The sequence below is a fragment of the Pinus tabuliformis genome, chromosome 8 (genome assembly GCF_031772625.1).
Source record: "Pinus tabuliformis cultivar Carrire ecotype Pingquan chromosome 8, CPIR1, whole genome shotgun sequence".
Taxonomy (NCBI): domain Eukaryota; kingdom Viridiplantae; phylum Streptophyta; class Pinopsida; order Pinales; family Pinaceae; genus Pinus; species Pinus tabuliformis.
The window spans coordinates 271,624,175-271,696,263 of record NC_142294.1 but is presented as its reverse complement, the minus strand read 5'-3'; positions in this window follow the sequence as shown (position 1 = coordinate 271,696,263).

The window sequence follows — 72,089 nt, the reverse complement described above, 5'->3', positions numbered from 1 at the left end:
TCCTATAGTAGTATACCTACATAACTACCAATTTTGAATGTATTGATAGCTCCATGTAGCAAGAGTATGAACATGCAATTTTGGGAGTGTCAACAACATGAGAGAAGTCACAACATTTATTTAGTTTAGCTATAGGATTAGCAATAATTACCATCTTGGTGTGTCATAAACTACATAATAGGTGTATCAAAAACTTTAAATTTTATGGGTAACAACACTTACTACAACTCAATTGATTTTTTTTTTGGTTTATGAGGACTGCCTAAGGCTAAGGATGTTGTTGCATCAGACACTCTTGGTAAGAAACTATGAGCTACCAACAAAACTGGTATTTCCTTCAAATATTAAATCCCCTTGTAAGTGTTCTATCCCTTTCTCATTCACCCACGATGCATCTCTAGATCCTCTGTTTCTCGATTTGACCAAATACTCCAAATACGCCTTGTGGCAAGACTTCTTTCCAACCCTGCTGGCCATAATTTTTCCACTTCTTTGACAAGTTTGATCAGTAAATATTCCTTCCACTTAGTGTGTGTACCTTTCTATTAACTACTTTCTACTTCACATAAATCATATAGATCAACTATATTGAATATCATACAGATATCAAAGTCTCTCTGCAACCCCATCTTGTAGGCGTTTTCAGAAAATTTTCAAATAACCCTACATTTTCTTATTTTCTTATATTTTAACTTGCTATAGGAACCTCTGAAAATATCTCTTTCCACAGATGCACCATTACTAGTTCTCCTTCAGTGAAAACCTTTTCAGTTCCTTTCAAATATTTCTTCCCCTTATACGTGTTATTAATTTACTACAATATTTTCTTCACCTATTCATGTATTAGCTACAGGTTCTCTGTAAAATCACTTGCATCAGCACTCTTCCCTTCCCCCACATCTAGAAATTATATTAGTTCCAAATACCGGACTCTTACAAGTAGGTTTTTTTTACTGATTCATTGTATGCAAATTGTGCCTGTGCTAAGACCATATCCCACTAGTTCGTATTTTCACCACTCAAATTTCTGAACGAATTCCCGAGCCTCATGTTCTCCATTTTAGTTTGTCCATTTATTTGTGGATGATAGGTTGAACTGTAGAACAGTTCAGATCCCATCTTCTTCCACAACATTATCCAAAAATGACCCATAAATCTTGCATCCCTATTTGAATTAATGGTTCTTGGAAACCCATCAAGTGTTGCCACTTCTTTGAAGAATAAAAAAACTACATCAGTAGCATCACATGTCCTCTTAGGTCCTATGAAATGGGCCATATTCAAAAAGTGTCTACAAAAACCATCACTTAATAATGCTTCACCTACATCCTTGGAAGTCCCAACACAAAATCCATTCTCACATCTTCCCAAGGCCTTTCAAGTACCCTAAATGGAGCATATAATATTGTATTTTTACTTCTACCTTTGGTTAGTTGGAAGAATATACAACACTCAACAAATTTTATCACATCCTTATTGAGGCTAGGCCAAAAATAGTTACCCTTTATCAATATTACAGTCTAATCAACACCACAATGTCCATATAAGCCTCCAAAATGTTCCTCTGTAATAAGATTCAACCCCATTGGCCATTGAGGAATGCACAATTGTCAAATAAAAAAAAAACCTTCTTACATATGGTAATCCAATAACACGCCTCTGTCCAGATTCCAAGGTGTTTTCTAGGTTGTCCAAGATTCACCAAAATCAAGATCTTCTGCATACAATTCCTTCATGCTTTCCAAACCTACCACTTCTATTGATAAAGTGTTGAGTAACAACTCTCTTCTACTCAAGGCATCTGCATCTTTGTTTGACTTTTTGGACCTATGCTTAAAAAAAATGTATAATTTTTGAAGAATTCAACCCATTTATAATGCCTTTGATTCAACTTACCTTGATGGTTGATATATTGTAATTCCTTGTGATCGGTAAACAAGAAAACTTCTTTGGTCCTTAAATTTTATCTCCACTTCTTCAAGGCCTACATAGTAGAATAAAATCCCGGATCATATATGGAATAATTCTTCTTGGAATCATTCCTATTCTCATCGAAGAATGATATTGGTCTACCTTCTTGACTTAAAATTGCTCCAATTATTATCCCACTTGCATCACGGTCCACTTGGAATACTTTATCAAACATTGGAAGTGCCAAAAAAGGTTTCTTTGTCACCTTCTTTTTACATATACAAATTATTTCTCTACTTCTACTATCCATTTACTTTTTTTATTATTCATGCACTTAGTAAGAGCTCCACAAATATCGTCGAAATTCCTAATGAATTTCCAATAAAATATTTCCAATCTATGAAATTCGTCACCTAAAAAGTAGACTGAGGTGTTGGCCGATACAAAGTAGCCTTCACCTTTTCAGAATCTATCTTTAAACCTTCCTTGGAAATCACAAATCCCATGTATGTTGTCTCATTCTACATGAATGTACATTTCTTCAAGCTGATCAACAAATTCTCTTCCTTCAACCACTGCAACACTTTCCTTACATGTTCCAAGTGATCCTCTTTGTTTTTGTTTAAAATTAAAACATCATCAAGGTACACTACAATTTTTTTTCCCAAGAATGGTTTCAAGATCTCATTCATAAGCACAACAAATGTGCTAGGGGCATTGGCAAACCCAAACGGAATATCCAGCAATTCAAACAATCCATCCTTCATCCTTAAATCATCTTTCGACTCACCACCTTCCCTAATCCATATTTGATGATAACTACTTTTTAAATTGATATTGGTGAAATATGCAGAACCACTCAAACAATCCTAATATCGTCTATCATTGGTAAGGGAAACTGGTACTTGATGGTTATCATTTTAATGGCTAGATAGTCTATTCATATCCTCCATTCACCTTTCATTTTTGGATTCGATACAACTAGTACAACACATGGACTCAAACTTTATCTTACGAGTACACTTTCAAGCAACTACTATACCTTCTTATTTACTTCCTCATTCTCTGTTGGAGTCATCTTGTAAGGTTCATTTTTTAGTAAGCTAAATCCCATAATCAAGTTGATCTGATGATAAATACATCTATTGGAGGTAGTCCTTATGGGAATTAATTACAAACATTATCCTTGAACTCATCTAACAAGGATTTAATTTATGTTGAGATGGTTTCTAATTTCACTCCCTCTGGCACAACCTTTGGAATCACCGTTAAAGAAAATTCCACCTTTCATTCCTCTTGTACAAACTCCTTGGTTGAACACAACATGATCTTGTTCTTACATGTGTTGGTATTTCCGTAACTTCCTATAATTGCATCTATTTTTTCCAACACTAGAGTGAGTTTGTATCACTAGCCATCCTTCTTGAGCTCAAAGGTTTTTCCTATCCATCATGGTGAAATTTTATATCAAATAGCCATGAAATTCCTAGAAGTATATGGCATGCATTCATTTGAAACACATCACACAATACGTTCTACCTGTTATCACTCAGGTTGTTCCCCAAAAGCTGTGGGAAAAGGGAATACGGCCGAGGTAACCACTAACCAATCTTTTAGATGCAGATCCTAGCCAATCTGTAGCCAGAGAGGGCTCTCTCTTTATGATTTAACTTTGTTTTCTTATATGTTAGGCTAGTTATGAAGTGCAGGTAGTTGTTTGATTTTTGGATGGTGACATTTAATAGAATAGGGCTGCAAAGTATGAGAAGTTCAGACCATTGGGTTAATGGAGTCAATGAAAGTAAATTTCTGGGTATGGTTTCTTTGACAAAAGGAGGGACTACAGAGCAAGATAATTAATCAGGGAACAATCCTCAAGCTGGAATTAGGTGAAATGGAGTGAGGGGATGAAAGGAAATTAAGAATCTTTCATCATGCTAACAGAGGGAACGTGGGTAAATATTACCACGGAGCAGCTAAGAATTCTTACCTATGTTAGTCCTGAAGAAAACGTAAAAAATGACAGGAATTGAACACAGAGTACAGTTACGTAAATTCTGAGCTATTCTTTTTTCCTGTAATTTAGAGTATGATATGTAAATGATATATAAAACATAGAAATAGTAAAATAGGAGTTAGAAAAGACTTATTGCTCCATGAAATAATTCAAGAATTCTGCAACATGGGCTTCTGCCATCAATTCCATAACCAGAGAGTTCATCAGCAAAGCATTCTAGCAATCTTTATTCAGAAGAGTTCTCAAATTTACAGTGCATTTCCAGAATGATATTCACAAACCCCTAATACTTAGCTTGGGGAGGTATTTGTACAAAATGTTTACAAAATATCTCAAAAGAGATAATATCTTGCAATAACTGTTTTCACCTACTCTACAGAATGAATAAATGCTCTTGGTAATAGAGAGAAATGAATGCAACAGTAAGAAATGGTGTACTGGCCATTTTGTTGGTGAGACGCATTGATTACTTGCTCAGTAAGTGGGCCGATGGATATTTTTTGAAATCCCGTGTTGCTGGCGTTGCTTTCCTGGGTTCTTTTTCCTACACTTCAATTAACTGTTGTCCAGCACGATGCTTTATCTGCTCCTTTCTTCACTTTATAACATGTGTAGCGTTGTGGGAATATAAACAAAATTTTTATATTTGCATACAAAATCTCCATCATACTCTGCCACCATTGGTCATCTGGTAATTGGTGTCTGCGCATTTTAATTAGCGTTTCATCAGCATTTGTGTAACTGAAAAAAGTGGGCTGGACTGTGAAAAGATGCCTCACTTCATGTTCAATGAAAAACAGATTTTCCAAACTGTCATATAGGCTCTGTCCAGATGGGAGTGACTTTTCTCCTGCAGAACTTGATGATGCTATGGCTTGGCTATCCACATATGTATTTAACCTGTGTTCATAGGCTGCATGTGTCATTAGTCTATAGTCATCAGTCAACAAACTGGGCAGACCCTTTTCCTCCAAGGTTGTAAACTTCTGTGTGAAAGCATTTATTTCCATTTGCATTTCCTGGCACTTCCTTTCCAGGTTTTGTATGAAATTCCTCATGGTCAGAACCCTTTTGATTATTAAAATAGTGCCTGTCCTGTCCCTGATATCTAGCTTTTCTAGATCTTCTTTGGTGTGGGTGTTCAAGAAATTTATTAGCCTATTGGCCTGTTCGGGCATGTTTCCCAATGAATCCCTGGCCCTTTGAATTTCTTCTTGAGCAAATGCTACCAAATCAATCTGCTCATGAATTATCTATATTGATTTCCACATATCAGTGATGGATTGGCCAATGTTGGCCCACAAAATGCTCCTAATTACTGCCATAGGTTTGTCTAATAAGAGGTCCTTTTCCAGTGCCTTTACTTTGTTTTCCATTGCTTTCACCTCCCTTATTTTTTCTGCCACAGTCATCTTGGATTTATCATAACTAATTTCCAACATGGCTAGTTTTTCTTTAGCATCCTTTAATTCTGACACTTGCAGTCTTAAATCCTCCATGGCCTTTATCAGTTCTTCAGTAGTCATGGTAGTGTTGTTGCCTGCTATTGTTGTTGTTAAATTACTTGGTTCGGTTGATGCCGGGACAGTAGGAGGGACTGCTATTGTGACTGTAGGAGGAGTAGCTGTAACTATTGGAACTGTTTGAGATGGGTGAGAGGCTAACTCTGCCTGTTTTCCTTGTAGTGCTTCCTCCAATGCCTTCTCTGTTTCTGACAATCTCTCATTCATTTTCATCAGCAGTTCCATTGTATCTTCTTGTGATTTTTGTTCAACAATCTTTGTAGTTTTGGGATGGATGGTAATGGGCAGCTTGAGCTGTTTCCTGAGAGCTGCAATATCATCCTCCTTCTTTTTTATTAATGCTTGGATGCCTTTGGGATCCTTGGGATCATGTCCCAACTCTATGATAATCTCTTCTAAGGATTTAATTATGTTATCCTTAGCTAAAGAGGAAGCCTTTTCAAATTCTAATTGGGCAGAAGTATTATTTAAAGAATTCTGCAATTTGTGGGCCAGCAATGCCTTATTTGCCAATGTGGAGTATACCGTTTCCCCGGTTTGCTTATGTAATTCAATTTGGTCCATTGGCTGGATATCCTTGGCTAATACTTCTAGATTGGTCCTGATGTAATCAGTAGCTGACTGTCGCTGCAGTATTTTGGGCTTGAAGTGACTCAGGATCATCTTTCCTTCTTGGATGTCATAAGTTGAGATTAACCTTTGTTGATTTGTGGGTGCCATCTTCAACAAGTGATTGTAAAGTTGAATCCTTATTGGCTCATTCTTTACCTTTATTTCAGTGAATGTTCTCTTAATGTTCTCTTTATTTCAGTGAATTCCACACTTTTTTGTCTTCCAATCTCTTGCCTGTGTGAACTGGCTGATGTTTCTGTGACTGGAGATGTATCCTGGCTGACTGCTCTTTCTTCCCTTGGACTATCTGTAATCTCCTGAATGAATTCCTCCTCTGGTAGGGGGTTCAATCTCTACCTTTTCTCCCCTGGTTGGTCTTCAGGACTGCTGATTGGTGTGTCTTCTTGCCTGTCCCTTTTCTTGCCTCTCTCCTCCTTTAGAGGAGTTTGTAGTATAGGGATTGCTGGTGCTTTTGTTTGAGCCAGAGGGACCTACCCTTGACTTTGTTCCTTTGATGTGGTTGGTTGGTCTGTCATTGTATCCTGTTCTGAACCTATTACCTCCTTGCCCTTTGCTGACCCTGTGCTGGCTTTTTGTGTGGGCTGCTGAGAAGTCCCTGCAAAAGATGTATCACCTCTTGTGTGTTGGGGCATCTTGATGGATACCTGTCCAAAAGAGTCCAATTCAAGTGTTTTTTCAAGCTCTTTCATGGCTTTTTCCAATTTTTCTTCCTCAGAAAACTCTTCTACTAATGTGCCTTCTACCCATTCTTGTTGGTTAGCATACTGTTGAATTTCAGGGATTTGGTGGTGAACATATCTTGTAAGCTTGTTTTTCACTTTTCTATAACTTATGAAATGTTCAGGGTCATATGGTGCCCAATAAAAGCTTTGTTTCAACATCAGTTGCTCCCCTAAAATCATATCTGCCTCCTCCCAGACTTCCATAGAAATGATTTCTTATTTTGAGCTGTGCTTTTTTCCTAGCACCATAGAAATGAGTCAAATCTGAACTAATAAATTGCCTGAAGTATTCTAAGGCAAACAGTCTCATAGGTACATACTTTGGCAGCTTGTAGGGGCATAATTCACAACCATATATCCGGATCTCTGTGTGATTCTAGTAAAAGTACCAGTCACCTATACTGTAGTCTTTTGAGAGATGTAAAATTTTCTGCATTTCAATAGAGAGCCTGGCAGGAGGAGTTGTAATCAATAAAGAAGTGGCTGGATGTATGAACAGGTCAATGAACTCACAATATGTATAAGGGGAGTTATGGACTTCATGGAATACTGAGGTCCAGAAAATTACAGACCTTCTTTCTCCTTTGAGATCCAACTTTCTAAGAGGAATTTGAGAACTATCAGGTTGATTGTACAATAGCAAATGATATATGTAGGATGTGTATTTGAACACTCTTTCTCTGTCCAGGCTCATGAATTGCTCATGGATCTTATTAGCTATGAAGGTGTCATAATCATATTGGACAGCAGGGGGCTGTCCTGGAGTAAATATGGACATGAAAACTAAGATAGTCTCATAAATATGCTCACTAGTTTTAAATCCCAAGATATAAGAAATCATGTCAGTAATGAATGTCCCAGCTTCATTGAACCAAACTTGATTAAAAGGAGGTGGCTTCCTGGGTTGGCGATCTGGTTTCATGAATAATTGAGCTATTCTGGTTATTTCTGAATTGGGCAGTTTGGCACCTTGGTCAAGAAAGAATTCCATGGTGAGAGGAGCCAGAGGCTGAGTTGCCTTAAAGTGCAGCATCTCATTTATGGATTGAGGGGTAGTATAGAAGAGGACAGTCCTAGATGGAGCCATAACTGCTCTTTGTGTGGGGTCATGATTGGCACAACATAAATGGATGAGATCAGGAAGCACATTTACTGAAGGGAGGTAGTAGATGGGCATGTTGGAATCTCAAATTCCAAAGACATCAGTGTTGCTTTGGTAGCTATTCCTAATTTCACAAAACGCTTGAAGGTGAGGCTTGTCACCAATCATATCATTAATTTGGAAATCTCTGTCAGCAAGGGGTAACTATTCCAATTCTTTATGTGGTGCATTCAAGGGGGCAACTTTCAGGGTCACTGGAGCCTCCATTATATAGTCTTTGGTGATTTTTGAATTTCAATTGTGGGTTTTATGCAGTAGCAGCAGGTAAAATAGCAGTTTTGGGTCCTTTCCACGGAAATTGCAGGTGGAAACAAGCTTAAATTCAGCTTAATGGGCGAATTCACAAAGGGAAACAGAGTTCACGGGATTTCTTTGGAAAAAATGGATAAAACAGTGGCTATGATGCAAAGGTTTGAAGGTAGCACTGCGATTTTAATTCAAATTTTGGTTCTTGGGGCAATTTTATAGAAAAAGCTTGAAAAAATAGGGTTTAGGAGCAGGATTTGGGTAAATACCTGTTTTATGGACGCCCTTTGCAAAATGCAGGTGGTAGACTAAGCTGAGGGGCCACGCTGTGGAGCCAATTTCTCTGGGTGGAGGACTGTGCAGCGGGAATACCGCTTTGAACGTAAAAAACCATGCAAAAGGCATGTAAGAGAAATAAGCAGAAATGAACTAAAAACGATGTTTAATGCCTTTCTAACAAAAATTTGATTTTGGCAGGTTTTTGGCACGCTTTGGTAAAGTGACGTCAGCATGGTGTCATCTTTGTTGGGTAGCGGTGTTACCGGGAAAAGTGTCTATTTAGAATTGCTCTATCCCACTAAGGTGTGACAGCTGCCTTATAAACAAACAGAGAAAACTACTTTTGTATTTCATTTATGAATTAAAGATAGAGGGGGATAGAAAGAACCGACCTGTGTCTTGCGCTAATCCTTTGATCCAATCCCTCTCTTCTTTGACAGCTTCTAGGTACCTACTCCCTTACTTGCCCACCTTCACCAAGTTCCTGTAAGATCACAGAAGAAGAAAACTACACAAAGACATGGATCTATATTCATAAACAGCTTAGGATCAGATTTAAGCTAAACATACAAATGTAACAAGCATCAATGATACACAAGCATGTAGGAAAAACTCAAATAGTTTTATTGATATAACAAGAAGATCCAGGAGGAGTTACAACTAATGATTCCTGACCCAACATCAACCTCCCAGCAAAGAAGCCCCTCTTCACCTCCAACAAAGCATAAATCACCCAATACTCTGATATCTATCTTAAAACGAACAGCAATTCCTTGCAATGTACAAAATTCCAGCCTCTGGATCTCTGGGATGAGGGATCCATATATAGATGTATGCAAGGAGGATGAGTCAGCTTGTAATTTGATTAGTGTCTTCACTCTGTCAGTTCTTGCTTCCACTTGGAGACTGAAAGCCTCTTACTCATCCTTGGTCGAATTCAGTGAGGCAAGTGTCATTGGAGAAGATTCTGGAAGCTTACATTGTCTTTCCACCTCGCGGAATGACACTGCCATTTGTCATTTCCCGATCAACGCACCCTGATAGTGCATTTAGGTGCGCTGCAACGCACCCAGCTAATGTATTTAGGTACTATGCAACGCAGCTAGCCAGTGGAGCAGCTGAAATGATCCTGTTTTGACTGATTCTGAGCAGTTTCTGGTGGAGAACTTCTGGGAGAAGCTGTAATTTGTTGACCTTGTTCCTTTAGGGGTTGGAACAACACTTTTAGGGACTTAGGAGCCCTTGGTTTATGGACATTTCATGCTTGGAGCTACAAGGCACAAAAATGTCTATAACAAGTGGGGGTATGGAAGCTGACTTGGTGATGACGTGGCGGACACAGCGGATGATACAGTGGTGAGGTGACAACTGATGTGGGTGCTGACGTGGGTGATGATGTCAGTGGCAGGATGTGGGGGTGGTATGTGGTATTATCGCACTGCTTATTGGACAATGGCGGTTTTGGGCGGAGCGGACGCGATAAAACCTGGCGGCGACGCGTGGATTGTGTACAGCAGCAAAACTGACGTTTTCCCGGAGGCTATCATTTGGTCACCGGAGGGGTTCTGATATCGACGTGGATCGTCCAATGGGAAAGCCTGGATCGGACGATTGATGAATGGGTGGAGTTGGCGGAAGTGTATGGTGTGGTGGCCCACGTTAATTTTTAACGTTTTGTAATGTTTTTGCGTGTATTAAACTTTGGTTAAACGTTCGGGCGCGGTTAATCCCAATGTTATATGCGCACGGGGAAGGGTTGTCTATAAGGTTTCGGGTAAACCTTGGACCCCCATAAATATTAACATATGGCTTTATCAAGCCCGGGGCGGGATATTAAGTTTTTTGGGGTTTTTATATAGGTTTTATAAAATAGGGGCGAGGCAATATTTCTATAGGAGTTATATAATATAAAGGTTAGTAGGTTAATATGAGAAATATATACAAACCAAAGCACTAAGTAAAAGGTGAAACTTAGGCATAGGGGAGTGAAAGATCTCCAAGTTATGGATTTGGAAGGCTTAGTAGAATGGATCAAAAATATTTTTACACAAGAAATGTGGCTTCCCTTGCCCACGTAAACACAAAATTTTACTTAGTATTTCTCATAAAATGAAGTAAGCTAGGAGCACTGAGTAGATCTCAATGTCCTTGAGGGGATATTAGTAAGTTTTCTTGGAGGAACGACGAAGGAAATTAGTCATGCTTCAACTATTTTGCAGCCACCTTGCCATGGTACTAATGATATCCATGAGATAGATCATATTCAAAAAGACAAAATTGATCACAAACTTGCCTCTGCAACATCACACTGCCTACCCAGCCTAATACACCTAACATTTTTTCTTCCTTTTGATTGGGTTCATTTGAACTAGCAAACCCTTTCTTTCTTGTTTTCTTTTAACTTCCCTCCTATATAAGTCTGCCCTTATCTCTTCTAGGGGATCAGATTTAGCTATTGAGCACCCTTGTCTCCCTACCTAACTATTGATCTGCCAAGCTTAAACTATTTGAACAGACATTATTCTCTAATGCTAAAACAAGAAATTTAAACATGGACTGGCCAAGATTGAGCCGTTTGGCCATCCATCAGGTGTGACAAAAGTCACTGATTGCACAATTTGAACTTCTTTTCAAAAATAGGATAGTAGTGGCATTTTGACTAGCACACTTTCTTGGTCTTTTCTTTGGGGTTCATTTCCTTTCTTTCTTGACCAATTCATTCCTTTTGCCCTTTGATTTTTCTTTTAGGGCATTACCTCTTTTCATTTTTTAAATTTTTTGATTTTTTTGAAAATATGGAACCTTTGCAGCATAAAAGGATGAACATATTTGGCACTTTTAACAGTCAATCATGAAACATGACACCTATTGGTATAGGAACCTAACACTACCAAGGCTGCCGATTTGAAAATTCAACAAACAATACTTATTCATAACCATTTTCTATCCCTTTTGTAACCATGAGACTTTGTAAGGGTTCACATAGACTAAAATCTTGAGTTTGAACTTGTCCATGACTCCAGTGGACACTAAATTCTATGTACATCCACCATTTATCACTAAGTTGCAACACTTTCTTTAGACCTTACATTTAGTTTTAATAACTTTCCTCCTCTGCTTTGGTTCTTCCACTATCTTGATCTAGATCATTAGCTACACTACATGAAACATCAAATTTTTTCCCTACTAATATTGAAGCACAATCACATTTTATCCAATAAAAGAAGCTTCATGATTTTTTGCAACTTGTGTTCTAGCTTCACCTTTTCTCCCTGAATTTTGTCCTTGCAGGCACTCATATTTCTTATGTCCTTCAACTCCACAATGGTAACAAGTAATTACATACTTTCCATTTCCTCTTCTGAGACTTCCTCTTCTACCACTATTTTCACCTCTACCATCTTCACCATTGGTGGCATATTCTTCATTTTCACTAACTCTAGTAGCTTTTGTCTTACCTTTTCCTTTAAAACCTCTTCCTCTATCTTTCTGTCATGTTTTCCTATTAAACTTTTCTTCCACTTTCAGGGAAATGTGATAGGCTTCATAAATAGTTTAGAAATAATGCATACTCATTTAATATTGAATCAATTATTCCAGCCGATTCACATACCTTGTGACTCTTTGAAATTATTTCTCCCTTATACATGATCGAAGTGACAGTCGAAAAAAGTCCACGATGTGCACATGAATTGATGTCTCCTTTTTATTAAATTTTGAACTTGTTTATATAGGTTCTACTAGTAATCAACATACATAAACTTCTCCTTGATGTTCATGATCATATTCTTCTATGTATTGATCATTTACAAATAATTGTTTACTCTGTCATTCTACAACGTATCCCACCATAATGCAACATGACCTTTCAACCTAACCATGGACAATTTCACCGATTTTTGATCCTGAACATTTTTATACTCAAAGTATCTTCTGAGATCTCCAATCCAATCAATGATCACATCAACTCTCAAATTTCCATCATAATAGGAAACCTCAACTCATTCACTTCCTCTACTACTAAAATATGAAATCAACCTCATTGTTGGGTCTATCTCCCCAGCCTCATGTTCTTGATCTATTTATTCTTTAGGCTGTAAATATACATCTACATATACATTTCTTTTATGGTTCAGCTCTTGTATCCTTAATCTGAATTATTCTAGTTCTCGATTTACTAAACCTCCTCGTACTTGTCATCTTCTCCTCACTGGAATCGTTAAAAGTTGTAAATTTATCACCATCATCCATAGACATCAACTGAGGTTATGTGACCTAACTTGTACCTTCAACACTCTTGTTGTGAAACCACAAAGAAGGTTTCATAGTACATTTAGTTACATGAAGCAATTCAAGGTATGAATCTCAAAACTAATCCTAATTCTCTAATAATACTTGATGCATTATAGTTTCTATAGCTTTTACAACACCTAAACAATATGGATTGTTGTTACAGAGTGTTATAGACATTTTTGTGCCCTGCAACCACAAGCATGAAATGTCCATAAAACAAGGGATCCTAAGTCCCTAAAAGTGTTGTTCTAACTCCTAAAGGAACAAGGTCAACAGATTACAGCTTCTCCCAGAAGTTCTCCATGATAAAATGCTCAGAATTGGTCAAAACAGGATCATTTCAGCTGCTCCACTGGCTAGGTGCATTGCATTGCACCTAAATACACTGTGAGGGTGCGTTGCATTTCAAAAGTCCCTTCTGTGGGGTGCGATGGGCGAGAAATGACAAATGGCAATGTCATTCCGCGAGGTGGAGAGACAATGGAAGCTTCCAGAATCTTCTCCTGTGACACTTGTCTCACTGAACTCGACCAAGGATGAGTAAGAGGCCTTCAGTCTCCAAGTGGAAGCAAGAACTATCAGAGAGAAGACACTAATCAAATCACAAGCTGAATCATCCCCCTTACAGATATCTATATATGGATCCCTCATCCCAGAGATCCAGAGGCTGGAATTTTGCATATTGTAAGGAATTGCTGCTGGTTTTTTGAGACAAACATCAGATTGTTGGGTGATCTATGCTTTGCTTGAGGTGAAGAGGGGCTTCTTTGCTGGGAGGTTGATGCTGGTTCGGAACAACTGGTTGTAACTCCTCCTGGATCTTTTCTTGTTTATCAATAAAAACTATTTGAGTTTTCCTCCATGCTTTTGTATCATTGATGCTTGTTACATTTGTATGGTCAATTTACATCTGATCCTAGATTGTTTATGAATATAGATCCATGTCTTCGTAGAGTGCTATGCTTCTGTGATCTTATAGGTACTTTGTGAAGCTGGGCGTGCAAGGGAGCAGGTAGCTGAGGACCATCAAAGAAGAGAGGGATCGAATCGAGGGATTAGTGCAAGACAGAGGTTGGTCTTTTTGTTCCTCTCTATCTATAATTCATAAAGGAAAGACAAAAGTAGTTTTTCTCTGTTTGTTTCTAAGGCAGCTGTCATACCTTAGTGGGATAGAGCAGTTCTATATAGACACTTTTCCCTGTAACAAAATGGCGACTCCGCTGACGAGCTAATTAGTTTGTTTGTTTATCATTCTTTGTTGTTTTTTTCATAAACTTGCAAGTAGCATTCGAATTGCATTTGCCATAACAAATGCAAAGTAGATAACTGCTACTTCAATCCATCTACTGGATCTGTTTATGATTTAAACAACTGATTCACAAACTATTTGATTGCCCTTTTGATAGCTCTTAGATCCTCCTTAGACCTACCCCTGATTGTTGAATTACTGATTGCTTTTTACTCGGCCAAAAACCAAGAACTGAACTGCAAACTGTGACTCGGAACCCGAACAAAGTCTCGTTTCTGGCCCAGCATAGGTACTATTCAGAGATTCTGAATTTCAGCGAACTTCCCGAGTGGACAAACTGCGTTGCATTTTAGAGTCTCTGTGTTATAGGTGCGCTCATCAGACTAGCTCTGTGCAGTTGAGGTTTCTGTGGTTCATTCCTTCTAGTTCTATTCCTGAATTTTGTTGCCTGTGATCAGTATATGTCTATTTGAAACCCCTTTTCCTTGTTGTTATTATGCCTCCTTTGTACAAAAGAACTGTAGATGTTTTTGTGTGTTTGTTAAGTCATTTATAGTTTTCCTTTGCAAACGTAGCGTAGTCGTACTGTCGTCCTTTGATTTGAGTCTGTCACAAGTGTCGATTTCGATCGTAGGAGAAAGTTTGATTGTTTTTGATGGTCGATTATCCTGTTACTATTGCTTTTGGTCTAAATTTATAATTTTTTAGTATCAAAAACAAGTATTCATTTCAAAATCGTAAGGTGTCGTTATCATCTCTATTTTTGATTTCGAAAAGAAGATTGTTTATATTTGTCGCTTGAAAAGAAATTCAAATTTGTACATCAACTTTCTTTTTAGCATCCATATACTAAGAAAGTCAAAAACAAATACATGCACGTGCATTTGCATATAGACAGTCTGTTTGGCTTGATTTAGGAAAGTGCATTTACAGTGTGCTCGTTGCTCTTTGTGAAAATATTCTGTCTTTATTTTCCCTGGTAGCTAGGATTTTCATTGCATAAAAGAGATAAAAAGTTTGTTTATCATCTTTAGATTGAATTTTAGGAATTACATCTACATCTCGTGGTGAACCCGAAAGGAAAACTTCATAAACAAGATCAACTTAAAATAAATCCAATGAATCTAACAACGCTTTGGAACTTAATGCACAACATTTAGAGGTCTAGGCTAGAGACGTATTTCAGCATCATAAAGCCTGGTAACTGTTGTTCTCACTGGTGGTTGGGTGATTCCTCCACTTTGAGACGAGAAGTGCTAGTACCGACTTGTGCTCCCACGTACCGTCGAGTATATTTTGGGAGACCCCTATAGGCTTAAATCCTTTATCCATAGGAAGTCGTGTCTGTCGCCCTATCGATCGCAATGCACTGAACATAGCATTCAGGAAGATTGACTGCCGTACCGTAAAAATTATTCTGCAGTTTTGCAATTGGTTTGGTACTCCCTCTACCTAGACTTCCAGAGCAGTCCCTTTCGTTCCTTTTCAGAATCCTTAACGGAAAAGGTCCATCTGAGCACTTCTCACTTCAAGCTCATTAAAAATCGGAGACTAGAGTCATCTTTTGTTTTTTCTCGACTCTTAAAAACTGAAAAAACAATTTGTGTCAAAGCGTCTAAAATTTATTTTAAACGGAATATTCATTACCCCTTTCCTACGTTGATCTTGGGTTGAGAAAATGGAGTCCACCAACCAAGGAATTCCCCTTGGAGGAAATCCTAGTCCCTTCTCCTCTTGGGGAGATGTTGGTGCACCCCATATAGCCACATTGTCGCTTCCAGGACTGACAATTGGTTTGCCTGTATGGCTCTTCTCAACCTCTGTCGTTCAGAACGCCACTATTCTTGAACAATCGAATCAGCAATTAGACGAGTCCAGAGTTACCCACCAACCTTCTATTTCCTCTAATTCTTCCTCTCCTCCTTCCTCTTCGCTTGATGGGGCTGGTAAAGCGAAAAGTCAAATACCTAAGGAGAATAAAGAAAAGAAGAAGAAAGAGAAGAAGAAGAAGGAGCCAAAAGCGAGTGGGGGAAAACGAGTGTCGTCTAACGAAAATCCACACACTGCACCGACCAAGCCTAAATCGCCATGTGTCATTTGCAAGGGAGACCACTATCATACAAATTTTCCTTGCATCCCTCGGATCTTAAGGGACTGGTCTCGCCGTTTGCACAACCCGGTGTCGTCAACCTCTGATGATCATGTTGAAAACGCACCGTCAACTAGTGAAAGTGAAGCCCCAGGACGAAAAGGAAAATATAGATTTCCTTGTAAACTGTGTGAAGGAGATCATGCCATCCACTGTTGTCCCTTCTTAGACGAGGCTAAAAGAGTTTTGGATGATCATCCAGTTTCACCATCACGACTTCCTCCTGGATATAAAAATCTCTTGCCGAGTCCATCACCAGTTGAAAATCTGGCTGGCCCGCTCAGGTGGTCGGCTGAAGCATCTATCATTGAAGATAAACCATCTGAATCCATACCAGATGAAAGTCAAAAGGTCGAGGTGGCAGTTGACCTGGTCTTGCCTTCAGAGGTTCCGTCTTTAGATGATACACTCACTGAAGAGAACAAGGATGACACCGTCGAAATTCTTTTCATAAGCATAGACTCCAACGAACATGGGGGCAATTTACCCGTTCCTTTACTGCAGGAAGGAAGTTCATCAGAGTGGTACCCGGCCGTCTATTCGGTCCCACCTCTAAGCAACCTAGTTGTCTCCTTCGACTAGAATCAACTAGGCAGACCCCGTTTATCGGCCAGTATACCATTTCGGATTATTGTTCAAATATATAGAGTGGTTATGGATGGTACCATCATAGATGAGGGGGCTTCTTGAGTATCCTTTCCTCAACTGCTTGGAAAGCGCTTGGTTCGCCATCGCTTTTGCCTGAGATGAGAAATATGACAGGCTTTGATAAAGGAACCAGTCGACCGTTAGGGATCCTTCCCAATGTGCCCATAACATTGAGAGGGAAAACCGTTCACATGAACGTTATGGTAGTTCAAGGACCCCTCGATTACAATCTACTCCTTGGACGAGACTATATTTATTACATGAGAGCCATTGTCTCATCACTCTTTAGAGTGATGTTTTTTTCGCACGAAGGAAGAGTGGTCAAGCTCGTGGACCAACTTTCATTTCCCAGATCACGCATAGCAAATAGTCATATACCATCCCTAAATGGTCTTTTCACACAAGAAATGTCTCAATCTCCAGTCCGTCCACCTGATGAGCGTGAGTGATTCGGGGGGAGATGACTGAAACCCAGGGGGCATGCACCCTGGCCTGCTTCGACAGGAAAACTTCGGGTATAAGGTAGGTTTCCGCGAGAGAATATGACCACTGTACTCCCGTCCGTGATTGGAAGGGGGAGTTGGACTGGAACAAGATCCTCTTGTCAAAGTTATGTCAGGGACGGTCACTCCATACCATCCGCTCACCTTTGTTTATTTCGGTAGACATCACCGAAGAAGTGTTTTGTTTGCGCTATGAATAGAACAATCTTTGGGTAACCTGTAAGAGGTAGGCCTCTCTCGGTAAAACAAATGTTTTAACGGACTAAAGAAGGGGTAACCTTGAAACTCTGTTTTATACCTGGGGGCATGCAAACCTTTTGGAGTGCAAGCGAAGAGCGACTATTTATTTTTTAAATTTATAGGACCTCTAACCCTTTAAACTCGTAGGATTGGTCGTCTCCTAACTTGCATAAAGAAAGGATGTGGGGAAAAACTCTAAAAATTTCCGTTTTATATGAGACATTCTTATCATACGACTGGATTAATCGAGCAGTTTTAGCACATAGTTCAAGCTCGTTAAAAAATAAACATAAGACATGGGCAAATGTTTCCACCCATGTTTAAGCTCGTTAAAAAATGAACTATTCCCCAGTAAATAACCATCGTGAATGTAGCACTTCAGCCATTAAAGCCTTGGTCGTGTTTGCACGGTCACCTCCACTTTTTCATTGGCCGATCATTCACCTCCATTTGATTTTTTACCCATTTTGAGGAACAGGTGCGAAGAGTGATCTCACTAGCCATCCTTGTGACACTGCCGTGATTGGAAAATTCCAAACCTTACCTCGAATCAGCTGCTACCCATGTTATCACTCGTTCCTCAAAAGACGAGTTTCCTTTAAGCTCTTTTCAACTGACTCGTAAAATATGAAAAGATTGCCAAGCCATTGGCCTTTCCAGCTCGTTAAAGGGATAGGAAGTGCTATCCCTCCTCTAGATTTTAATCTTTTTGGACCTGAGGGATTATTACACAAAAAGATCGAGCGCTTGTTTTGTTCGGCTCGTTAAAAGTATCAAAAATTCATCCCTTCTGTATTGTTTTATACTTTTTCGGACTTAAGGGATTAGATGACAAAAAAGGAATTTCGGAGTTACCTTTACGTTCCTTTTCAGACTCTCTAAAATTGAAAAGGACCGAGTTATCTTTGTCGTTAAACTCGTTAAAAAGATTAATAGCGACAAACTTGTCTATAGACGAGAACGAGTTTCACTATCGCTAGGCTCGTTAAAACGTAACGATGCATTTGCCCGAAGGGAAAATTATAGAACAAGCATATGTTATCCTCCTCAAGCTTGACAAAAATAAAGAGGTACTGGTCAGCAATGACTGGGGAAAATTGGGAAGAAAACTCAAAGAAACTTTATTGGTAGCAAGTCGCTCTTGAACATGACACTTCCACTCCGTGTCCGAGTCGGGTTGGGTTGTTTCATTCACCGGTCGCATCACCATGGTCACACCATACCATCCACATTTGGGGTTAATGCTACCAATCCATCACATCAGTGTCGCCGATATGTTCAAGAAAAGTCATTCAGAGAATTCACCTGTGTCTCACCCACTACCATACATTATACTCCATTCTTTCATGACCGCCACCCTGAACCTTATATCACCAGATCATTTTCACCTCCATTAAAATCATTTGCTCCATTCCGTGTCATTGATGTGGGATTCATTAGGGCCCTCCTGTGACGGATCACTTCTTGTCAACATCAGCTCATTATCCAAGAAGTTGGTCTAGGAACACCCCATTCAGTACTTTGAAGCTTGCATGCCTTAATGGCAAGTTTCTCACTTTCGGCAAGAGGTTTACATCAATGGCCTTCGACCAAAAGATTTTGCGTGGTGTTCGACACCAAGTACTTTATTCACACCACGTGAATTGTACTGCAGTACCTTGAGGGTCATTATCATTATCGGTGATTCCTCTCGCGCTTGTTAACAGTTTACATCATTGATTGGTAATCAAGTGATGTCTTTCCATGTTCGACTTCAAAACATTTCTCACATTGATCGACTTGTACTCCGAGTGAAGATTGGACGAGATTGAAGACCCCGGATCTAGTTTCATCCATCCGGGCTGCGATATATATTTAGGGAAATAAAAGCATTAAATGTACATCATTGCTGCACAGATAATCATCCACCCAAAAGGATGATGGCTCTATCAGAATCATCAGTCTACACTCAGACGGTTGTCTGTCCTATGTACATGAAAGTGAATTTATAAAGCTGAGCATGGGAATGCCCGCCTCAGCTAGATCATGAAAAATAGTATGAAGACAATGTATTGTATTGTATCTTATTACAGGTCTCCTCCCAGCATTGAAATAACTTCGGATCCTTATAATAAAGCATTTCACCTGACACCAAAATGTTAACGGCCTCATACTTTAGGGGGCAACTGTTATAGACATTTTTGTGCCCTGCAACCACAAGCATGAAATGTCCATAAACCAAGGGCTCCTAAGTCCCTAAAAGTGTTCTTCTAACTCCTAAAGGAACAAGGTCAACAGATTACAGCTTCTCCCAGAAGTTCTCCATGAGAAAATGCTCAGAATTGGTCAAAACAGGATCATTTCAGCTGCTCCACTGGCTAGGTGTGTTGCATTGCACCTAAATACACTGTGAGGGTGCGTTACATTTCAAAATTCCCTTATTTGGGTTGCAAAGGGCGAGAAATGACAAATGGCAGTGTCATTCCGCGAGGTGGAGAGACAATGGAAGCTTCCAGAATCTTCTCCTGTGACATTTGCCTCACTGAATTCGACCAAGGATGAGTAAGAGGCCTTCAGTCTCCAAGTGGAAGCAAGAACTATCAAAGAGAAGACACTAATCAAATCACAAGCTGACTCATCCCCCTTACAGATATCTATATATGGATCTCTCATCCCAGAGATCCAGAGGCTGGAATTTTGCATATTGTAAGGAATTGCTGCTGGTTTTTTGAGACAAACATCAGATTGTTGGGTGATCTATGCTTTGTTTGAGGTGAAGAGGGGCTTCTTTGCTGGAAGGTTGATGCTGGGTCGGAACAACTGGTTGTAACTCCTCCTGGATCTTTTCCTGTTTATCAATAAAAACTATTTGAGTTTTCCTCCATGCTTTTGTATCATTGATGCTTGTTACATTTGTATGGTCAATTTACATCTGATCCTAGATTGTTTATGAATATAGATCCATGTCTTTGTATAGTGCTATGCTTTTGTGATCTTACAGGTACTTTGTGAAGCTGGGCGTGCAAGGGAGCAGGTAACTGAGGACCATCAAAGAAGAGAGGGATCGAATCGAGGGATTAGCACAAGATAGAGGTTGGTCTTTCTGTTCCTCTCTATCTATAATTCATAAAGGAAAGACAAAAGTGGTTTTTCTCTGTTTGTTTCTAAGGCAGCTGTCACACCTTAGTGGGATTGAGCAGTTCTATATAGACACTTTTCCCTGTAACACAGAGCACACAATCTAGGCCCTTGAAGGTTGGCTACTGAATTAAATAATTCAATTAATAAATCACATAGGGAAAATAAAGAGTAACTAAAATATTCTCATAATAACACATAAATGATTCAAATTCCTTTTATTTATTCAAATGTTCTTTAAAAAAAAAACTCAAATTATAGAACAACTCCCTTAGAGCACTTGAATTTCCTACATTGTTACACAACCACACCATATGCAACAACAAGACACCTTCTAGACTCACAAAATAGTGAGCCACACTCTGACAATCGTGTAGTAGTCAAACAATGCTAAAAATCCAACATCCAAAGGTCGAAGAGTCGATAGGTAGAAGTAAATTTTTGAATGTAGAAAGAAAGGTCTCTTTCCTTCCTTGCTCTCTATCATTCGTCCTCACGTTGTTGACCTCTTTGTATTCCCATATAACAGATTTCTTTTGAAGCCACTGACCTCCTCATCTTCCTAAACTTATCTGATTCACCTCCCTCCAACATTCGAACAAACCAAGTTTGTAACTTATGCCTCATTCTGGCATTACATTTGTCATATTTTTTCTTGCAACAACACAAGTAAATAAGTTCTAATTTTGAATGTATCAACAACTCCATGTAGTAGGAATAGCAACAAGCGATCCTAGGAGAATCAACAAATTGAGAGCAATCACAACTTCAATAAAATGTAGTTAGATGAGTAACAATAACTACTATATAGGTCTATTGAAAACTACATTATAGATGTGTCAGTAAATTTAACATATATGGGAGTAACAAGACTTATTACAACTCAACAAAAGACTTATTTCTGGTTGATGAGGATTTCCCGAGGCTAAGGATGCTCCTACATCAATATGGATATGATAATGAAAAAGTCAAATCCTACCCATCACCATCTAGGCTCAATACTTTGAACAAGATAAATGAAATGCAGAGGAAGAGTTAATAATGTTAAGGGAGAAAGTATATGTACATTAAAAGAAATAGAATGACTCAATAAAAAAAGGAAATAATTATTGTAGAAACATAAGAAATAAAGGAATCAAGATCTTAATTAATAAATAATCTCTCTCATAAAGTTAAAACTAGTTGAGGCAAAGAAAAGAGACGGAAATATTGCTAGTCCAAGTTAAGCAAAAAGAAGGAAAATGTGAGAAACTAGAACCTTATATTATTTCTTTGAGAAAGGATTTAGAAAATGAAAATGATTAGCTAAATCAAAGATTGAAGTTGGGAAATACTTCTGAATTTTTTTGTGATATCTTAAGTTTCTATAGGTCCCCTCTCATGAAAATACGTCTTGGTTATGATGAAATTGCCAAGGGAGAATCAGTCTGAATGAAAATTGAAAAGAACTATAAGGAAGAACCTAGGAACTATGTTAACATCCTCAAAAGATGCAATAGAAGTGCAAGAAGAATTAGAAATGAAACCAAAAATAAAAGAGGCCATGATCACATAAAAAATGGAAACATCACTAGGAAAGGAAGTAACATTAGCTTATACCTATAAATAGATTTAGAAGAGTTACTCCACCAAGAAGGTATGAAAATCTCTTTTCTGTATATTTCCTTTAATGTATTTTTTTTCATAAGGAAATACTTGCACAACCTATGTAAGAAATGATTATATTAGGAGTAGGAGTAGGATATCATATAACATCTCAAGGAATTATTATGTGATTAGAGATATTAAAAGTATTGATTAGGATGTTGTTAATAATTACAATTCTTTTGGCTCCTTGTTAGATAATTTTGAATGCTTCAAGTGTATTAATTTTGAGCAAAAAGCTCATGATTATAGAAGAAGTACACTGAGGCCTTGAAATAAGAGTAGAGAATAAGATATTTTTAGAAATAGGAATACAAAAACAAAGGTATGGGGGAAGAAGCAAGAGGAGTAGGTAAAATATACTTTAGGTCTCTTTGTTCAAAAGAAAGAAATCCAATGCTATATATAAAGTGGATAATCAATTCATATGACAGGAGATAAAATAACATTCATCTCTCTACAAGGAATTAAAGGAGTCGGTTTCACTCTTGGAAATATTAAATCGGGAGTGATATTTGGAAAAGGCACAATCAATATTGATTTTGGAAAGAAAAAAAGCATAGAATGGTATGCATGTGGAAGGTTTAAAGCATAATCTATTGATTTTAATTCAAATGGTTGATCAAGGATATGATTTCACATTCCATTATAAAGGATGTGCACTAAGAAAATAATGTTTAGTAATATTGATAGAAAATGAAATTAGGTCTCCAAATAATGTATATGTCATCAATGTGAATAAAAGAAATAAAAACCTCTTTGTCAGAGTAATATCTCTATCATGTCATTAATAAAATAGAGTATAGATTCAAGTGAAGAAACTAGTGGTATGTCTCATTAGTAAGATGGAATCATTGGAATGTAAGATACAAGAGAGGAATGATGATATGAATTTTTTTTAGTATGTGGAAAACATATGATGTGTGTAAAACGTGAAGTAAATTGTGTATTTCACTTAACAACAATGCAGAAGTTTAGATAAAGAAACATCTTTCCCTTGATATAAAAAAATGGGGATATTTATAAATAAGGAGATGCATCATTTTGGCGGGAACATCTTTTTATGAGAAAATAATAAAGTTTCAATCGAATGATTTTGATTGTATACAAAAGGAAGGCCTAGGCGGAGTAGTCCCAAAAGTAAAAGGTAAATAAAAATTCAAATATAGAGGGAGTGACAACAAGAGTAGAGTTGTAGAAGAAGAAATGTTGCATGAAAGAATAGATAGACACATCCTTAATATGGGGGGCCTAGTTGAAAATAAATAAAAATTATGAAATCATAAAAATTAATTGTTTTATTATTGACATATTAGAGGAAGAAATTGCATTCAGAAGGAAAAAATATATGTAGACATAAGAAGAGATTGGAGAAAGGGGGAGCAGGTGCAGTCACTAAGAGAATTTGTAAATAGAGGAGGAGTTGTAGATAATAAATTTTTTTTTTAGGAAAAATAAGTCATAGATAATGAGAAGCACAAGCTCAAGGGGAGCTTCCCTTTTCCTTGATTTCAAAGGGGAAGAAGCTATGACCACAAGAAGAATTGCAGACAAAAGGAGTTCTTTAGTATTATTATACAATTGTATAAAGATTTCCATGAATGGAAAAGGGGGGGAATGTTGGAAATATTTTCATCATTAACGGAAAATATAGTGTATACTCCATATGTTCAAGATAAATATTGAAAAATGTATATTGTTGGAAATATTATTTTGTGGAAATTGATTCCTAGTTTAGATACCCTCATTTTAAGTCTATTTACTCCAATTAGCTAGCTCAAATTGGAGCATATGATATATGGTTTGGAAGAATATTTTGTTACATTGTGAATGATCTATAACATTCCCTATAAATCCACAAGAATTGGTAGATACAAAATATTTCATTAGGATGAACAAACTAAACTACGAGTAGGATGACCCAACCCATTTTACAAGTTGGCTACATAAATGAATGTAAAAACACTACAAATAAAGGATATACGAGTTATTTTGAAGTGCATAAAATTAGGAAGATATATAAGATTCATAATAGGAGTTTACAAATACTTTTGCAGTCATTCTTGGAGATTAAAGGTGGAAGAAAAAGTGTTATTTATGGTGTCAACAAGTCATCCTGGAATTTTCAGTGTATTAGTTATTTTAGGTTGTTTCAAACTATGAATACGATACAAATTGAATATCTTCATGTACCCGTGGTCAAAATTTCACAACTTGGTTCACTATAATTTCATAGATATATGTTGAGGAATTTAGGATTTCCTAAATGCATTTTATATCTTCTTTAAACATGCCATATTGAAATTTCACTATATATTTACTTTAGGGATGGTTTAGACCCCAGAACTTGGTGGATAGAGATATAATATTTCCATATTTCTATTGCTAAAATTTTAGACCTTATTTTACTATAGTTTCAAATATATTCTTTGAGGAAGTTAGGCATCCTGAACACTCTTGAAATATGCTTCATGCAATTCATCTTGGTATTTTCACTACAAAATTTGTTTTGATATGTTTTAGATTTTGAAATATGAAAAAATGGATAAGGCATGTCACTGTGCCAGTGACTGAAATTTCAGACTTTCTTTCTCTATATTTTTGGAGATATTCCTTAAGAAATTTAGGCTTCGTGAATGCTCTTGAATTTTTCATTAAACAAGTCAAATTGGTATTTTCACTATCAATTCTATTATGATATGATTTAGACTGTGAAATATGCAGGATACGTAAAAGATATCTCATTGTATGAATGTTAGAAATTTTAAACCTTGTTTCACTATAACTTTAGAGATATGATCTAAGGAACTTAGTGTTCCTAAATGTTCCTAAAACACACTTCAAGTAGGCCAGGTTTCCATTCTAATTATAGTTTTACTTTTATGATATCTTAGATTGTGAAATATGGAGTATATAAGGAATACATATCAAGGAACATGTGGTAGAAACTTCTAAATTTCTTTTTCCATAATTTAATCGTTATTAGTGGAGAAAATTAATGTTCCTAAATTCTCTTAAAACATGCTTCAAATAGATCATCTTGGTATTTTTCTCTAGATTTCCCTCTATGATGTTTTACACTAAGAAACATGATGAATATAGAGAATATATCTCAAGGTACATTTGGTAGAAGATTGCAAACCATATTTGCACATTTTAATCTCTAACATGTTGTGCAAGTTTATTCTTGAGGAGAGGGTACGAGAAACATGTTTTCGGATAAGTATACCTAGTGAAGGAAGAATTAGAAAGTAGATCTAGTGAATAAAGAAGTAGTAAGTAGACCTAGTGAATACAAAAGAAATAGGAAGACTTAGTGAAGGTAAAAGCAACAAGTAGACTTAGTGAAAGAAAAAGCAACTAACAGACATTATGAGGAGTCCATAAAACATAGTGAAGTAGGTTAGTTCCTATGAATATTTGTAGTAGTGGGGATTGGTTTCTCATGTAAGTTGGCGCATAAACATGTTGTAATAGAGGGGATTGGTGTGTCTTGTATGTTGATTCCTAAAAATAAACAAAGCAGATTGATGTCCCCTATAGGTTGATGCCGAAACATAGGGGATTGGTGTCTCCTATAGGTTGGAACCTAAATATAAGTCGAGTGAATTGGTGTCTCCTATAGGTTGGTGACTATCAAATAGTAGATGGGATTAGTGTCTCCAGTAGGTTGGTACCTACAAATTGATCAATAGTAAGTTGTTTCATACAAGATCTTTCATATAAATATTCTTAATGGCTTTCTCCCATAAGGCTTTCCACATATATCATGTGTTACTTACTCATCCTATGAAACCAATGTTTTATGATGTTTAAATTTGTAAATAAGTAACATATATTCATTATACTAATTTACCCCCATTTTGAGTATACTTTTTCAATCCAATATCCTCCACATACTCGATAGGGTAGAACTATGACTTTGTGAGAGTTTTGAAATCCACCTACTTAGTCACTAGAGGATCTCCATCTATTATTAGTGTTTATGTGTGGTTTTTCCACTAGGTTATGGCATGGACCTCTAATTTGAAACAGGAAAATGAATTCTTTCATTCTTCCTCTATGTGGTGAACACTAAAATAAATCTCTAACTACTGAAACTATATATTTAACTTCAAAGCATCAATCTCACCTTAGTATGGCTTAGTGTTGACCTTTTCTTCCATCTTAAATATGGTATGTGTATGGTTGATGTCACTCGAACTAGGTTTTTCATTTTTGGGTTGTTTCTTAAACTCCCTCTCTTGTTCTTATTGATTTCCCATTTCCCCCTTTGATTGGATCATTGAGTTGGAACCTCCATCTTCTCCAATACCAAACTTCCCCCCCAAGTTTTCATAAGGAAATTCATGTTATGACTAACATCTATGAATATTTATTATAACCTTGAAAATATATCCTCTACCACCTCTCAAGGGTTATTAAAATAATAGTTTTCCATGGTTGGTGCTTTAGTACGTTTTTCTTAAACCAATCTAGGTTCCTTACAAATTCACACAAAATATCCAAAGATACTTGCTCTAATACCGATACGATGCACAAACTATCATGGATATTCCAATAGATGCTTCATCACAACAAATATGATAAATAAAGTCTATCAAAATCCAAAATTATGAGGGTTATTTTCTCCTTAGATTTCTACATTTGTTTATTACTATTTTAGTTAGGCGTGTAATATGGAAAATATTGAAAATAGAGAATAGAAATGTAAAACTCACAAACCTAAATGAACAAAATATATTATCTGGGAAGCCCTTATAGGATAACACCTAGTTGGAACGTGAGTTTCATCTACTATCTCATTCCCTAAATGGAGATGGGTGCAAGTAAAAAGGAGTGTGAGTTGCTACAATACATAATCATCTCTCTCTCTCTCTCTCTCTCTCTCTCTCTCTCTCTCTCTCTCTCTCTCTCTCTCTCTCTCTCTCTCTCTCTCTCTCTCTCTCTCTCTCTCTCTCTCTCTCTCTCTCTCTCTATACTACCCTACTCATCTATGGAACAAAACGCACTTCAATATAATGGAATCACCTTTCCTCCTAGAGGCCTAGTTATAACACAACCTAATAGTGTACTAGTGGTTAATTTTTACTCCTTCAACACTTCAATAAAGGTATAATATTTAATCTTCTATGGCCTTATTCTTCATGATCACATGGTTTCCCCTTTTCCATGAATAATGGTGTATGACCTCGAATCCTCACAAATCATAGTGGTTAAAATAGGAAGGTAAAATTCCAATTGCCATACGATTTGGACATGAAATCGATTTGATGTATTTTGTGTGTTTTCTGAAAGGTAGATAAGTGTATAAAAGAGATAAGGGTTGATCCAATCAAGTGAAAAAAAATTACCCTTAAAAATTGTTTTGCAATTCTTCAATCATTTTCAAAAAGGTCTTAAATCCCAATTCACAAAACTCGGACCCGTCAGTAAAAATGGTCCTATGAGGCTATTCCTCCAATTTTTCCTCTCTAAAAGAAACTTTACGGATGAAAGAACATATAATTATCCCATCCATATCCAACATGGTATCCTATTATCGAAACGTTAAATAAAACAATCAACTAAGTGTAATGAAAAATAAGCCAAAGGTATGGAAAGGATATAAATAATGATAGAAAAGCTATAGAAGAAGATCATTGACATGAAGGTACACATAGGAGAAGGAAGCTAACACATTTTCTATAACACAAACTCAACCTACCAAAGCTATTGAACTCCCTCTAACTAATTTAAATATTAACTTGGGAAATATAGCTTTAGATATAGTTTACAATTACCATCAAACTAACCCCTTAATTATATATGCCCATAATCAATATATTCTATGAAGCAAGTAACCATAAATATTTGGATGGGTGTGCCTAGGTTAACCAAACCAATGAAAAATAATGAATAAGAACAAGATATAATAGATGAAGAGTCAAGTGAAAACCATCCAAACATGACTATGATTCTATGGGATACAATTCATTAAGTTAAAACAACCAAAGAGGCGGATATGGTACGAAAAACATTGTTTGTCCAAAAGGAAGATAAAAAATTCTAGACCTCAGTCTCATTTCACCCCTTCAATAACTACAACTAATTCCTGGGAACTTGCTGGCATTTTTATGTCCATTCCCACATGAAATTCCCTAGCTCACGCAATTAGAGATTGAGTGAATAATATATAAAATAGTTGTGGATTTAAAGAAAATAAAATAAAATACTATGATCTAGGATATTTTCAAAATATTCCAACAAAGAATATTTCTTTAGAAATTAAGAGGGGAAAAAAAGGCAAACCCCTATATATGTAGTAAATACAATTGATTCAATAAGTTCTTAAATTCAATCAGAAGGTATTTACTCAATGAGCCTCTGTCATATCACGGGCGTTCATGGCATATTAAACAATATCCTTAATTTGACTAAATATTGGAAACTACCTCTAAAAATTACATTATTTAACCCCCTACCAATATGAACCCAATACAAAATTACATTATTTAACCCCCTACCAATATGAACCCAATACAAATTCCCAATTTAAGAAAACCCTACTTTCACTAGATATTGTAGATATCCATTTTTTCATTAACATTTTTTATACCCCTTTATATTTTTTCATTATCTTTGAGCTCCATTTTTTATACCTGTCAAATTAAAAACCGTTTACCCCATATATATCCCCCAATATATTATGTCATTTTTTCCTCAATATATATTGCCCAATATGAACCCATGTGGTATGGTATTTCTCCTCCAATGAATCCCCCATGAATTCAATATTAAATCTAGCCATGACCAATAAAATCTCTAAGTCTCTAAGTCTTCCCTTCCTAACACAATTTTGAAATATTTAATTGCAATGTGCACAATTGTTTGGTAGATTCTAAAGCATCCTCAAATTTCATCCCATAGTAGCTATATACCAATGTAAATGAAACACCCATAAAATGTTATACTAATATTCTTTAGTTCAATAGGTATTAATTTAAAGTTATTTGGGAATTAAATGATGTCTGATTAGGGTGGCATCCAATTCCAAGATTCATGGAGTCATTGACATTGTTGTCATACATATCTCTAAATATTTTGGTCCCCTACTTAGCTGCTATTGGTCACAAAATTTGCAGGGACACTCTTTCGTTTATTGGTCTCATCTTTGATTATGAAGGCATGGACAACCCAGCAATATAAGAACTAAGAGAGAATATTATATGAAATACATAGTGATCAATTTTGAGGAATCAAATGAGTCCTCATCTTCTAATTACCCTACCTTACGAAATTATTCAATAGATTCTAATAATTGTGATTTGGTATCTTTCATATAAAAAAATTTAACCATAAAAATTCGAAGATAACTCTACAGAATACAAAGTGCTTCCACCAATTCAATTTATTGTTGGTGTAGATAATGAAGAAACCATTTTAATAGAAAATTAAATGGAAATGGAGACTTCCAAATTCCATGTAGAATCACCGAAAATGGATAGTTCCTTTAAAATTTGGACATTTCTTTGAGATGGTTCAAGTTATTAAGGAGTAAGGCTTAGATTCATTTTTGTATGTCCAAAAGGCAAGAGTGATTTCCTATCATGTACACTAGATCTCTATTCAACTAATGGAACAACTAAATATGAGGCTTTGGTATAGGAGCCTAAAAAATATATTGACATGAAAATGAAAAAACTTAAAGTATTTAAAGACACCAAGATAATAGTTAGGTAGATAAGGAACTCAATACATTACAACTAGATACACCTCAAAAATTATGAGCAATTTCATAGACTCATTAACTATTTCTCTCTTTTAATATTACTATGTTGCCATGATCCTAGAATTTCTTTCTCAATTCTTTGGCCATTCTAGCCTCTAATCTATCCTCATTAGAATACCCATCCACTCCTAATAATGTCAAAAAATGGAGCCCATTTGGTGGAGATCAACAAATATTGGAATTCCTCACAACCAAAAAGAATTTTATACATCTCACTATTGAGGATGATCACTTTCAATTTGTTTTAAGGAATCAAGAGATTGATTTTCGTAAAGATAAAAATCAACCAGTGATGGTAAAACTTAAAATTATGCCATGCCCAATGGGGCGGCTAATATTGAAAATCCATTTGACTTTGTTGTAGCTACTAGAAAAACACACTAAAATTTATCCTACCACATAAATTTTGGGTCTCTCCTCTCCTTTTCAATGCTTTAACATGTTTGTTTATGTTTTGAATTGGCATGATCATTAATTTATCAGACCTTAGTTTACCTAGCTACCATGGGAAGTTATGGTTGCTCATATCTTCTTTGTGCATATTGCATTATTCGCCTTGCAGATCCTTAATTTATCAGACCTTAGTTTACCTAGCTACCATGGGAAGTTATGGTTGCTCATATCTTCTTTATGCATATTGCATATATTCGCCTTGCACCATTTTTTTTACCTCCTTTTGTATCCATAAGGTTGAAGGGAGTGTTGCTTTAGTAATGATAGCATGCATTTTAATAAACCATCATAACATTTATGGTATAAATAAATTTTTCTCCAAGCTTAACCTCGATTCCTAGTGTCTGAGATACACCTTTAGCTTGAACCCTCTTGGGTGTTTAATGACATTTTATAGTCAAAGTGGTTGCATGATCATGATTTGAAGTAAATTGCATAATGTTATCGCCTTGAGCTATTAATTCAATTAATTTTCTTAAAGGTTAAATAGCGTTGTGGAAAATGGTTTTCCACATTCACAAGCTTAGGTCTTCAAACTTTCGAGCTATTAATTCAATTAATTTTCTTAAAGGTTAAATAGCGTTGTGGAAAATGGTTTTCCACATTCACAAGCTTATGTCTTCAAACTTTTACATGTTGTATGGTATATCACTTTTTGAGGAAGGAATTTGGAAAATCCTTGTCATTTGTGTTCACGAAATAATTTTGATGTTTCTTTAGAGAAACTATAAAAAAAATTTGTTGAAACTATTAGTTCTTATCATTTATCTCATCAATAATGACATTATATTGATGCATGTAGGATTAATGTCCTAACAAGGGCGATATACACACCATCTATAAGATCACATTTTGCATATGATTCAGACAAAATATTCTCAAAGAGAGGAATTAGAGAGAGTACAATGGAAATTTAAGGATGCATGTGATAAATGGCTATGGTTACATGCAACACGATAATAAAATACTACAATCATGATTCTGCGTTATGATGGATGAGCTATATGAATGAAATTAGTCGCAAAAGATTCAAGGCTATGTACTGAAATGCACAGTAGGATGAGAGACTATGCATGTGCGACGAGACCCTACAAGTGATGGAGTAATGTCAGGTTTAGATTACACAAACCATGTGATCAAATGATGAAAATGTCACAAAGGAGATCATGTTGAAACCATGCAATGAAAAGTATGATTTTACATGAAAGAGTTGTAATAAGCATTTTTCAAAGCATGAGCGATGAAAGGAATATAATATAGTGCATTGGGAGGAGTTAAATAATTATCGCATAGCTATGTTAGTAATGCAATATTAGATAAAACATTAAAGGGATAAATAAAGGCGTTGAAATAATACACCATGGCAATGTGAATAAGAATTTAAATGCAACATGCACACAAACCAGTGAAATGTTCAAGACAATTGAAAACAATACGTTGAATAGACATTGAGAATTCACCATTTAAACCACTAGAATTTTCATCCAATAAATGATTAAAGATGGCATTGAAAACTATTCAAAAGGTGATGCGTTTAAGAGAAAGTAAGGGAGATATTCAATTGTGAGGAAATTATATATTAAATTGTTTGTTGGAAAGATATTTAAAATGTCGCATTAAAGGATATTAATATAAGTTGCAGAAAGAAGCCATCACGAATAGTGTGTTTATAGTTATAAATAGCGCAATGCCAATGCGCTGGAATTAAGGTAGGTAAAGCGCGACAAGTGAAGCACGTGGAAATACCATATCAAAATCTTAGCAATACCATGTGAGGAGACGTAATAAAACATTGTAATAGGTATGGTATATCAACACACCAATAATTGTGATAACACCATGATAAAAGGTAAACAAAACCAATGTTTGAAAACCATGCAATTAGTGCGTTCAGATAACATATTAATGGTAGTGCACCGAATATATTGCAATGTGTTAATGGAAATGCACTATGTTTGAGATAATACAAAGGAAATAAGATGAAGGGATCAGAATAATGCATGAGCACAAATCTAAGGTAAATACATTGGCAAAGGGATGAAAATCCATTAATAATTGCACTAGCAAATGAAAATGAAGTAGCTGGTATAACACTATAGCATTGGAGTGTGATACCACGATAGAGAAATAGGAATCATTGGAATATTGGCACAATTCAGAGAAACAAGTACCATTCATCTTACTACTAGATTTCTCACCCTTGCAGGAATCGCCATCGCATTGGTGCATCTCAAACAGACAAGCTCCCCTTACCTATTACTAAATTTCCCAACTCTGATCATGCACAATGATCCAGAATGCATCTTGTTAAGTCAAGTCGAAGTTTTCTATATATTTGAAGACCAAGATGGTCCTAGGTAGAAAAAACCATTTATCGAAATGTGCATAATTATATTGTCCTAGATGCTCGCGAAATCAGCGCCAAGTCAAAGAGCTTGACGCATTGATTCTGGTGGTATCTCCGAATTCACATTTGGCATCTGTGTGATGGAGAAAATTCCCGTTGAAGTTTTCTTCTAAACAGGTGAAATGTCAGAGTCACCGCAAGTGAAAGTCATCATAGGTCAAAGTCAAACACAAATGTTTGTCAACACTCAAGGTTCCAGTTTACATGGTGGCAAGCCTGATTCCACCCGGTGGCTCATTTTCGGTGGTCAAATTTCTATTATTTAATGTTTTTGAGACAATAAAAAAGTGCCACGCAGGCCAATGAATGACTGGCACATGGCCTTGCCATAGCCTTTAAAAAGTTGTTATGATTTGCAGGGTTCCAGGAGATTGAAACTCTCAACCTCCAACAGTATCTTACGACACATTAACAACATGCCAACAATGATTTCCTTACAATGGTAGGGCACATTGATGATTAAATGTTATAGACATAGAACAATGGGTAAGTTAAAACTATGAAATTAGTTTTATGGCTCAAATGTATAAGTTTCATAACCATATGTCAAAATATTTCATATGGTTTAAACATTATGGTTTTGGAGATTAAAACGTATAGTGCGGTCTTATAATAAAACATTGGTGCATGGTATATGCTGTGACCAACAGATTCAGAGGTATTACGTTGGTTAAATAAAATAACATACCATATACGTGTTGCGGAGTTATGTTATGTAACAACACAGAGGTGGCAGTCGAATCACATGCAAACTCATGAGCCAAAGGTTAACAATTGACCATTGAAGCCAACAGGTTGTGCCACGTTCATATGCCATAGGTCAAGACTGTCGGTGCCATGAGAGTTCACGGTTATGCGATAGGAGAACAGGTATGACCGTCGGATGATGAATTACGCAGGGTTAATTCAAAGTTGTGCCATGTATTTTACAAAGAGGTTGCAATCGGTGCTGAGATTAGTGTAGTTAACGTGCCACGATAAGTCAGTGCAAAGTTGTTAATCATCGGGGATGTCACCACGCCAGCGTGCCATGGAGGCTATTGTTGCACCAATGTGGGGTTGTTGGTGACAGAGTCCAATAGTAATTTTCGATAGCACATCAACACCAAACCATTGGGTATGCGGTTCAACGTTACGCTATGAGATGTAGCACGTCAACACTAAACTGTCGGGGAGCAGTGAAACAGTTGGTGCGATGTTAATATGGCACGGTGACATCAGAAATGGCACAGGGTTTGCGTTGTCATTGGTTACGTCATATGCCATAGGCCGTAGTTCATATGGACCACAAACAATAGCATTGAAATTATATGCATTATATGTAATGTCATGTAGTTTCAAACCATGGATAAGTGCCAAAGTATTAAACCATAGATAGATTTTGTTATGTCGCATTGTAATGTTTCCACAGTTGCATACGCCAACTTTATGCTAGTTACAACCATACAATAGCTTTAGATGGGGTTTAATACCATAGTCTAATGATTTAATAAAACATATATGATATGCCATAAATCTATGTTATTTCGATTTTATTTCAAATAGCCAAAACTATGATATGGTTGTAAGAACAAATCTAAACATAGAGTTATGAAATGTTATAAAAGGAGGTCGTATCACCATTCAAAAACAAGTCATTGAGGAAGAATTTAGAGTGCAACTAAGCCCATTCCAATGAAGCCATTTAGAGGAAAGTCAAGTGAAGCTAGAGTGGTGTTGCACTCTAGTTTTTCTGAGTTAGAAGGTGTGGAGCCACTAACCCATCTCGGAGTTGTGTAGCTTGAATGTTTTGCTCAAGTTAGTTTTTAGCCTTTCAGAGGCATATGGAAGCCAAATTAGACACTTGAAGAGCCAAAACAGGGGTTTTGGCATGCTCCGAACTCAACAACAATACTTTTTCATTTGTAGTAGTAGCAAATTTCATAGAAAATTGTACATGAGCTATGTCTCACCTAGTCAGGTGGAGACGAGGTAAATGATTAATGTATTTTTGATGATCAAATGCTCGATTTCAGTAGAGGTCAGAGTCATTGTTAAAGACTCTATGTTTCTTTATGTAAATGACACGTTGTTTGTAGAATGTCAAGTGAAATTGTGAGAGTTTTCTGAACGAGGTACTGGGGAAATAACTTCAATTGTATCAGCAGTTTTGATGTACCTCTTTCTATTCACTGAAATACGAGCGTCCTAGCATTTTACAGGAAGGCCCAAAGATGTAGCCCAGGAGGGGTTAAATCCATCATCAACCTTGGTGTCATTCTATATTGATGTTACATGATTATGTGTGTCGTGTCCTTTATGATTAACTTGCTAAGTTGAATTAAATCATTATTTTGAAAGACCCATTTAAAACTTGCCAATTGTCAGGGCGATCTTCTTACGTGATTTTCGGATTATATTTTGGTATCAATGCAGGTTCTCACAAAGTGCAAGAACGCGAAAACACTCAATACAACTTCGATTGCAATAACTTGAAGAGTTCAACAAGAAATTTCAACAGGAGAACGTTGTATTACAATGAATGGTGCAAGCTCTACATGAGGACAAGAAAAAACTGCAAGCAAAGATTGAAGCCTTGCATAAGAATCGAAAGAGGAGTAGTCCCTCAATTAGAAGTCAATCCACTGTAGGAGAGAATGAAGTACTTCTACTTCATATGAAGATGAAGAAAGTTCATCTCTATATACCACTTCAAAATTTCAATCAATGGAGGAAGCCATTGGTATTTTTTCCTCACCTTCAAAGGAACTTTCTTATCTACCATTATTTCAGAAAACTGTTTCAAAAATAGAGTCTTCCAACGATCCTGAGATTGGAATGTTCGAGCTGAATACTAAAGGAATGGGTATGACATTGATGAACAAGATGGGATATCGGCAAGGACAAGGCCTCGGTAAACATGACCAACACAGACTCCAACTAATCTCTGTGCAAGAAAGGCCTAAGTACGAAGGATCAAGATATGACCAGTTAAGTTGTGACTAGTGCGGGAAGAGAGGTCACATCGTAGACTGTTGTTTCTCCTTGCATCCAGAGCTCATGTCAAAGAAGCTTCAGGATAGGAAAGGTAAATAGGTGAATCATTCTAGCAGTGATTTGGAACGTGAGTCCTTAAATCGAAACTTTATGTTGCAAGTCATTAAAATGATTTATCCATGTACCTTTTGTGTGAGTAACACACATTGTGTAGAGGAATGTTGGAAGAAAAATGTTTTCTACAAAGAGATGGGTGTTACAGTGAGTAAGAAATAGAAATATGATGCAACACTACAAGTGAAGAAACATCACGAGAAGACTTTTGTTCAGTCAGGCAAAGACTCAACATCATCAAAACAAAGCTCAGGAAAGTCCAACAAAAAGACGGTCGATACAATCTCCATAGAAAGAGTTTGTCTACATTGCAAGCTAAGAGAACATTCGAAGAGCACATGTCCTATGCTGCCACGAGAGACAACACCAGCACAAGAAGAGAAAGAGACAACAAATAAGCTCGAGAAGAACATAAATCCCCAGAACAATCTCCTACTTGGAATTGGCAAGATTTTATGTCGTATGTATACATGTGTGTTTGTAAATTGTCGTCACATCATTAGGCCTACTCGAGTCTCTAACTAGGTTCTAGATGTTTCTTCTACTGATGCATTTTTGCAATAAAAATCATGTTTGTAATAAACGTTTGGAGGTCCAAAAGTGCTTTCTCTTGGGAGGTATGATCTAGAATAGATCTTGTAAAGTCAAGACAAAGTTTTTTATATGTTTGTAGACCAAGATGGTCTTAGGTATCACAAATTTTCTTGACATTTGTATAATTTTACCATTAGTTATGCTTACAAAATCAGTTCCAAGTCAAAGATCTTGATGCACTGATTCCAGTGGTATCCTCGGATTCACATTTGGGCTCCATATGAGGGAGAAAACACCCATTGAAGTTTGTATCTAAAAGCTGAAAAGTCAAAGTCATCGGAAGTCAAAGTCACCACAGGTCAAAGTCAAACGTAGATGGTGGTCAACACTCAAGGTTCCATTTTACATGGTGGCAAGCTCAAATTCCACCAGGTAGGTCATTTTGGTTTGTCAAATTACTATTGGTTGATGTTTTTGAGCCAATAAAAGAGTGCCACGTGGGCCAATGAATGGCTGCCACGTGGACTCTCTATAGCCTTTAAAAAATTGTTATGAGTTGTAGGGTTCTAGGAGATTCAAACTCTCAACCTCGGACATTGTCTTACGATGCATTACCAACACGCCAACTATGGCTTCCTTACAATGGTAGGGCACATTGATGATTAAATGCGCTGACATAGTTCAAGGGGTAAGTTAAAACTATGACATTAGTTTTATGGTGCAAAGGTATAAGTTTTATAACCATATGTCAAAATATTTGATATGGTTTAAACATTATGGTTTCGAAGATTAAAACATATAGTGCGGTGTTATATTAAAACATGGGTGAATGGTGTATGTTATGATGAATGGATTCATAGGTATTACGTTGGTTAAACAAAATAATATACCATACATGCATTGCGGAGTTATGGCATGAAACAACGTGGAGGTGGCGGTCCAATCACATGCCAACTCACCAGCCACAGGTTAACAGTTAACCATCGAAGCCGATAGGTTGTGCCGCATCCATTGGCCATAGGTCGAGACCCCTGGTTCCACGAGAGTGCATGGTTATGCCATGGGAGAATAGGTCTAACTACCGGGTGATGGATTACACGGGGTTAATTCAAAGTTGTGCCACGTATTTTCCACGGAGGTTGTAATTGGCGCGAAGACTAGCACAATTAACGTGCAACAATAAGTCAGTGAAAAGTTGTTAACCATCATGGATGTTACCATGTCAGTGTGCCATGGAAGATATTGTTGCACCAATACGAGGTTGTTGGTGACAGAGTCAACAATCATATCTGATAGCATGTCAACGCCAAACCGTTGGGGAGTAGTGCAACACTTGGTAGGGTGTCATCAGAAATGGCACGAGGTTTGAATTATCACTGGTTACGCCATATGCCACAGAACGTAGTTCGTATGGACTGCAAACAATACCATTGAACTCATATGCGATATATATGTAATGTCATATGGTTTCAAACCATGGATAAATGCCAAAGAATTAGACCCTAGATAAAGTTTGTTATATCACATTGTAACATTTTCAAACTTTCATACGCCAACTTTATGTTGGTTAAAACCATACGATACTTTTGGATGGGGTTTAATGCCATGGTCCAATGATTTAATAAAAATATATGATATGCCATAAATCTTTGATATTTCAATTTTATTTTGAATAGCCAAAATTATAATATGGTTGTAACAACAATTATAAACTTAGAGTTATTAAATGTTATAAAGGGAGGTCATAGTATTATTCAAACACAAGCCATTCAGGAAGCAACTCGAAGACAAGTAAAGCCATTCTAGTGAAGCCGTTTAAAGGAAAGTTAAGCGACACCAGAGTGGTGTTGCAGTCCAGTTCTTTTCAGTTAGAAGGTGTGGAGCCACTGTGGCATCTAGGAGTTGTGCAGGTTGAAGTTTTTTGTCAAGATATTTTCTGGCCTTCCGAAGGCATAAAAAAGCAGAATTAGACACTTGAAGAGGCAAAACGGGGGTTTTGGCACATTTCGAGCTGAATGGAAGTACTTGTTCATCACTAGGAGCAACAAATTCCATAGAAGACTGTAGTTGGAATGTGTCTCACCTAGTTAGGTGGAGACGAGGTAAATAATTAATGTATTGTTGATGCTCCAATGCTCGATTTCAGTAGAGGTCAGAGTGATTATTAGAGACTCTTTGTTTTTGTTGTAAATGACACATCATTTGTAGAATGTGAAGTGAAATTGTGAGAGTTCTCTGAAGTAGAGAATTTCCATACTCTAGAAATATCCACAATTGTATCAGCAATTTTGAGGTACCTCTTCTTATCACTGAAATACAAGAGGCCTAGCCTTTTAGAGGAGAGCCCGAAGACGTAGCCTAGGAGGGGTGAACTCCTTCATCAACCTTGGTGTCATTCTATATTTATGTTGCATGATTATGTGTGTTATGTTCTTTATGATTAACTTTCTTACCTTAATTAAATCATTCTTTTGAAAGACCCATTTAAAACTTGCAAAGTGTTAGAGTGATCGTCTTTCATGATTTTCGGATTACACAGACTATAAGATTAAATATGAAATGAAAAAATAGTGATGAAGCTCGATAAATGGAATGAAATAAAAGGTTATATTACGATAATACCAATAACCAAAATATATCAAATGTGCAATGGGGAACGTGATATCTAATTCATGAAGTCACACACTAGAAATGATATTGACACACCATGGCATGCTACCATAGTGATTTTCAACTAGCACATTTATTTAGTGACTTGTGATTACATGATTGCACTTATCGTAGAATCACCATCACACTTGATGAAGAACCCCTCTCCCTTTCCTTTTCACTTTGTGAGTACAACTCGTGACATAACCATTTGTAGCACATATTTGAAATCATGCAACCAAAATGAAACTATTAAATTCCCTCAAAATAATTTGAAATGGACGACAAAATTGCTATGAAATTCTAATGCCCTGCTATGTAAGATGGCGGGAAAGGACTGCAAAAGAAATGATGGATCGAATTAAAATGGAAAAAATTTATAATATAGACAATACCATGAGAATGAATGCAAGAAAAAGGTATTTAAAGCTCCAAAGAGTTGTATATATTTAACAATGGAATCATGGCACAATGTGAGACAACAAAGTGATAATAGAAGAAAGCCATGGGGGCTTCACTCAATGAACCTCTTACATATCACGTGCATTCATGGAATATTAAAAAATACCCTTAATTTAACAACATATTGGAAAATACATCTAAAAATCACAATATTTGTCCCCTTACCAATATGAACCCAATAAACATTCCTAATATAAAAAACCCGACTTTCAATAGATAATGTAAGTATCCATTTTTTCATTAACATTTTTTAGACCCCTTTATATTTTTTCATCAACTTTGAGCTCCATTTTGTATACCCACCAATATAAAAACCCTTTACCCCTTATTGTATGCTCAATTTATTATTCCTTTTTCCCTCAATATATATCCCCTAATATGAATGCACATGGTATGGAATTTCTCCCCCAGTGAAACAAGAATTCATTGAAGTAATAATAAACACAAGTTGCAATGTGGGATAAGCTTATACCAAAAGTGTATTGCAAGGATATATAAACAATGTAATGAAAGAATGCACTACAATGGAATACTATGAGCACATGCAAGGGGAAACTACATGCCGACAACACATGTGATGATGAAGTATACTAAAACAACATTGGATGCATGTGATGGATAATATATTAAAGGATAAAGCGATGTAAAGCTAAAGGTTGTTGTGATAAGCATAATGATACAAATTAGTAAAGGGTACATGGAAAACATGCCAATATTGAAGGCACGTGGGTGAAATGGATTGATCAACTTGTGATCAAAATTTTAGGGATTTCAATTCCTTCAAGCCTTTTACTACTAATTTGAGTAATTTTATTCATAATGGATAGTAAGATATTGATTACAAATATTATTTTTTGTTGTGTTAAATATTATGATTTTATGCCCTAAGTAGCAGTTGTATGTTTTCACGACTAAATTTGTGGGAATATTGTTGGTCTAAATGTGTCATGGGTGTATGATTTCCATCAATGACAACTATTGGATGGTCTAGTGTTGTAGGGAAAAGTATCCGACTCGGATGACCCTATCCCACTCTAAGGGTGACAGTTCCTTAGCAACAACTGTAAAACAAACTACTTAAGGTTTACTTCTTTATGAAAGCAAAAGAGAATGGAGAAAGCACTAACCGTTGCCTTGCGCTTAATGTCGAATCCAAACTCTTCTCTTTGGCTGCTTGCTCCTAGCTCTTTGTTCTTTTGCTCGCCCAGCTACGATGAGATCCTGCAAAATAACAAAGAAGGAAACTACAAGAGGCATGCAATCATAACTGGTTCATGGATTAGTGTAAACCAAACATGCAATCATCACAATATATAATTGAAACAAGAGCACATAGAAGAACCTCAATAGCTTTTATTAATGAAGAAATAAAGGTTCTGAGAGTATTACAACCATTGAAGGCTCCAACCCAGCAACACCTCCCAGCAGAAAGAATTGCTCTTCTTCACCTCTCTCAAACAATCACCCAATAACTCAGTAGTGAAACCAACAGCATATCATTACTTTGCACAAAATTCCAGCCTCCTGAGCTCATAGGAGAGAGCTCAATATATAGATGAATTGAAAAAGGATGAGTCAGCTTGCAACTGATGTGTAGCTGCCTTGTGTCCTCTCTCTCTTCAGTTAATCTTTAGTTGATCTTCAGTTCTTGAGCCCACTTGGTGAACCTTGCTTCCACTTGGAGAAACAAAGCCTCTGACTCATCACAAGGCGAAATCCCTGATCCAAGTGTCTTTTTTGGAAGATTCCAAAGCAATGACTCATTGTGCCACTTGTCCCATCTCACTCAGCGCAGGTGGCCTTTGTCCCACTTGCTTTGCAACGCAGGTACACCATGGAGCAACTGAGTTTCAGCACAGAAACCTAGTGGAGCACCTGCTTTGATTTCAGGATTGCTTGTTTTTGAGTGTTTTCAGGTGGAGAACTGATCTGAGAGCTGTTGGTTTGCTGACCTTATTCCTCTAGGGGTAGGAACATCATGTTTAGGGAACTTTGGATCCCTTGGATTATTGACAATTCATGCTTGTTGCTGTAAGGCACAAAATTGTCTATAACAGATACCCCCTAAAGTATGAGGTCGTTTATCGAGTGAAATGCTTTATTGAGAGGATCCGAAGTTCATTCAATTTGCTGAGAAGTGTCCTGTAATAAGATACAATACAATACATTATTTTTCATACATTTTTCATGATCTAGCTGAGGCGGGCATTCCCATGCTCAGCTTTATAAATACATTTTGGTACACAGAACAGACGATCGTCTGATTGTAGACTGATAATTCTCTGCTGAAATTATCATCCTTTGAGAAGGATGATCATCTGCTATAATGGTGTACATATCAAATGTCTTTATGTCCTGAATATATATCGCAGCCCGAATGGATGAAACTAGATCCGGGGTCTTCAATCTCTTCCGATCTTCACTCGATGTACAAGTCGATCCATGTGAGAATTTCTTGAAGTCGAACATGGAAAGACATCGCTTGATTACCGGTCAATGATGTAAACCGTTAACAAGCGCGAGAGGAGTCACCGATAAGGATGATGACCCTCAAGGTACGGCAGTACAATCCACATGGTGGGAATAAAGGACTTGGCGTCGACCACCATGCAAAATCTTCTGGTCGAAGGTCATTGATGTATACCTGTCGCCGGAAGTGAGAAACTTGCCATTGAGGCATGCAAGCTTCAAAGTACTGAGGGGGGTGTTCCTAGATCAACTCCTTGGATAATGAGCTGATGTCGACAAGGAGCGATCCGTCAAAGGAGGGCCTTAATGAATCCCACATCAGTGACACGGAACGGAGCTAGTGATTGTGATGAGGTGAAAACAAACTGTGATGTATGATTCAGGGTGGCGGTCATGAAGTGGATGAAGGATAATGTATGGCAGTGGGTGGAACGCGGTTGACTCTTTACAGAACCACATCTCTTGAACATATAACGACACTGATGTGATGGATTGGTAGCATTACCCCAATTGTGGATGGTGTGGCGAAGACCATGGTTATGAGACCGGTGAATGAAACAACCCAACCCGATGTGATACGGAGGACAAAGTGTCATGTTCAAGAGCGACTTGCTACCATTAATGCTATGAGGTTCTCCCAATTTTTTCCCAGTCATTGCTGACCAGTACCTCTTTATTTTTGTCAAGCTTGAGGAGGATAACATATGCTTGTTCTATAACCTGCCCTTCGGGCAAGCCCATCGCTATGTTTTAACGAGCCTAGCGATAGGGAAACTCGTTCTCGTCTAAAGACAAGTTTGTCGCTATTTAATCATTTTAACGAGTCTAACGACAAAGAAAACTCGGTCCTTTTCATTTTTAGAGAGTCTGAAAAGGTACGAAAAGTTAACTCCAAAATTCCGTTTTCGTCTTCTAATCCCTTAAGTCCGAAAAAGTATAAGACAATACAGAAGGGATGAATTTTCGATTTCTTTAATGAGCCGAACAAAACAAGCACTCGATCTTTTTGTGTAATAATCCCTCAGGTCCAAAAAGATTAAAATCTAGAGGAGGGATAGCTCTTCTTGTCCTTTAACGAGCTGGAAGGCCAAAACTCGGCAAACTTTTCATATTTTACGAGTCAGTGAAAAGAGCTCAAAGAAGACTCGTCTTTTGAGGAACGAGTGATGAACAGGGATAGCAGCAGATTCCAGGTACAGGTTGGAATTCTCCAATCACGGCAGTGTCACAAGGATGGCTAAGTGAAATCACTCTTCGCAGCTGTTCCTCAAAATGGGTAAACAAACATATGGAGGTGAACGATTGGCCAAAATGAACGGATGGAGGTGATGGCATATAAACACGACCAAGGGCTTTTAATATGGCTTTCAAAGGTTACATTTCTCGAGGTTGTTTACCGGTTCATTTTTTCTGGATGAGCTTGAACTGTAGGGAAAGATTGCTCACAACTTGTGTTTATTTTTTAACGAGCATGAACTCTGTACAAAACTGCTCGATTCTTGCGTTTATTTTTTAACGAGCATGAACATTGCTAAAACTGCTCGATTATATGGTTTACTTTTGATTTTTTACCATAATTAGCTTCTCTTTTTCATTGATAGCACCGCATTTTCAATTTGCTGCAACAAACTAGTTAGAAATGGGTAATATTTACTTGAAAATGAGATTAACACATCAATATTTACCTTGAATTACGTAAGAAAGCAAATAAAAAGGGTTTTACCTCTCATTTTACCATTTCATTTGCATTTTGCTTGTTGGAGCTTTGGAGGAGCCTCTTTCCCCTCGATTTTCATCAGCTGATTCTGGGAGATTCTGCGGACGATTTTCGGCGCCGTTTGGACCAGGTAGGAGCTAAACCTTAGCTCTTCATTTTCATGGTTTCATTTTCCTGTTTTATGCCTGTTTTGCTGCTCTATTGAGCCTCTGGGGTTTTGCCAGGGCGCCCTCTGATCAACGCAGGTTCCCCATTCGAAAACTGCGTTGGGATCCAAGCTGCTTGAAGGCAGCTTGTCCCCCAACGCAGGTAGTACACTGGGCACCTGCTTTGGGGCATAAAAGCAACAATTTTTCACAGATTTTGATGAAATTTTCGCCAGTTTTTCATCAATTTCAGGAGCTGACTCATCCTCTTGTTTGTTTTGTAGGGATTCTTGAACAAGATGGCCCTAACATGGCGAGAACGAGAACATGAAGAAGAAGATATGATTGCCCTTCATGATCCTGTTATGGTGGGCGCATTGCGAGACTGTGGTTTACTGAAGTTTTTCCGTATCTCTAGCATGAGAGCACAGATTTCACTACTGCAGTATTTGCTTGATGCTTGGGATCCTGTTAACCAAGTATTCCCGATCAGGAACAAACCTATTCCATTGACTGTGACAGATATTTACTTCTTGACTGGCCTGTCAAGGCGGGGTGCCCCCATTTCTTTATCAGGTACAGTTCGGGGGAATGATTCCGTGAGAGATTATGTTCGCCAGTATTGCAGGGAGGGGTCCCAGCCGAGCAGAGACGGCAAGGTGGTTATCCGTGATGTTACTAGCAGGCCTCTCAGGTCCATTCTGTATACTTTTGGAAGGATGGCCGGTAGCGCATCTTTACATGTTGCCAACAGGTCTCACATGCAGCACGCCTTGGAATGTCTCCAACCGAAAATCTTCAACTGGAGTGATGCAGTGCTTAGTCAGATGAAAAATCAATTGAACAAGGTGAAGGACGGGAAGCTGAAGAACTTTGGTTTTGGTTCGATTCTGACTGCCTTCGCCTTGGAGAAGATCCCTCTGATGCAACCTCAGTACATTGATCTCGGAGTGCCTTCTCCTACCGAGCCACGTATGCCGCGATGGGTCGATCACATGTCCAGGCATGCCGGTCAATCCCAGATTTCTTTCAATGCTGCTTTCTTTAGGTGGTTCGATCGCCAGGAGATGGCTTTTTCCGAGTACCCATATGTTGGTATGGATTTCCGGGGCGATCCGGATATGGTACTGCCAGACGGTGCTCAGTGGGATGCTACTGGTAAGAACTTCAACCATATTACCGTTCATTGTTTTCATTCATAATGTTCTTGTGCTTTATTCTTTCAAGACTTTAATTGAAATCATGTGCGCTTGCAAATGTCGGTCCTGTTCGTCCGGCATTTCGTCCGAGACCACCTGTTACTGTTCCGGCAGAGGAACCTGCTCGGAGAGTTATTATCCGTGATCTTAGCGACACAGAGACCCTTACAGCCGTGCAGGGGCAGGTCGAGAACCTTACCCGTGGTCTTCCGGATGTACAGATTGACGAGTTACCTTTACCGATGCAGCAGCATACTATCGGTGTACCTAGACGATGGACCCGTCTTCTGCGCATGATCGCACATACTGTGGCTTACTATCAGGAGCATCACTAGGCTAGGGTGCCCACTAGCATTTTGAGTTTTTAGGTCATATGACCAATCTTGTCTTGGTTACAGAACATTATGTATGAACTTTATGAACAGCTTATATATATATTTTGATTTTCGAGTCTTATTCTGGTTGATTTGGATGATTCATATGTACACTTTTTATGATGTGTCCTTTATAAATGTTGCAAATGTCTATCTAACACATAGTTTGCCAATGAGTCAGTTAATGTGTTTTGATTTCTTGAAATATGTTGATATTGAATTGAATCAAATCGTCTTTCGAAGATCTTTACTCTTAGGAACATGCGATAAATAGCTGGATTACGAACAGAATATATACCATTGAGTTGTAGTACTATGAGCTGTGAGTCTAGCCTGACAATTAGTCAGCGTATGCCTCGTGTGATGGCATCAGAGAGTAGTTCTATCAACGCGCTATATTCAGCGATGTTATTCGTTGATTGCCCAATACATACACCTCTGAAACTTACTAACTCGCCACTTGGATCAAAAATGGCCCATGCTGCGGAGGATAGGTTCCGCGAACTACGACTCGCTCCGTCGGCATATCCAACACATGTCTCCACAAGGTTTGACATCTGCAACGAATGAAAAAGGGAATCACTCAACCAGAACAAGTACTTTGGCGAAAACAAAATACAACAAAAGCATGCAGGTTACTATTTAAGCATAGTAACGCTTGAGGTACAGCCCGTTCCGGGGCTGCACGAGTGGAATTCCGTCGTAATCTATTAACTCGTAGGCTCCTTTTGCTAACACTCTTTTAACAATATAGGGGCCCATCCATAAGGAATTGAATTTACCTGCTCCTAATTTATCGGATTCTTGGTCATAAAGCAAGACCAAATCACCTTCTGAGAAGACACGGGGTTTGACATTTTTGTCGAAATGAGCCTTGACTCGTTTCTTATGGGCTTCGTTAGCCGAAGCGGCATCACGACGGGTTTCATCCAATTGGACTAATTCCAAGAAACGAGCCTCTTCTTCCGAAGTTCCGGGGAGGAGATCAATTGCGAGTTTAAGCGACAAAATTTCACACTGGATCGGTAAGACTGCTTCTAGACCGTACACCAATTGGAAAGGTGTGAAACCGGTCGCGTTTCTTACCGAGGTTCGGTAGGCCCACAAGGCTGCATACAGGATTAGTTGCCATCTTCTTTTATGAACTCCAATCATCCTCTGCAACATACGCTTTAGGACCTTGTTGATTGCTTCAACTTGTCCGTTGGCTTGTGGATAATACGGAGTAGAGCTGTCGTGAGATAGCCCTAGTTTGGCAGCTAATTCGACCATCATGTGATTGCGGAAGTGCGATCCATGATCTGTAACTATAGCCTGGGGTACACCGAACCGGACGACTACATGATTGAAAAAGAATAGGGCAGCTGTTTCACCAGTATTGTCCAATGTAGGCATCGCCTCGGCCCATTTGGTAAAATAGTCAACTGCGACTATAATATACCCATGCCCCCCGGTCGAGGTGGGGTTACATTGCATGAAATCGATGCCCCATTTGGCGAAAGGCCCAACCGCAACTATTGGTTGCAGCAGTGCGGGTGGTTTTCTGGTTTTGCTATCAAAGATTTGGCAGGAATGACAACTTCGGACTGCGATTATGCAATCTTTGAACATTGTTGGCCAAAAATATCCTGATCTTAATATCTTTTGGGCTGTAGCGAAACCTGATTGATGCCCCCCACACGCGCCTGAATGACACTCATTCAGGGCTTTTTCGGCTTCTTCATGGGTGAGACACCTCCTCAGAACGGTATCGATACCACGACGGTAAAGAGTATCACCGACGATCATGTAGTCTTTTGCTTGGTATCGTATACGTTTCTGTTTGGAGTGTGAGGTGTCAGGCCGAAACTTTTGGGTTTGGAGATAGATAATTATATCTCCATACCATTCATCGCTTGCAGATATCAGAAATAAACTCTCGTCCAATATTGACTCCTTGGAAGTTTCGTCGTTGGACGATGATGGGAGATCGCATAATAATTCTGCAAATACCAGAGCTTTCTTTGACTTGGATTTCACAAATTCCAGATCAAACTCTTGAAGGATCGCTATCCATTTGGAATATTTTCCCCCCAGCAACTGTCGCGACAGTATATAAGTCATGGGGTTGCAATCTGACAGAATGGTAGTTTTCCTAAAGAGGATATAATGTCGAAATCTCTGTACCGCTTGAATAGCAGCGAGCGCTAGCTTTTCAACGTAAGAATATTTACTTTCTGTATCATTTAAGTTTTTACTTAAATAATATACAGGATGTTCAACTCCATCGACTTCTTGTACTAAAACCATCGCAATGGTTGTATCTGCCGCAGCTAGATACAGGTTAAAATCCTTAAGATAATCTGGGGCGTACATTAATGATGCTTTTACTAGAGACTCTTTCAAAGCGTCAAAGGAAGCTTGCGCAACCTGGTCCCAATCGAAGGGTACATCCTTTTTCAAAAGACGTGTATAACCTTTAGCAAGTTCTGCGTAATTTGGAATGAACCTCCTCAGAAAGTTTGCTTTCCCTTGGAGTTTCTGAATCTGAAGCAAATTCGAAGGTGGAGGCAAATTAATGATTGCATGAACCTTACAGGGGTCGAGACGAATCCCATCTTTAGAGACCACAAAGCCAAGTAAACGACCAGAACCGACGCAAAACACACATTTGTGAGGGTTGAGTCTTATCTTGTAGTGTCGGCAACGTAGAAATATCGCTCTTAAATGCTGCGGATGATCAGTCCGCTTTCGCGAATGAGCCGGAAGATCATCGAGATATGGTTGAACAATGCTCTTGATGTCATGGAAGGCGTAATTCATAGCCCTCTGAAAAGTTGCCCCTGCGTTCTTCAAGCCAAAGGGTAATTTTCGATAAGCGAATGTGCCCCACGGACATATAAATGCTGTCTTTGACTGGTCCTGTGGGCGGATATTTATTTGATTATACCCGGAAAATCCATCCATAAAGGAAAAGATTTCACATCCGGCGCATTCATCAATTATCTGGTCGATGAAGGGCGTAGGGTAGTTGTCCTTCGGACAAGCTTGGTTTACATCCCTATAATCGACGCACACTCTTATCGTCCCTTGTTTTTTCATAACAGGGACAATATTCGATACCCAATCGGTTAGAGGAACCGGGTAGATGAATCCAGCATGGAGAAGTTTCTCAACTTCTGCTTTAATGGCAGCGGCTTTCTTAGGGTGCACCTGTAGAAGCCGTTGTCTTACTGGTTTGACATCAGGATACATTTTAATTTCATGTTCAACGATACTCGAGTCGATGCCTGGCATTTCATCATATGACCAAGCAAAGACATCTCTAAATTCGCGAAAGAGAGCGTTATATATTTCCAGTTCTGAAGGGGAACAACCTTTGCCAACATGAATATTCTCTACAACATCAGGTTTTGTCGAGATATTTATGGCTATAGTCTCTTCAATATTTGATAAGTTTCGCTCGGAATCCACCGTGTTTACAGTATTTGTTAGGAATTCAAAGACTGAAGGGTGGTAAAGATCTTTTTGAGTATCTTCTTCGTATTCTGGAAGAAGGGAACGATGGTGGTGATCATTCCATGGTGCCCCCTCAATCATCATTGATTGTAAGATTCCTTCGTCAGTGCCATCTATTTTCGACCAAGGATCTAATGGGGTACCATATTCTCTAGATCTATCTACCCAAACGCTCGACGAGCGTTGATTCGGGTTTGCCTCCCATGCATGAAACATTGATTGCTACAATATTTCAATGGGGCTTGGTGGCAAAACCATTGCATGATCCATAGCGACTCTGCCTTCTGTGACTTTCAAGGTGGATACCATATTGCATGTTGCTACAAATGGTACATTTCCTATACAAATAGGAGGTGGTAGCGCGAAAGTTCCCATCATAGTGGGGTATTTCAACAGACCTACTCCAATGTCTTGAATCGACCGGTCGCTGCCATGGATCATGGGAACGCTTCCTGTAACTTGTGAACCATTAGGGAGGAAGTTTTGTTGATCGACGACCGTAATCCCTCCTTCAAAGGGGAATGCGATCTTCCTAAAATAAGTCGACACAACAGCTTGCATGGCATAAATCCATGGCCTTCCTAGTAGGATGTTATAGTCAAGATTGCCATCGATGACTTCAACATCTATTTCTACTGTTTTTCCCCCTAGTTCAACCTTCAGGTTACTAAGGATACCGTAAGGGGTATATATCCTTCCGTCGAAAGCTTTTAATGTTGTCAATGATCGCGACAAGGTTGGAGATCCTAAAGTTTTCCAGCAACTCATCGACATAATACATGTTGATGCTCCCTCATCAATAATCGTTCTGTGAACTGTTTTGTTGAGGGCTTTCACTTGGACGAGGAAAGCTAATTGAGCCGGCAACTGAGGATCATACCCTTTGTGATCAAAGGATACCAGATTGGAATCTTTAGGATCCACCCCTCCAATTGCTGATAACAATGCCTGCCTTTGGGATGGGCAATGCTGTAATACCTCAAGAGTCGACATAGCAGATGGCGATTGCGCTAAATCTTCTACTATGTTGTAATGTTGTGCCGCTCGGGCACGAGGATTAAATGTCGACTTGTGTATTACTCCCTTTGGCGGTTTTATTGTTAATTCATGTGTGATGGGGGGCACAACTTCTGCCGAAGTTGTTGTCGAACTGCTAGGTTGATCTGTCCCTTTATCGTTCGACACCTGTGGATTCCCATAATCTTTGCTCCTTGTCGAAATCAAAGCATCATTTTGCTGTTTCGAAATCGACAACATAAGTACTTGGGACGGGGAAGCGTTTCCACTATCAACCAGATTTTGACCTAGGTTAGGAAATTGATCACTTGACACAGTTGAGGTATGAGGACTTTTAAAGAACCTCTTTAGCTCAGCTTTGAATGGGCAATCCTTAGTGTTGTGATCTTTGTCATCGCATATTTGACACGGAAACTGTTTCCTATTCCCAGGAGGGTTTGAAGAATTTTTCTTAGGGGGTGACCCACCTTGTTTATTCTTCCTCCCTTTGTTTTGATTCTTCTTGCTTCCTGGTTGATTGGTTTCTTTGCCCTTATCTGTCGATACGGCATTTACTTCCGAAGCAAGAACTTCTTCATGCGCATTTTGATTCGAATCCTTATGGGCCTTCTTTTGATTGGTCCTTTTCGGATTCGTGTTTGCCGTGCCAATCACGCCATCACCGGCATGAGAGTCACTGTTTGATTTAGGAGGAGGAGGGATTGAAAATTCTGGTCTAGGGGCGTCTGGTATTTTGTCATAGAGCGTGCCGGACTGAGTATATACTAAATCCAAGTATTGTGCACGAGCGATAACTTGCTCTTCTGTTACGACTCCTCCCTTTGCTACATCTTCCGTTATGGCCGGAAGTAACGACTTTATAAACCACTCAGCTAAAAGCTGATCAGGAACGTATGTTTTAACCATTCTTCGTCGACGTTGCCACTCATGTATATGATCTGATATATGAGTTGCGGTTGTCTGTTTGAAGTTAGTCAATATCTCTGTTCCTGTTTCATACCTTATTGGTAATTGAAAGTGGGTCAAGAATGTCGTGGCAAGGGAGCCAAAATTGTCGAACGAAGCTCTAGGTAATTCTATATACCATTTTGCCGTTGGACCTGTCAATGTCCTCTGAAAGAGGCGAAGCCTTATCGAATCGTCATTCAAAGTGTTCGACGAACACCATAGATGAAATGTCATCACATGATTCGACAGGTCTTCACCTGGATTTCCATTGAATTTAGGAATGTCGGATGGGAGTTTGTGCGGAATCACTGGCCACCAAGGGGCGTAAGCAATTGGATCATTGGTTAACCGATGTAAATCAGGCAACTCTAAAGTTGCCACAAATGGTAACTGTTGGTTCAAGTTAGGTGAAGCGTAACCAGGATACGATGGAATCGCCTGAACAGTCGGTCTTTGCATACCAGCATAATGGAGTTGATGTTGGTATGATGAATACGGTTGATGGACTTGACCACTATAAAGTGGTTGATTTTGACCATTTTGAATATATGGTTGTCCAGTATTCGCAAATATTTGATGTTCAGAACCTTGGTACACTTGTTGGAATTGCGGTTGTTGGTATTGCATTATCCACGGTTGCGACACCATGGGTTGTTGCGCTACACTAACCATTGGACCAAGATGTGGGGTAGTTGTACCCAACTGTACTTGTGTTGCCCCACCAGTAGGTGATTGTGGTTGGGTCGCAGGGTCAAGGGGTTGTTGCATGAGAACCTGAGAAATCTGAGGTTGACATACAACAGGCATTGTTTGAACTTGCGACACGGTCACAATAGTCGGTGTAGTTGGGATGTTTGTCACAGGTACACACTGTTGCATAGAATATACAACTCTCGGTGGCTGGGATAGCATAGGTACCCAACTACTCGTTGCAATTCCGCCATAACTTGAATAAGGTTGAGAACTCCCGTATGGGTACCCTCCCGGTGGGGGTAATGAAAGGGCATACTGCCCCCCATACGGTAGCAACCCAGAACTCAAGGCAATTGATTGTCTTAGAGGACTGGATGGCCTAATTAGATTCCCAAAAGGGTCAATTTGATGAGTCTCACCATGAGAGTTACCAGACATTACTTCGGAACAAACAGGAACAGACCATACTGTCGAGATAGTCTCTTGGTGGACTCCTTCTAGCGACTGAGAGCTAGTTGGGACAGATGGTATGCCGGCGAACATTGTTGGATTTGCAGCAGGTAATTCTGCCGTCGCCGTGTCATTCGACACAGTCCTAGATGTCGACGGTTGTTCAGTCATTTTTAGTCTATCCAATTGATCACCTAGTGATTCTACAGGAACTTCCACTGGTGATGGAAAAACTTCTGTTGTAGCAGGAAATAGAGTGACCCCTACTCCAAATTGAATTGGAGTGGATACTTGCGGTTCTTCTATAATTTCCTCTATCGCAATCAGACCAGGTGGAAGAGGAAGACCGTCAGGTCCGTAAAAGATTTCCGGTGCCGAAGAAGGGGTTGTATCGACTGCGACGGATGTTTGAGGAACAAAACTCTCTGGACCGGTTACAGATGGAACTGGTTCAGTCATACAAGTATTTGCCCCCAGACTAGGATCAGTATTACTGTCCCTCCGTAGCGATTGAACTTCTTCTATGGAGGCAGGGTTTCCGGAAATGTTTGGAGTGACCAGAATCTCAGATGTTGTTGGAACACTTGTTCTAACTTTTAAAGGAGATTTTGAACTGGTTCGACGAGCTCGCTTTGTCCGGATTGTTTTCGATTCCGGAGACAAAGACGGTTGACTCGCAAGCCTCCGAGAACGACGGATATTCAATTGACTTTCTTCCACGATTGCGGATTACTCGATCAACTAAAATATAAAGGGGGAAAATTTGTGTTTCCAATTTGAATGAATTTTATTAGACGCTTTTAAACATAACTTTGCTTTTTCATGTTTTAAGAGTCGAGAAAAAGCTAAAGATGACTCTAGTCTCCTTCGATGTATTAACGAGCCCGAAGTGACAAATGCTCGGTTGGACCTTTTCAGTTATAGAGTTTGAAAAGGGCCAAAAGAAACTGCTCTGGAGATCTAGGCAGAGGGTGTGCCAAACCTTTCGCGAAACCACAGAATACGTTTTACGGTACGGGTGGTCGATCTTCGTGAATGCTGTGTTCACTGCATCGCGATCGGTAGGGCGGCCGACACGGCTTCCTATGGATAAAGGATAATTGCCTATAGGGGTCTCCCAATATATACGCGACGGTACGTGGGAGCACAAGTCCGTATTAGTGCCACCGACTCTCAGGAGGAATCACCCACCTTCGTAGAGATCGACAGTCACTATGTTTAACGACGCCGGAACACGTCTCTACCTAGACCTCTAGATGTTTGCGTTATGTTTCAAATGCGTTGTTAGGTTCATTCAGTATATTTTAAGTTGATCTTTTTAAAGTTTGCCTTTCAAGGTTCACCACGAGATGTATATGACAAATTCCTAAATGCAGCCTAAGATGAGAAGCAAGCTTTTTCAAATCTTTTTGACTGATGAAAATCTTAACTACTGAGGGAGAAGAAAGGCAAATTCTTTTCACACAGTTCATACAGCACAAACTAATGCACTTTCTCCTAAATCATCATGCAAACTTTTTCAAATGCAAAATGCACAATGCATGTATTTTCTTTTCCCTTTCTTAATGTGGATGGATTACAAAAAGAAAGTGGTTATATAACTTTGATTTCGATTTAAAGCGAAAGTAAACAAGTTTGTCCAAAATCAAAAGACACCTTAAGATTCACTTGCTTAATCACTAGAAATACATGAAATCAAACCATACTAACGAAAGTAAAATGACTAATCAGCTATGGACAACAAACAAGCTAACTCTTTAGACCAGCAAAATGCCTAACACAGGTTCAGATCTAAAAGGCCAAAAGCATGACTAGTTTACTTTTCGTTATGGGAAATTGTAAATGAGTAAGAAATACAAAGAACAAGTACAATTTCGTTATATAACAGAGGCAGAATGATGGCAAGTAATATTGGTTTCAAAACAGGTACAAGACTGACACCTAGCAGCAAAACTAAGTGAAAACAGGCAAGAGAAAGGAGGAAACCCCACATGCACTAGGCAAATTTGGGCCAACGCAGGCTCTGCACAGCCAAACTGGCTCTCAGCGCAGGTAGCCCCTTCGGGACCTGCGTTGCAAAGCAGGTAGCCTGTGTACTACCTGCTTTGGAAAACGAGAATTGCGTTTTCACAGTTTCCGGGTCATAATTTTCTCAAAAATGCATGGTTTTTGCTCAAATTAGAAGCAATCAGTCAAGCACACTCAAAGGGATGATTAAGAAGGTGCAAAGCTATCACTAAGAGCTTACAAGGATCCTTGTAGATCAGCTCTTCAAATCATGAATTTGCTCAGAAAATGAGCAATAGTAGCTGCCCTCTACTTCGCTTTTGATATAGTCAAAAGCTTTTCGATTTGGTACTCTTTTGTTCAGGAAATGAATAGCAAAATACTACAAACACAATCAAACGGATACGATCCCCAGCGGAGTCGCCAGTTTGTTGTAGGGAAAAGTATCCGACTCGGATGACCCTATCCCACTCTAAGGGTGACAGTTCCTTAGCAACAACTGTAAAACAAACTACTTAAGGTTTACTTCTTTATGAAAGCAAAAGAGAATGGAGAAAGCACTAACCGTTGCCTTGCGCTTAATGTCGAATCCAAACTCTTCTCTTTGGCCGCTTGCTCCTAGCTCTTTGTTCTTCTGCTCGCCCAGCTACTATGAGATCCTGCAAAATAACAAAGAAGGAAACTACAAGAGGCATGCAATCATAACTGGTTCATGGATTAGTGTAAACCAAACATGCAATCATCACAATATATAATTGAAACAAGAGCACATAGAAGAACCTCAATAGCTTTTATTAATGAAGAAATAAAGGTTCTGAGAGTATTACAACCATTGAATGCTCCAACCCAGCAACACCTCCCAGCAGAAAGAATTGCTCTTCTTCACCTCTCTCAAACAATCACCCAATAACTCAGTAGTGAAACCAACAACATATCATTACTTTGCACAAAATTCCAGCCTCCTGAGCTCATAGGAGAGAGCTCAATATATAGATGAATTGAGAAAGGATGAGTCAGCTTGCAACTGATGTGTAGCTGCCTTGTGTCCTCTCTCTCTTCAGTTAATCTTTAGTTGATCTTCAGTTCTTGAGCCCACTTGGTGAACCTTGCTTCCACTTGGAGAAACAAAGCCTCTGACTCATCACAAGGCAAAATCCCTGATCCAAGTGTCATTTTTGGAAGATTCCAAAGCAATGACTCATTGTGCCACTTGTCCCATCTCGCTCAGCGCAAGTGGCCTTTGTCCCACTTTCTTTGCAACGCAGGTACACCATGGAGCAACTGAGTTTCAGCGCAGAAACCTAGTGGAGCACCTGCTTTGATTTCAGGATTGCTTGTTTTTGAGTGTTTTCAGGTGGAGAACTGATCTGAGAGCTGTTGGTTTGCTGACCTTGTTCCTCTAGGGGTACGAACATCATGTTTAGGGAACTTTGGATCCCTTGGATTATTGACAATTCATGCTTGTTGCTGTAAGGCACAAAATTGTCTATAACATCTAGAAAACACCATGTTGACCCTATGGTGTCATGATGGCATCAAAAACATCCATAAAGACCAATTTTTCTCCTACACTATACTATGTCAAATATTATTACACCTCATCTTATTATTTTGTAAATATATTAATTTGTCAAAAATGACAAATATTTAAACCATGGAAAAGGCCAAAACTCAAAAGTCCTACAAAATATGAGGAGCCACGAAGACGTGGATGAACCATGAGGAATATGAAAATTCATGGGGAAGGTGAAAGGTCACTTCCCCACTTCTATAAATGCACGATAATGCCTCGCTGAATTGGACTTTTAGTAGTTAAGCTAGACTACTAATTAGATTGCTATTTTATTGTTGGGAATGGGGGCTTCACTAGGGGAGCAATACTATACTAGTTGCATTCATTTTGGGGTATATCTATTGAGAAAAAATTGACATAATGTATTGGGGGATATATAGGGGGTAAAGTATTTTTATGTTGGTATGTATAAAAAATGGAGCTCATAGTTAATGAAAAAATATAAAGGGGTATAAAAAATGTTAATGCAAAAATAAATACCTACAATATCTAGTGAAAGTAGGGGTCTTTTAAATTGGGAATATGTATTGGGTTTGCAATTGTAGGGGGTTAAATTATGTGATTTTTAGAGGAATTTTCAAATATGTAGTCAAATTAAGGGTATTGTTTGATATGCCACGAATGCACATGATACGACAAAGGTACATTGAGTGAATACTCTGTGTGCTTGACGAGCTGAAAGAGTTCACTCCTAGTAGCTTATAGGTCAAAGGATTGTCATTCTAGTGTTATGTTTTGGAGATGGTATGAACTTCTCTCATCCCACTATTGGATTTTGATGAGCTTGTGGTACATGTATTTGAATGGATGATGGTATTAATGAGAATATTTTCAATTTATACATTGATTCTCACACATTCCTTATATTGATTATATTAGCTAAGTGGTATTCATATCATGTATTCGTGTGTGTTTACATATTAGTTACATGTTTATGAACTAATTTGTTACATGCAGCTTGTATGCTTACTTTGAATTTATGCATTTGTATTCCATGTAAATGTTAGTAATTGATTGTGAAATAATCTATAGTTGGTCCCTAGCACTTTCAAATTATCTATGTCTGAGCTAGTCTCAGGTATATGATTCTTTCTTGATGCATGATTTTTCACAATGTGCTATTTTTATGCTCTTGTATCATGTTCCACAAGCTATCAACGGAGAGTTGATCTCGTCCTCATTCTTTTGGAATATTAAACTCAGTCTAACAATGATGTCATCACATTCAATATCAATGGGAAAACACACACATGGTAATTTCCAGGCCTATAAACGAAATGGGAATCCTATCCCAAATTGTTTGTGGCCTAGTTATGACTCTACAACCAAGAGACCCCCCAAGTTTTGACTGAATATCGATCACTTTCAACACATTTCAACACTAGAAGGAAGGATAGATGAGAAGTTGTTATGTAACCAGATCAAAAAAGAAAGAGATGAATGACTTCAAAATTAGCCTCTTCAAGGGGTAAACCTCCTTTAAATCACATAAATAAACAATTATTTAATGATGCAAATGACAAGACCTCCTTTCTATATATATGAGTGTAAGGGGTCGCAATATAATAAGATCCTACATAATAATAATAATGTAAGGGCAGAACAATAAAAATAGTGGGCTTCTATGGGGTACAATAATAACAATATGGGGACTACATGGGCACAACAATAACAGTAAGGGGGCTACGCTAAAAATAATAATAAGGGGCCAAACTAGTAGTATAAAGACATAAAATGCTCCTCTCCTTAAAAAAAGTGTTGTCCTCAATGCTTGTAGTTATGGATGCTTCTATATAAAATTATCATCCTCCCATGTGGAGTCTTGAGTGGGTAAGTTCTTCCACTTGATGAGATACTCTAAAATTGATTGATTTTGTAGCTATCTCGTTCTTGTTTCCATGACTACTTCAGGTTCCAATATTATTTTTCCTTCCTCGTCAAGTTTTGGCAACATTGTTTGAACTGGGAGCTTGTCACCTATAGCCTTATTTAAGCATCAAACATGGAAAAGTTGATCCACTCAGGAAGATGCAAGAAGCTCCAATTTGTATGTCACAGTACCAATATTTTACATCACCTTGTAACGACCATAGTAACTTGGTAATAATTTATTATACTTCTTGGATTGCTTGAGGGGCATTTGTTTGTATGGTTTTAGCCAAAAAAATACCAAGTCACCTACATCAAAACATATTTCACTGGGATGTTGATTTGCCTAGTATTAAATTCGATTCTATGCGAAAGTGAGGTTATCCTTTTAGTGTGGATAACTTGGTGTTGATGCTTGATTTGATATTCCACTGCTTGAAACTTATAATTTTCTCTTAAAAATTATGTGATGGATGGTGGGTGGTATCCATAAAGTTCCATAAATGAGGTCATTTTTGCTGCAATATGGAAGGAAGTGTTCTACAACCATTCAGCTAGAGGTAACCACTTGACCCATTATGTTCTTTTATAAGATACAGAGCAACAAATATATCCATCCAACAATTTTTTCACTATATTTGTTTTCCCATCAAACTGAGGATGATAAACTGAGTTGTGAGCTAATTGAGTACCGAGACAAGAAAATAATTTTGTCCAAAATTTTCCAATGAAAATGTCACTTCTATCACTTACAATAATCTTTGGGTTTCCACGTAGCTTTTGAATTGTTCCCATAAATGCAGTAACAAATGTATCAGCTTTAAATGGATGACATAATGCACAAAAATGTGCATACTTGGTAAGTCTACAAACTACCACCATGATGACACTCTTTCCTTCGTACTTGGCTAAACTTGTGATAAAATCCATCGAAACATTCTCCCAACATTGAATTAGAATGGCTAAAGGTTGTAATAGACCCATGGTATTAATTGTATTAACTTTATTCTTTTTGGAAAACGAAACATTCTGCCACAAAATTTTCAATATCAGATTTAAGGTGAACCGAAGAAAATTCCTTCTTGACCCTGTGGTAAGTTTTTAAAAATCTCAACTGTCCTCCTAAGGGAGGTGTGTAATTCTAAAAGAATCTTTTATTTGAGCTAGGAATTATTACAAAGATATAAACAATCTGTGTACCATAATGAGTTGGTTTTCCAGCTAAATGTATCAGATATACTGTGATCTTGTTGTAACTTTTGAATGACCATCCACACTTCTTCATCATTCCTCCATTCATCCCTTGCTTCAGTTATCTAATCTCGTTGGATAATATAAATGGCATAAATAAATTCTTCTGCATCGTCATCCTTTCTTGAGAGTTGACGCATGAAAAAATTATGATACCCACAATATGCATACAAAATGCATAATCTCATATATCACAGGAATTTCATTGACCTGCCTGGTCAAACCTTCATAAATTAATTTTTAAGGCCCCTTAATTGGTCCCATGCAGAATGAGTTAATAACTAACCCTAGTCTAACCCTTAATTAATCCTTTGGTTCATAAACTTATACCTCAACCCTTTAGCCTCATAACAACTTTGGTTAATTCTATAACCGTGCATGTTAACTAAACCCTACTCTACATGCCATCCAGTCCTTTATCACAATCGCGGAGCTCAAAGGACTCAATAGAATGTGCATTCAGAACTCCCGTCTTGTGATACCTGATTACCCTTTCCACTGTTGATTTTGTCCACTAGGTCAACAGACTTGCTTGGTGATCCTACGTCGTAGATCAAAACCCATTTGATCTGACGGTCCATAATGATATCGTAGAGACCACTTTCATGATGTTTGACCACCTTACGGAGCCGATAAATATTATACAACCTTAATTTATAAATGTTCGGGTCCAACCTTGAAGTTAAAGTCTGATCAACTTAAAACTTGATATCTGTTGGATAACGAAATCCATCAAATCCTACGGTCTATGACCCTTCAACTAGCATGCATATTATCAAGCTCTCAACCCCCATAGTTGACTATGAAGTAAGCATCTAAATTTCTGATCGACAAATAATAACAATTGCAGGACTTCAACCGCAATCAGGGAATCCCATACTCTATACCCCCATTGTGGTTACTAATCACCGTCGATCTACCAGATCTATCGATCTGACGGTCTAGATGGATTTGCCCCTTTCTCCTTCTGAAAGTACATATATTTAATCTCCACCATTCATTTCTTTTACATATGTGGTACGACATAATCTTCATCACCCATTGCCTTCAGCCTCACTCATTGATCCAAAGATCCAATGAATATTGTGTGTTGTTACCTCACTTCCTTCAACCTTCTCTTGACTTTGTTTTTATGTCGTTCCTTCAATGTCCTTCTGTGATTCTAGTTTTCTTCATGGTTCTGGTCCTTCATTGTTATATATTCCTCCTTAATTCTCTCTCAAGCTTGATTCTGTGTATTCCTTAACTACTTTTGCTCCCGAACTTTACTTTGATCCTCCAATTGGATTCAACGACGTGATCCTTCATCCTCACTTCTTCTATATTCTGCCCGAACTCCACCTGCATACATATACTATGTAGAACCTCTAATTCACACACATATTACAATTAAATTTCTCCATAGACACACTTACACTCAAATTAAGTTGTTTGTATTAATAAACAATTATTTACACAATGAATTCCTTCTCAGCCAGATCTTCTATATCAATGGCCTTTCTTCTCCTACTCGTAGGCTTACAATCTGACTAACTAACTACCTGACTCACTAACTACTTCTCTAACTACTGACTCTCTATGCCTTTTAGGCTTACATTTATAAAAAAGGTTTTGTTGAACTAATTCTGGTTCAGATCCTTAATCTGCTAAAATAAATCCTGAATATCCTCTAAGTCCACTTTTAACTCTAGTTAATCCATGATAATCCTCTCTAGTTCCTTGAATCATGAGACCAATAAGAGTTACAATTGATTTCCAACTCTCTTAATTCCCACTAATCATTCATGTTCTCCTACATTCGAGAGAATTTACAAATATCCTCACAATATCTAATTAATTCATATTGTAATCACTCAAAACATTAATGATTACATACATAGGAATCAAACTTCCTTGAAAACAAAGGACCCCCTAAGTCAACTAAAACATAATGAAATTTTTGAGTTGTATGCTCCTACATCAGACTCCCAAGGTCAAAATAATCACGATCTACTGATCATGTTCTTGTGTCCTTTGTCTTCCTGGATCACATAATTTGTTCTGTAATTTGCCTTTGGTTGTTGATGTTGTTTGTTGTTGTTCTCTAGGTTTCCACACTTTATGTTGCTTTTCTCTACTAGCTATGCTTTCACAGTCTGTTGTTGTCTTTCTCTTGTTGTTGCTCCCTAGTATTCTTACTGCTATTTTCCTTTGAGGTGCGTTCAACATCAACCTTATTATTCTTTCAATATCTATGTCCAATTTATCCTTTTACTGACAATTACTTTGCCAATTGTTGTTGTACTCTATCCACTCATCTTCAAACTGTTGTTTACTGTCTTTTGTTTGAATTTGTTGGATCCTTACTACCGCCCTTTCATCCTTACCTTCTTGTTGATGTTCAAACAACCTTTGTTCAATATCTATAAATTTTACTTTCAAAAGGTAAATTGTCCTCCAATTTCCTTTGTACTTGATTCCCGTCAAATACATTACTATGTTGTTCATCAGTTCCAACATATTTTTCTTCTTCTTCCTTGACAACCCTCAGTAATTGTCCTTCACTTTCTTGAATGACTCTAACAATCAATTTAACTTCTTCAAGCATAATATCTTCATGCTTTTCTTTTTCCTCATTAGCATGTCTGTCCTAGCAACTTCCAGTCTTCTTCAGTTCTAAAAATGACTCCTCTATTTGAAACATGTTCTCATTTTCAACAAATCTTGTAATCATAAAGAAATTATCATAATTAAAAATATAAGGCCTCATTACCTTTTCCTTCTCTGGCAACATCTCAGTATGTTGCTCTAAGTTTTCCTTCGATTCCTTTGTCAACACATCAGTATGTTGATTTAAACTCTCCTCTGTATCATCTGTTTTCATTATATCTCTCTACTCTGGTTCATAATAATGAACTCCTCATTTTGTAATGTCAATTTTCTAAACATTCATTACCATCTCCTTTTCCTTGTGATTGTCATTCATGACAATTTCTTTGTCTTCCCTTTGAGCAATCTATCCTGAGTATATATCCTCGCCTTTTCCAACTCCCTTATTTGAAAGTCTAATTTTCCATATAACTCAATAATTTCAAATGAAGTAGAATTTGGAAATTCCAAACAATTTTCTAGACCTTCCTTTGTTATTGATAAATCATCAAATGTCCTTTCTCCCCTTGCTAAATATTTTGCATAGACTTATTCTTTCTTAACATCTTTCAGTAGATGTCCTTCTTCTTCAATACATTTTTCCTTTTGTCCCTCTGTAACGCTTCTTCCAGAGCTATCCTTACTTCATCATCTACATTAATATTCTCCTGCATTTGTTCTTCATCAATAACATTAATCAAATTCATTAGATTACCTCTCTAAGACAATATTCCTTCATTCTTCATCAGAATAAGATCCTGATCTTCCATCTCTATGACAGCTTTAAATGATTATCTTCTCTCATTGAGTAACTCATCCATAGACTCTTCCTGCTGTATCTAGTCAAATTCTTCCTCTTCTGAGAAATTTTCTTTGTCACCTTTTACTTATAGATCTTCATCTATTCTGAAGACATCTTCAAAAGGTTGCTTTTCTCCTAGAATACCTGCAATAACATAGAAACTATCAGTTTTAAAAACATAAGACCTTGTGGTCTCACTTAATGCTTCAGTCATCATATCTCCTTGATGTTTTCAATCCTTCATATGATTCATATGATCTTCCACAGATCTCGAGTCTTCATCTTCACCTAGAACTTCACCCTGTTATGTTTCACAAATGGAAACTTCCATTCTCAACTCAGCTTCTATGATTTCTTCCACCATCCACTTCACTTGCCTTTGTTGTAGCATTTTTCGTAACTCAGACCATTTCACTGCCTTTTTCCTCAAGACCCAACATTGTCTTTGGTTTTCCTCTAGTATCGTCCTTAATACATTGAGTTGTTCTTTTAACTCTACAGTCTCCTTGTCACACTCCTCTTGACTCATTCTCTTGCCATTTGACATGGCATCCTCCTTCTTCACATTTCTTCTATTGTGGTCTTCCTCAGAACCTCTATTATCTTTGTTATGACTATTAGTAGTCATCTTCTTCTCTATCCTCATGAGTTCCTCACTGACTTACTATGAGCTAAATTAAAGTCTCTGCAACACCAAGTCCTCCCTGCTACCACTTACCTCACCAAGCTTTCCTATGTACTTGGTCTTTTAGCAAGCACTTGGTTCTGTATTCTCTAGAACCTCTTTGAGCACTTCTCTTTTCTCCTTCTAGGATTCAACTCATTTGCCCCTTTTAAGAACACAACTGTGCTCTTTTACTTCAATCACAAACGAAATACTAGGTTCTAACCACCTCTTCTTTCACTCAAAAACTCTTACCAGCTTTCTTCATCCATTGCCAATTCTACCAACATCCTTTGTGGAATTTCCTTTGTGAGCTACAAAAATACCTCTGTAGTAACAAGTCTCCTTCTTGCTACGTATGCCTCATTAAGCTTCTCTCCTCTCAGCTCAGTCTTTTAGCATTTTTCTGGTTCTTTCATCTGGAACCAATTGAGCACTCCTTGCTCTAGGTTGCTGCAATCTTCTCACATTTCTTTGTTTTCACCCGCGTATCAATATAAATACCACACACTCTCCAATCTTCAAATCAAATCAAAATAAAAACATACCATCTCACCTTCAAGACTTCTGCACGATCTTGCTCTACCACTCACCTGCACTTTGAATGGATTGACCTATGTTCCCTTACATATGTAATTCTCCCAATATTCTGATATTCTTTATCTTTGTGTACTTACTTTTTGTCACATTAGAATATGATCTCCTCTTGCCTCTTTTTATCACCATTTTCCTGTATACACACCTTCAAAACATAACCCTGTTCTAAATTCGTTTCAAAGAATTTTCATGCAAAATTTCTTTGTGCTGCTTTAATATCAAATGTTTCAGCCAAAATTCTACTTTGCTACCACTTTGATAGAGGAAAAGCTTGTGAAACCCATAGTATGTATATAAAACGCATAATCTCATCTATCCCAAGAATTTCATTGTCCTTCCTGGTCAAACCTTCATAAATTAAGGTTTAAGGTGCCTTAGTTGGTCCCATGCGAAACGAGTTAATAACTAACCCCAGTCTGACCCTTAGTTAATCCTTTGGTGCGGAAACTTATATCTTGACCCTTCAGCCTCATAACAACTCTAGTTAATTCTATAACCGTGCATGTTAACTAAACCCTGCTTTACTTGCCATGTTGTCCTTTATCACAATTGTGGAGTTCAAAAGACTCAATAGAATATGCATTCATGACTCCCATCTTTCAATATGTGATTACCCTTTCCACCATTGATTTTGTCCACGAGATCAATAGACTTTCTCGGTGATCCTATGCCGTAGATGAAAACCCATTTGATCCGACGGTCCACAATGATATCGCACAGACCACTTGCATGAAGTTTAACTGCCTTACGGAGTCGATAAGGATTATACAACCTTAATTTATAAATGTTCAGGTTTGCCCTTGAGGTTAAAGTCTGATCAACTTAAAACCCGATATCCATTGGATAATAGAATCCATCATATCCTATGGTCTACGGCCCTTCAACTAGCACGCGGATTATCAAGCTCTCAACCCCTCTAGTTGACTATGACGTAAGCATCTAAATTTGTGATTGACAGCTAATAACAATGGCGAGCCTTTAACTGCAATCAAGGCATCCCATACTCTCTACCCCTGCTGCGGCTACTAATCACCGTCGATCTACCATATCTATCGATCCGATAGTCCATATCGATTCCCGCATTTCTCCTTCTACAAGTACTTAGATTTAATCTCTGTCATTCATTTCTTTTACTTATGTGGCATGACTTAATCTTGGTCTCCCATCGCCTTCAGCCTCATTCATTGATCTATATATCCAATGACTACTCTGCATCGTTACATCACTTCCTTCGTCCTTCTCTTGACTTTGTTTTTATGTCATTCCTTCAATGTTCTTCTGTGATTCAAGTTTTCTTCAGGGTTCTGGTCCTTCGTTGTTATGTCTTCCTCCTTAATTATCTCCCAAGCTTGACTCTGCATATTCCTTAACCAATGTCACTCTTGAAATTTACTTTGACGCTTCAGTCAGATTCAATGACACGCTCCTTCATCCTCACTTCTTCTGTAATCTGCCCGAACTCCACCTACATACATATACAATGCAAAACATCTAATTCACACACAAATTACAATTAAATTTCTCCATACACACACATACACTCAAAATTGAGTTGTTTGTATTAATAAACAAATATTTACACAGTGAATTCCTTCTCGACCTGATCTTCTATATCGGTGGACTTTCTTCTTGTGATCGTAGGCTTACAATGTGATTGACTGACTACCTGACTCATTAACTACTTCTCTAACTACTCACTCTCTATGCCTTTTAGGCTTACATTTATACAAAAGGTTATGTTGAACTAATTCTGGTCCAGATCCTAAATCTGCTGAACAAAATCTTGAATATCATTTAAGTCCACTTTTAACTCAAGTTAATCCCTAAGAATCCTCTCTAGTTCCTCGAATCATGAGACCAATAAGAGTTACAATTGAATTCCAACACTCTCAATTCCCTCTAATCACTCTTGTTCTCCTACATTTGAGAGCATTTACAAATATCCTCAAAATATCTAATTAATTCATATTCTAATCACTCAAAACATTAATGATTACATACATAGGAATCCAACTTCCTTGAAAACACAAGACCCCCTAAGTCAACTAATTCTCCTGCATCAACAATGCATCTGCAATGTAATTTTGCTTCGCTTTTTTGCAGATGATTTCAAAGTCATAACCCAACAACTTTGTGACCCATATTTGTTGTTCTTTTGAAGATAATCTTTGTTCCAAGAAGTATTTAAGACTATCATGAACGATTTTTACCTTGAATGGTCTTCCCATTAGGTAAGGTTGTGATTGCTTTAGTGCATGTAGTATTGCCAAATTTCCTTCTCATAAATAGGTTTTTGTAAATAATTTCCTTTTATTGGATGAATTTCAAAAGAAATGGATTTTCCTTCTTGCATTAAAACAACACCAATTCCATTTCCCGAGGCATCACATTTCACAATAAAGGTTTTTGTGAAGTCTAGTGTAGCTAAGACCAACACTTGGCACATCACATCTTTAAGATGTTCAAAGGCCTTAGTTGCTTCCAGAGTCCAAGAAGATCAATCTTTCTTCAATAATGTTGTTATAGGTGTTGCTATTCTTCCATAATTCTTAACAAACATGTGATAATACCTTTTCAACTCGCGAAATCCTTGAAGATGCTTTGCGGTTGTGTGGATTTTCCGTTCCTTAATGGCTCTAATTTTGTTAGGCTCTACCTTAACACCCTCATGAGATACAATATGACCCAGATATTCCACTTTCATGTACCCCAAAGAAGAAATTGGAGGATTTTTAATATAATTATTTCTCCTCTAATAGTTTGAGAACCCTGTCAACATGTTCAACATGATCCTTCCAAGACTTCCCATAGATCAGTATATCATCAAAAGATACTAACACAAATTTTTTAAGTAAGGGTTTGAAAATGGAATTCATCAAACTTTGAAATGTAGAAGGTTCCTTGGTAATTCCGAAAGGAATGACCAAAAAATCATAATGACCCTCATGAGTTCTAAATGTTGTTTTCAGAATGTCTTCAGTCTAAGTTCTAATTTGATGATATCCTCAACAAATATCTAACTTGGTGGAGAAAATTGCTTCATGTAATTCATCCAATAATTCATCAATGACAGGAATGGGAAATTTTTATTTAATAGGGAGCGTGTTGAGCTCCCTATAATTCATAAAAATACATCATGATCCATTGTTCTTATGCACCAATACTACTGGAGCAGAGAAAGAACATTGACTAGGTTGAATTACACTGTCCTCTAGCATTTCTGCAACCCTACTTTCAATTTCACTCTTTTAGGCATAGGGATATATGTAAGGCATGATGTTTAGAGGAACACTTCCTCGAATTAAATGAATGGCATGATCATGAACACAAATAGGTGGGAGGCCTTTGGGAGTCTCAAATACCTTAGAATGATTGTCCAAGGATTTTTGGAGATCTGAAGAAATAGATGATTTCAATGTTTGAAGCTCTATGAGCATAATTGTGCAATTACACCCCGTTATTCTTTCTTTAGAAGCTTTTTCATGCCATTAGAGTTGATTATATTTCTTGTTTTGCCTATGATACCCCTTAATTTAGCTTCCTTTCCTTCCCAAAAAAGATCAAGAAAAGTTCTTGAAAATTAAAAATTATTCTACCCAAATATTTCAACCACTGGACTCTTAGTACAACATCAACACCACCCATTGGAATGGAAAGTATTAGACTAATGAGTACATATTCCCCCATGGTTAGCTTGATATTATGGCACTTTCCATATCAGTTTATATGTCCTCCATTTGCAACCATCACTTGACACTCTCGTGTTGGATATAGGAATAAATTCAATTCTTTGGCTATCTTACAATGAATAAAATTATGGGTACTACCTAAATCAATCAACACTATTACCTTTTTCTTCTTGATATGTCCTTCTATATTGAGAGTTTGAGGAGTGGTAATTCTTGCCAATGCATTTCAATATATGGTCATATTCATTTCTTCTTTCTCTAGGGTTGGTTCCTGGTGTATATCCTCTTCTTTTGAAATTTCTTGTTCCTTTTCTTCCTCCTCTTCACAATATATGTTAATTAATTTCCTATTGATACAATTATGACCTTTAGTGTATTTACTATCACAACTATAACAAAGCCCTTTTCTCCTTTCTCTTCCAATTGTTATGTTGTCAACCTTGTAATTTGTGGTAGTTTGTGGACGGATAGGAGTAGCAATAGTTTCATATTTATAGTTGTGAGTGATAGACTTCCTTGTTGCCATAATTTTTCTTTCAAATTTTCTTGCCACCCTGATTTCCTTCTTCAATGAATCAGGTTCCCAATTTAAGGAAACCTCATGTTGGATATTATCCTTTAAATTCCCTATGAAGGAGTCAATCCTATGTTACTCTAGAATATCATTTACCCTAATATTGAATTTTTGGAAGTTCTCAATTTTGTCCTCCATTGAATGTTTTAGTTTGAGATTTATCAATTGGCTAAAGAAGGTATTTCTCTTTGTAACAAAACCATCAATACCATACAAATAGATTGGGTTCTAAATATAAAGTTGCATGCATACCTTTTGTGTGTGTTGCACATTATCGAGATAAAAATATTGCTCCATATGTAGTATCCATGTTAGTAGATCCTTGCAATCAAACTTCCTCATATAAATATTTGGAATATTGTGGGTCTTTAATCCCAGTTTCAAGTCTATGAAATCATGATTAACATTTATTTTATTTTCATCATGAGTTTCATCTAATATCTTTTCTCCATTAGGAAGCATTTCTTGTAGCAAATTTGTCAAACCTTCTTTCAAAGCTTCCATGTCTGCTTTTAAACCATCATTCAAACCTTCCATGTATGCTTTTAATATGTCCTTCAAACCTTGCATGTATGATTTTAAACAATTCTTCAAACCATCCGTATTAGCTTCCATTTCATTTTTGGTTACTCTTTGCGAGAGTGAAATTTTTTGCACTTGGTCTCATAAGTTTGATAACATGTTGCATTTCTTCCTCTTCTTCATGTGTCATATAAGATATTTATGGTTTCTTAATTGGTGTGCCAATTTTTATGTTTTGAGTAATTTTGAAAGAAAACAATGGTATCTATGTGTCACTATTCCTTTTCAATCACTTCAAACTGTTTTTTCAAACAAGAGTTATTCAAACTTTAAAAAATACACACTTTTCTCTTTATTTTTAGGATCTAGATATTGCAATTGTTGTATCTCTATAATTGTGAATGCCCAATATCTGAATTCTATTCTGTAGTAGCCCTCTGTGTCTTCTTTCCAACACAACAAGTCAGAATAAGATTATATTCTTTAAGAAAGCATTATGCCCCATCGCCCACGATGACTTGATTATAGACTAGTTTAATAGAGTGAAAGTGTAAAAAATGCCACGTGTCACTGTTTTTACCTTGGAATTAAATATTACAGCCAAAAAACTACTATATGTCCTCTTTCCATCACTTTTTACAAAAATCTAATCCGATGCTCAAAGAGAAATTTATGACGATTTTCCCTGGGTCATGAGTTTGCGATATAATTCTGGAGCCTACACAAACCGTAAATTACTTGGATCATACCTCCAAAAATATAGCGAGAAAATATTTGAAATTTGTACATGAAGTTCACCAATATTTCCACTCCATGTGGTTGAAATTTCAGCTTCTTAAGCCTGGGAGAAAATACGTTATAGTAAAAATTCCACAATGGCCTGTTTGAAGCAGTGAAACCCTAGAATCCAAATCTCTTAAACCAAATATTATGTATCCAGATATAAGAAGAGATAAATAAACAACTTCAAAATTAGCCTCTTCAAGGTGGAAAACTTCTTTGCATCACATAAATAAACAATTCTTGAATGAAACAAATGAAAATGTCTCCTTTTCATATATAGGAGTCTAAGGGGTTACAATATAATCAGAGCCTACATAACAATAATAATGTAAGGGCACAACAATTACAATAGTGGGCTTCTATGGGGCATAATAATAAGAAGATGGGGACTACATGGACATAACAATAACAATAAGGGGGGTACACTAACAATAACAATAAGGGATTATCCTAGTAGCATAGGGACCTAACACAAGTTGAGCATATGGAGCGTATATTCACTCATTCAATCTTTAAATGGCTTCGTCACAAATTACTATCCCAAGTTTCTTTCCTAAATGTCTTGATCTTTCATTCCACGTGGAAATATTCCATTACTTTTCATAGATTAAGTTTAATGGTGAGGGTAAAATAAGTGTATTAGGGCATATGTTTCAATTTCTTCAAATTTTTCGTTCTATTGGAATACATTGTAAGGATGTCATTTGAATGTGTTTCACCCTCATGCTTGATGGTCGCATCAAGAAATGGTGCAACACCTTACCAACCACTTCTACCCACCCTTTCGAGAAACTCATTAAGGTGCTCTTTGAATATTTTGAGAATTATGATTTTCAAAGTGTGTATAAAAGGATCAAGTAGTTTAAAATGAAACCAAATTAATTGTTGGAATATTTTATTGCTAGATTCCTTCATCTCTGTTTCCAATTTGCTAACAGAGTTGTGCACTAGGTAGTTTGGGATAAAAATCTTTGGCAGTTTCTTTCTCTCTCTTTGAAACAATTTGAATTTGAAATGAATACTGATAATGAATCCTTTGATGATTTTGGTAATATTCAAATCGTTAATCAACTAGACATTATCATGAATTTTTTTTTTTCAACCTTTTCGTTCATGAGGTATCCCAAATCTTGGATCAAGAAATTCCTACCCATAATATCTCTCATCCCTCTCCAAATTCATTATCAAATTAAACAATCTCTGTTGATATTAAAATTTCTATTATCAATAATTTATATAACAAAGAGGTCTTGGATGAATGGGAGAACAGTTTCCCGAATAGTTTCCCTATAATACCAATTGTCACAATTTCCTTAGGGGAAGGGGAGTTTGAAAATCGAATGAGTAAATCATCTCCACCTATTGAATGAGTAAATCATCTCCACCTATTGAAGAGATTCGAACTAATATTCCATAATTCACTCAAAAAAATATTCATAACATCCTCCCACCTTTATATGTTTGCATTGACTAAGAACTTATCTGGAATGACACTAAATGTTTGGATAATTTCATGGAGCATAATGTGGATTCTGATCCATTCTCAAAATGACATTATGGAGAACAATCTTAATTTTGAATCCAATTTGATTGTGACTATTGGCTCTTCAAGGGAATCCTTTTAGCCTCTTTCAGTCACACCTCATATCTCATCATGCCTTGACTCGCTCGATCAATATGTTCTACCAATTATTGGTTCCATTTCTCTTTAATATCAATTTATTGGGTCAAATAGTGACCAAGTATAAGGTCATAACGTTTCACTTATAGAGGAGAAAAAGGATGAAAAAATGTCTCATCTCTCTCCCATATTGTAAATCCAAGTATGTTGAGATGATGCTTTCCCCTCCCATCCCATTCAAGATAACACCTTGGTTGATGTCTCCTCACTCATGGGAAATGAACAATCTTGTGTTTTTGGTGACCAATAAATTGAAATTAATGCACTTAATCAAACCAAAGGATTTTATAACCATCATCCTATTTATGATGGCCTTCGCGATATGTTTGATGACGAAGTCCCATGGCTATATGTTGATTTGTTGAGTTCTCAAGAATATTTGGAATTGCAAAATTTAGATCTAGAATTTAATTTGACCATAGAAGAATTTCTTACTTGAATTCCTTCCTCAACTCACTACCTCTTATGTCATGAAACGTGTAATGAATCAATTGATGTTGAAAATATGAGAAATCCTTCAAATTCTCAATCTCACAAACTATATTTTAAGCTGGCACAAGGATATATGGGACCATCTCCAAAAGAGGAAAACAATGTAATTATTGAGCATTTGCTTCATGGGTTGTGATCTCCAACATTGGATTGAGTTAACTCTTTAGCTTAGGATGCTCATGACATCCCACTAATCTATATATCTTTACATATAAGACCTGAAAATTCTTATTGGTATTGAAACATCTGATCGAAGTAATGATTCTAACAATTATCATCTAATTAATAATGATTTTGTTGAAATAATTGTCTTCATATAGTTGATGAATTGACAAAGCGTTAAAAATTTAATCATCCAACTTTTTAAGGTTTAGGGACTTTGTAAGCTCATTCTTGGAATAATTTCAATGATTTCAAGTTAGTTATTTTCATTATCGAGATGGAGCCTTTGATTAGATAAATGAGTACGGTCTAGTTAATTTGCCTTTCCCAAACAATATTTCATTCCTCTTGCATATAAACTAGGGTTTGAATGCATATATTTGAGGGTTGAACATAGTTTCAAGGCTTATCACATTGATTATCAATAAAAAAAATAGTCATCAACTGGAATATATTGTAATCTAAACCATTCATGAAACCTTTTAAATTGATTTGTCTTTATATTTGAAAAAAAAAATCTCATGTGTTAACTGACCTATCAAATCGACATTCTAAATTTAATATTTGTCATCTAATTAATCA